The following is a 72,089-nucleotide window of genomic DNA, read 5'->3' on the forward strand; positions in this document are numbered from 1 at the left end:
AAGCTTCAAGATGTCATTCTATCTTTCCTTCGGGGCTGTTATTTATATCTGATTTAGCCTATTCGAGTACCTCTGCCTCTGTAAAATTTTCAATACCTGAAAAGTAACTTCATTTTATGTATTGATATTTAATTTATGTACAACCAGATGAACAAAAAAAAAGCACATAAACATAAGTGAGCTTCAACAGTTAAACCTAATAGAACCTAGAGACTACGACTCTTTGTAAACAAATCCATCTTAAGTAAACAAAAATCAAAACCAAATTTACATAACAAAAAACTAACAGACATATCATCAATATCATCGTTAAAGGAAAGATCAAACAAGATGGAAGGTTAATTGAGGGTTTGAGGACTTTGATTAAACTCGTTGAAGTTTGATTCTTGAAAGATGACGTATGAACGAAGAATCGACGGTGTAATGAAAAAAAATACCTATAACGCTAGGTCTGGAATCTAAATCGCTAAAAAGGCCATAAAAGCATAACTCATTATAGGAATGTTGGTTCTTGAAAACCGAGAAGTCGGTTTGGGAATCGGGAGAACATGAATATGTTATTGGAAACTGAGAAGTCACTAAAACCTTCAAAACCTACGTAAAATCAATTAAAAAGAGGTTCGAACTAAGTTCTTCCACTCCAAAGTTCCGCATGCCTCAACCATCTCAACTAAAAATGTCTTGGGTATTTTTGCTACATAGTACTTTTATATATGCTAAAACTATATTTATAAATATTAATCGTGACTCGTAAGGGGGCCGAGATTTGGCAAGGCCCGAGATGGTCGCCAAGCTTGCCATCCCTCTAGGGTCGACCTTGGTAAAATGTCAACAAATTGTAATAGTTTTGATATATTTGTATAGAAGTTGCATGTTTTAATAATGGTTTTAAATATTGATGATTTTTGAAGATAAAGTATGATTTTGGGCGTGTTCGGCACGGGGCTTTTAGAAGCGTTTGAGAGCTTCTAGCTTCTAACGTTTGACAAAACGCTCCGTTTTGAACAGAAAGTCTTGTTTGGCACTACAAGCTTCTAGCGTTTAGTTTAAACAAAACGCTTCAAATCCAAATGCTACTTCATGTAACGCTTAACAAAACGCTACAAGCTACAAGCTACCCGCCACCTGCTACAAGCTATCCGTTCTCAGCTAATTTTGTTGAACACGCCCTTTATACTGGGATTCAAATTTAAAATTAAATGTATTACAATTTACCGCACGTTACTATTTGCAAACATTTAAGATATGTTGTTTAGTATCTTTCAAGTTTGAATTTGAATAAAAGTTTGCATAATTAATCGACTTTATAATAATAGAGTCGATCCGAATTTAATGCAAGACAAATTTTCCACTCAAGCTAAGTGGAGTACCATGTTACCAAGCATATTCAACTTCAAAGGATGTTCAATAATCAATATATATAACATCAAATTGACTAATTGAGTATCGTAGATGAGATCATATTTTGTTTTGTGTATACTAGCATGTATCGGATATGCTAGTGTTGACAAAAACAAGATCACACATTGATGAAACACGAAAATCGATATTCATATTTGTATTACTTCTTAATAATAAAAGGAAATAATTGTAGTCAACTACTTCGATTATAATTATTGGAACTAGAAGATATATGTTGGTCGCCCAAAGAAGGTTAAAGGGTAGATAAGGTTATGGATAGGGATGAGCATATGGACCGGGGAACCGGCCGGAACCGGTACCGGCACCGGAACCGGGACCCGATGGAACCGGTCGGGCCGGGACCGGGACGTTATTTTTGTGGATTTTTGGAACCGGGAACCGGTAGGAACCGGAATCGGTAGAACCGGCAAAAACCGGAACCGTATGATGCTATTTTTCGAATACCGGTTCCAACATTTGAAGACACGACAAGAACCGGTAGGAACCGGGAACTGGTAGAATCGCCGGGCCGGTTCGGTTCTTGATTTTGGCCGAAACCGGTTCCAGGTTCCAGTCCGGTTCGGGCCGGTTCCGGCCGGTTCGGTCCTTTTGCTCATCCCTAGTTATGGAGGCCAAGGTATTTATAAACAAGTAACAATACCATTATTCTAAAAAAAAGTTAGTTCATAATTTTGGTCAAAGTCGTATAGACTTTAAAGCTTGTATTTGACGTTAATATCATAAAAAAAATTGCATAAATAATATTATATATATATATATATATATATATATATATATATATATATATATATAACACCCAAGTTTTATGAGTAATTAAAATTGTATTTAAATAAAGCTAGATTATAACCGACATTAAACGCAGACGAGCGCATAAAAATATATACAAAACCTATATAATTTCGAAGTATACTTTGTTATTTTAGGGTTATGAACAAAACCTATATAATTTCGATTGTTATTTTAGAGTTATGTCCCGAAATATATAATTTTATTGAGTTCTAAAAACTATAAAAAAAAATTACTAACAAAAAATAGTAACATGAACAATTTCTGTTATTTATAGCAACATACTTTTAAAGTATATTTTTATTTTTGCTCATTTATGTTATCAACATGTGTATTACACATATTTTAACCTATAAATGGATCTTAAAATTATATTATGTTCTATAGGGCGTAATTATATTAAATGTCCTAACATACATAACATATATCAAATATTAAAATAAAAATATATATTAATTTAAAATAATTAGTATAACAGTCTAAAAAAACTTATATCTTATTAATTTTAATGAACGCATATGCAATTGTGAGGTTTGTCTAATATGATATGGTAATAAATCAAAAGTAAGTAATGTCCATTTGTTGAATATATGGAAATAACAGTTTTGCCAACACCTCTAGCAAATAGAGTTGTCGAAGCATCTATAACAGTCATCATGATTATACAAAGAATAAAATTAAAGAATGTTGGTGAAGATAATAAAGAATTAAAGTTGGTTAACAAATATAGAGATATAATCGGAAAATATGTGTCGTGATTTTATATTAAATAAAAATATATATCAAAAATAGATGAATTAAATCTTTTTTAATAAGATTAACTTAAATCATTGTTTTTAAATTGATAAGGGTACATGATTTTGAAAAGATTTAAAGATAATATTTACTTATTAAACGATTTAATCATAAATGTCTGCATTCTATATATTGAAACATAATAAATATACATATAATTATTTTGGAAAGTGTTTATTATTGACGGTATAATTGGAATGATAATCTGTATAAATAAGAATATAAAATTCATGAAATAAATTAAAATTTGTAGAGTATGTGCTCGTGTTGACAGTTATACCATTGGTCATAAGGAAACTACCTTTAAACTTAAAACAAATTGACAATAATAGACTTGATAAACATAGTTTTTTTATTTAAACTTAAAACAAATTGACAATAATATATTTGGTCAACATAGTTTGTTAGGAACAATAAAAAAATTATTGTTATAAAATCTTGTTTGTGGAATAACAAACTCATTGGCTTAAGCTAAAGATTAAGAAGATTACCTTTAAACTTAAAAATTTGAAAATAATAGACTTGCTCAACATAGTTTGCTATTTAAATTTAAAACAAGTTGACAATAATAGACTTGGTCAACATAGTTTGTTACAAACAATAATAAAAAAATTATTGTTATAAAATATTGTTTGTGGAATAGCAAACTCATTGGCTTAAGCCAAAGATTAAGGCATGAAGAAGTAACTTTTAGGCCAAAGTCTAAGCGGTAAAGTCAAATATTGGAATCCTATTGCAGATTTGCAAAGTAGGATGATATTGTAACACCCATAAAATTCGAGCCAATTTAAAACTTTTTAAACCATTTGAACCCATTCAATTATTACAATTTGTTTTCAAAATAGTTTATACATCAGAGTTCCCAGAAATTATAATTGTCAATCGAGGAAGTGTACGGTCACGCCTTCGCCTACCCGCGGCCATCCACTGAACCTTAAATAATAAACTAAAACTGTAAGCCTGAAAGCTTAGTGAGTTACCCCCAAAATACCAACCTCATGTAATCATAATCATAACATATCAACAAGTACAGAACAACCATGCATCTCGAGTCTACAGTGTGACTGGTCCGCTCGCACCGGGCCTTCAGTCCACTTGGTCCACTCTATGAGTCTACAGTCTGACTGGACCACCCGCACCGGACCTTCAGTCTATCTGGTCCACTCTCCGAGCCTCGGCACGTCTGGACTACCCTCTCGATGCCTTCAGCCTATCCAGACCGCTCGATGGGCTTTCGGCCTAACTAGATTTGCTCGGCTCGGGCCTGTAGTCTACCCGGTCCGCCCAGGGTGTCTTGGCCTACTGCACACAACAAGATATGCCTCAACCCTTTCCCCAAAACAATAAACGTATAACAAATAATCACATAACAGTCTATAGGAAAACAAATCGATCTAACAGATCATATAGCATAACAACATCCTATAACCAGGATACCAACCTAACCGGTTACTAACATAGCATCATCTTATATACCAGGATACCAACCTAAACCATGTCACTAAACATTGCATCATCCTATATACCAAGATACTGACATAAACCAGGTCACTAAACATAATACCATCCTAACTACCAGTACGCAGATCTGCAGATCAGTAAACATATCATGTAAATACCCGAATACAAATCCGATAAAGGGATGGCCTTGGTGCCGTAGACCCTGTTGATATAGTGAGGATAACTCACCTTGCAATGCCGGACCGAACCACGAAATCACGCTCTCGAAACACTGCCCCAAACTCCAACACCTATAACCATCAATGATCCAATTCATAAATACTCGCTTACCAATTATCCTTAAAAGTCAAAATGGTCAACCCTTGGTCAAAGTCAAAGTCAACTATCAAGGTCAACAGTCCATGTTGACCTCAACTCGCCGAGTACCCTCAGCTACTCGCCGAGTTCCTTACATAACTTGCCAACTCGCCGAGTAACCATGCCACTAGCCGAGTCCAAGGCAATCTTCATCGGACTCGCCGAGTTGTTCATCCAACCCTTCGAGTTCATGACCATCTTCATATGACTCGCCGAGTCTACCATGCGACTCGCCGAGTCCCTTCAATCCTTCATCCATACAGATGCTTTTTAAGCCATGCTAAGGCTCCATACTGCAGATCCAACTTCCCAAGGCATGCTTATGACGTAAAGTTGCAAACTTTACGTGCATGCAAGGCTCTAATGACTCAAAATGCCAAAACCAAGCTTGAATTGGGGTTTTATAATTAAGGAGGCCAGGAGGGGTTCATACTTGTCAATGTTGATAGCTTTATGGACTTACAAATCAAAGAGAGTTCGGATCTATAGTTACAACTTCAGATCTGAGCTCATACCCAAGAATAGCTTCATAACCAATCCTAGAAGCCCTAAACTTCATCCAAAGAGATCTAAAATGAAATGGAGTTAAGATAACAGCTTAATACCTTCCCAAAAGATGCCAACTGAAGTAGATCTTGATTCCACGAGTTCCTTGCTTCAATCCACTTGTTTCCCCCAAGCTCTTATCACCAAGAATCCTCTTTTAAAGCTTAAAACACACAATGAGGCACACACACGTATTAGGGTTTGCTAAGCTCTCAAGGGATTGTAAAGAGGCTGAAGGAGGCTTATGATTCTTTAAATAGGGTGCCAAACCCCAGAAATTAGGGTTTTACCTTCCAGCTCCAACTCGTTGAGTCACTCTTCCGACTCGGCGAGTTGGTCACTTAACACGTGGTCCAAACCCGCTGCTACTCGACGAGTCAGACAACCGACTCGTCAAGTAGACCTTGAATTCATGAGAATTCATAACCATAAGTTGGTATTCGAGAATCGGGGCGTTACACATATAATGTGTATTTACTTATAAAAAATAGTTGAAATATTATTGTTATTAATGATAATATGGGACAACATTGAAAGTGAAATTATATTATGATCCATGTGGCATAATATATCGAATACATGTTCGTTTAGGAGACTGTAACATAAATGTTCCATATAATTTGTAAACATTTTTGCCTAATACGTCGATATATTACAACATGTTGGTTTTATGCACTTTGACAACGATTGTTGCTGTCATGATTGTTGTTTTAATGAAGGAAAAAGTGTAAATTGAACCTTCACCAAAAAAAAACAGTTTTAAATTCAATAAAGACGGAAATCAAATAGCATTCGGCAAAGGAAGTTCGATGACAGAATGTGAATTAAGAAGAGTTAGAATTATTAAATATTTTAACACGAAAGAAAGGAAAAAATAAAACACTTTGCATACATGATAAACATATTCAAAACACCATTCCATACATGATTCATAATATAACAACAAAAACAAACATTGCATAGGATAATGAAACATGTTATAGATTATGTATGATGGAAGTAGGCAGCAGCGAGTGTAAAAAGAGAGGTTGCAAAAACAATTTTTTTCGTGATTTGTATGATACATAATATTATATAGGGTTAATAATGATATATAGAATGCTAAACAGTGATTTTATAAGATATATATATATATATATATATATATATATATATATATATATATATATATATATATATATATATATATATATATATATATATCATAACAAACTATGGAAAATGGTATAATTGGAAAACATGAGTCCTTATATTATATTAAGTTAAAATAGTAATAAAAAAATATATGATTTACATCCATAATTAATAAGATATAATTAAATGACTGGATTTGAAATTGATAAGGGTACATGAATTTGAAAAGATTTAAAGATAATATTTGTTTATTAAACGATTTTATCATAAATTTCTGGATTTTATGTATTAAAACATGATATATATATATATATATATATATATATATATATATATATATATATATATAATTATTTTGGAAAGTGTTTATTATTGACGGTATAATTGGAATGATAATCTGCATAAATAAGAATATAAGATTCATGAAAGAAATTAAAATTTGTAGAGTATGTGATCGTGTTGATAGTTATAGCATTGGACGTAAGGAAATTACTATTAAACTTAAAACAAATTGACAATAATAGACTTGGTAAACATATTTTGTTATTTAAGTTTAAAACAAGTTGACAATAATTGACTTGGTCAACATAGTTTGTTACGAACAATAAAAAAAAATATTGTTATAAAATCTTGTTTGTGATATAACAAACTCAGTGACTTAAGCCAAAGAATAATGATATTACAATTAAACTTAAAACAAATTGAAAATAATAAACTTGGTCAGCAAAGTTTGTTATTTAAACTTAAAACAAATTGACAATAATAGACTTGGTCAACATAGTTTGTTACGAACAATTAAAAAAATTATTGTTATAAAATCTTATTTGTGGAATAACAAACTCAGTGGTTTAAGCCAAAGATTAAGAGATAAAGAAGTAACTTTTTGGCCAAAATCTAACCAGTAAAGTTAAATATTGGGATCCTATTGCAGATTTGCAAAGTAGGATGATATAATGCGCATTTACTTTTAAAAAAATAGTTGATATATAATTGTATCAAGCTGCAAAACAGAACTAATCAATATGATTCCAAACAAAATTTTCTTTTAATTAGGGTAAAGATCCTAAATGTTGGCAAATTATAAGAAATTTTGGTAGTAGAAATCAAAATTAGTACCTCCAAATCAGTAAGATTGCAATGATGGATGAATCCAAAAGTATAATCATAGTATGTGTAGGTGGTAACAATGCCATCGGCTGTGTTCTGACTACTGCTATCTTCAAATTTGAAGAACACATTAGTGTTTTCTTAAATTTAATACATAAAGGACTTAATTAATTCAGAAAGAATGAGTACCAAATATGCAGCCAACAGACCACATGTCAACATAGTTTGTTATTTAAGTTTAAAACAAATTGACAATAATAGACTTGGTCAACATAGTTTGTTACGAACAATAAAAAAAATTATTGTTATAAAATCTTGTTTGTGGAATAACAAACTCAGTGACTTAAGCCAAAAATTAAGAATATTACCTTTAAACTTTAAAAAAAAATTGACAATAATAAACTTGGTCATCATAGTTTGTTGTTTAAACTTAAAACAAATTGACAATAATAGACTTGGTCAACATAGTTTGTTACGAACAATTAAAAAAATTATTGTTATAAAATCTTGTTTGTGGAATAACAAACTCAGTGGTTTAAGCCAAAGATTAAGAGATAAAGAAGTAACTTTTTGGCCAAAGTCTAACCAGTAAAGTTAAATATTGGGATCCTATTGCAGATTTGCAAAGTAGGATGATATAATGTGTATATACTTTTAAAAAATAGTTGAAATATAATTGTATCATGTTGTAAAACAGAACTAGTCAATATGATTCCAAATAAAATTTTCTTTTAATTAGGGTAAAGATCCTAAATGTTGACGAATTATAAGAAAGTTTGGTAGTAGAATTAAAATTGGTACCTCCAAATCAATAAGATTGCAAATTTGCAATGATGGATGAATCCAGAAGTATAATCTTAGTATGTGTAGGTGGTAACAATGCCATCGGCTGTGTTCTGACTACTGATGCCTTCAAATTTGAAGAACACATTAGTGTTTTTTTGACTTAATATAACGTACTTAATTAATTCAGAAAGAATGAGTACCAAATATGCAGCCAACAGACCACACGTCAACATAGTTTGTTATTTAAGTTTAAAACAAATTAATATTAATAGACTTGGTCAACATAGTTTGTTACGAACAATAAAAAAAATTATTGTTTGTGGAATAACAAACTCAGTGGCTTAAGTCAAAGATTAAGGAGATTAACTTTAAACTTAAAAAAAATGACAATAATAAACTTGGTCAACAAGTTTGTTATTTAAACTGTAACATCCTGAAATTCAGGTACAACTATTTAACCCTTCTCTTTTGTCAAGTTGTCAAGATTAGCCCTTGAGTGGAAATTGTAGCAAATGAGTATGTTGCGCATACTCATGCGCTTAATTTGGACGCGGACTCGCCTAGGTACGTTGGGCGTACCCAGGGTTACGCTGGGCGTAGCGGGCCCAGATGCAAACCCTAATTTTTGGCTTGTGCACTATAAAAGGAATGCTAAGGCCTTATCCTCAGCCATCATATCAGAGAGTGAAACCCTAAGAGAGCATTTCCTTCGTCCTAAAGCTTATGTGTGAGTGTTTTGAGCTAAAAGTGCCTTTGTGTGTTAGTGAAGAAGAAGGAGAGCAGTTTGTGGAGGCTAGGGTTTGAAGTTCAAGTTTGGATATAAGTTCTTCAGAGGGAGGAGCTTCATTTAGAGGTAAAAAGCTCAGAACTTTCCTCTTTATTTTGGTTTGGTGTTACATGGACCATTTCTAGGGTTAAAGTCCCAAAGGTGGAGACTTTAGGAGCATAAGGGACTCCATGGACCTAGATCTGTCCCATTTCAGTGATATATGTGTTGTAGATCCATAAAAATCCCAACTTGGTCGTTGTTATGGGGTCATGCTTGAATTATGAGCTTTTCTAGGGTTGGAAATGGAATGTTATGGGTGTTGGTGACTTTTACAGCCATGCAATGACTTAAAGTCACCAACTTTATGGATTAATAGGCTTAGGGATGGTCAAATCTGTAAGTTGGATGTGTGCCTTAACTGTTTAAGACCCCAAAAGCCAAGGAGTCTGAAACTGGGAGTTACGCGGGGCGTAATCCCAGTACGCGCGGCATAGGGGGTCGCGTTCCCTGTTTCCGTGAGGTCGTCGGGTACGCCCAGCGTAACTCGGAGAGTTAACTTTTGTTGAACTTTAGGGTTTGGTCAATGTTAGGGTCTTTGAGCCATGAGAGGGGTAAAATGATATTTTACCCTTCTGAGAGTGCTAAGAGAGGGAATAGTCTAGCCTTGAGAGTTGTATTGATTAGAGTGATTATTCCATGTGATTAGGCGTGTAACATCCCGGAATTCAGAAGTAAAGTGGAAGGGCTAAAGGTGTAAATAAGAAGGTCGACTCGGCGAGTCGATGGATGGACTCGGCGAGTCGAGTCACGTTACAGGTCGCGTGTTAAGTGACCAACTCGGTGAGTCACATGGGTGGACTCGGCGAGTTGGTGCTGTGTGGAGAAAACCGTAATCCCGGGGGTTGAGCCCTATATAAAGAACATAATACCCTGTCCCCAACCTCTTTACTCTCCCTTGAAGTCCAGGAACCCTATCATTCGTTTGTGAGAGAATTAGAGAGCATTTGGACCTTGAAGGAGTGTGTGTTGAAGAGATCCTTGAAGATTAAGAGGCTTGGAGCAAGGGGCTTTGCAAGGTTTTGGCTTATTCTTCTGTTGGAGTCTTCTCTTGAGGTAATGATTCGTTGCTTGAGCTGTTATCCATCTAGATCTATCATTTGTGGAGTTTTTGGGAGTATATATAGTGCTATCTTGAGCTTGGAGGTTGGATCTGAGGTTGCTACCTCAGATCTAGTGTAGTGATGATTCAAAGGAGCATAAAGTCCTTGTTGAAGAGATGTTGATGAAGCCTTTTAGTCCCTGACCCTAGTCCTAGAGTATATTATGCTTAGATCTCCTTGGATTCACGTAAAGTTTGCCACTTTAAATGATGGACGGCTTGTAGAAGAGTAGATCTATGGATTTGAGACCCTGCATGGCTTGGAAAGCCTCTGTATGGGTTAAGAGCTAGTGATACTCGGCGAGTCACATGGGTGTACTCGGCGAGTTGCTTGAAGATAGGCAACAACTCGACGAGTTGGAAGAACAACTCGGCAAGTTGGTTGAAGCTAGCCTTGGACTCGGCGAGTCTAGTCGTGAGGTCCTAACCTTTCCTGGTTGAGCTGTGAATCGGTGAGTCAAGGGACGACTCGGTGAGTTGAGCAGGAAGTGACTCAGAGTTCGTGGGACTCGGCGAGTCTTGGGGTGACTCGGCGAGTTGGGTCGCGATATGGGAGTTTTCAGAATTGAGGGACTCGCTGACTCGGCGAGTAGGGTCAGTCAGGAAGTTTGACTTTGACTGAGGACTTTGACTTTGACCAAGAGTTGACCAGTTGACTTCTTGGGGTAATTTGGTAATTATTGGTATTTATTGAGTTCGCTATTTTGGTATTGTCAGTGGTGGAGTTCGTGTTAGAGGTTGAAGCAGCGTGATCTTATCTTTTCAGTCAACAGTTGCGAGGTGAGTTATCCTCACCATATCAACAGGGTCTAAGGCACCAAGGTCGGCCCTTTATCGGATTGTAATCCGGGTATCGTTGTTATGTTATTGCTTTGCTATGTTTGCATCCTGGTAGTTAGGATGGTGTACGTTAGAGACCCGGGCAAGGTCGGTATCCTGGTATATAGGACGATGCTATGCTAGTGACCGGTTAGGTCGGTATCCTGGTTAGGATGACGTTATGTTATGTGATCTGCTAGATCGGTTTGATTGGATGTGAACTGTTATATGATTGTTTTTTATGTGCACATGGTTGTTGGACTGGGGTTGGGTTGAGGCGGGTCCTGCTTTGTGTTGTAGGCCAACATACCCAGGGCGGACTAGTTATCCCGAAGGCCCAGCGAGCGGTCCGGATAGGCTGTAGGCCCCAACAGGGCGGACCAGACGTGTCAAGGCTCGGGGAGTGGACCAGGCCGACTGAAGGCCCGGTGCGGGCGGATCAGTCATGCTGTAGACTTAGAGAGTAGACCAGGTGGGTTGAAGGCCCGTTGCGGGCGGACCAACCACACTGCAGACTCGATGGATATGGCTAGACTCAGAGGGTGGACCAGGTGGACTGAAGGCCCGGTAGGGCGGACCAGTCACACAGTAGACCCGAAGTGCATGGCTGTTCTGTTCGGTTATGATACGTTATGCGTGGTATATGTGGTTGGTATTTTGGGGGTATCTCACTAAGCTTTCGGGCTTACAGTTGTGGTTTAATGTTTTTCAGGTACTTCAGGAGACCGTGGCAAGGCGAAGGCGTGATCGTACCGCTCCTCATGTTTATGTTTTACGATATGGTTCTAGGAAGACTCTGATAATAATTGTATTGAAAACCTTTTTGTAATGACTTAACGAAACTGGGTTGTTTTTGAAAAGTTTAAATTGGCTTGAATTTTTAGAGTGTTACAAGGCGGAGGCTAGACTAGATTTTACCAAGTTCGAGATTACCGAGTTACCCGAGGTGAGTCTTCTCACTATACTTTACCTAGAGTGGTAATTAGAGTTATATGATAGAGTATCTTGTATGTTATTTATGTGATTGTGATACACTGCATTATTTCTATGTGATTCATGCCATGTATGTTCCATAGTTTATAGAGTTAGAACCGAAAGGTTCACAAAGTTACGACCAGAGGGTCCATAGTGTTAGGACCGGAGGGTCCACAGAGTTATAGCCTTGAGTGGCTATTATGGGTTATATGTGGTATTTTAGGGAACTCACTAAGCATTTATTCTTACAGTGTTGTGTTATGTGTTTCAGGTACCAGTGAGGATCGCGGGAAGGCGCCGACATGATCAGTACACACATGAGGAGTTTTTATACATTATGATCTTGGGTTGTTTTTCTATGGATTGATATGTGATACAATGACATTTTATAATATTTATGAATGAAAGTATATTTTTAGAAAATGTGTAAAATTGTTTGAAAATTTTGGGCGTTACAAGTTGGTATCAGAGCCTAGGTTTGAGGGATTCGAGTGCACCTTCGGGCGTATCTGAACTCAAACTGAGGATTTGAGAGATTTTCAAAATAAGATCACAAAATTTTCTCAAGGAGTAAAAAGTTTTTGAAAAGAGCAGAGCAGAGCAGAGCAGTGTGTACGATCAGCCAGCGCCCAAACGGTGATTTCCCAAAATACCCTTATATTATGTGTTATGAGATATGAGATAATATGTTATGCATGCTAGAGTAGGCTAGGTATTCTTATTAGTACTAGAGTGGCCTGATTTGTGATGCCTTAGCCTAGGGGTTTTGCTGCTAGGAGATGCTTGAGAGTGAGTAGATAGCAGCGAGGAGCTTATGAGAGATCTGCTAGAGAGTAGACTATGCATAAAGAGAGTAGAGTACTTGGGATTTGGGATCCTAGGAGGAGGACTTGGGGTGAATACTGATGCGGTGTGGATGGTAATATTGGGCCTGTACTACCGCAGGCACCGGATCAGTGCGCAGCCCAAGTAAGAATCCTTAGGGTACCAGGGATCGAGTAGGAATGGGATATCAAGTGTATGTACACTCGAGCGAGTCTCTGATATTTTATGTTGTATTTCAAAGAGACATCATGGTTGGGACACGCCACACACCTGAGAGCAGTGATGTTAGTGATGAGGAGATCCACAAATTGATTCACGAGGAGGTGGTTGCTGCCATTTAAGCCGAGATACCAGAGATGTTTAGGTCTATCAAGACCACCCTGATCGAGACTTTTGACGAGCGTCACGCTGCTCTTACTGATGTTGTTGTTGCTGCGGCCACTGCATCCGTCGCTACTGCGAGGCCACAGAGGGGTGACTCGTTGCTGTACCGAGAGTTCAACAACACGAAGCCACCAAAGTTTGATGGGAAGTAGGATCCAATCACTGCGATGAGATGGATTTATGATATTGAGGGATGCTTCTATACGTGTTCTTGTTCGGAGCATCTGAGAGTTCGATTCGCGCTGAACCAGCTTTGCTTGGGAGCGAATGACTGGTGGAAGTTTGTGAGAACGCACTATTCTTCTGCAGAGCTTGCCGCGGTGACCTGGGAGAGGTTCACCGTTATGTTTCGTGATGAGTACGTTCCCCGGTGGAAAGGGAACGTTTGGCCCAGGAGTTCTTGACCCTCAATCAGGGTACCGAGTCTGTTACAGTGATCACCAGGATGTTCCATGAGAGGGTGATGTTCTGCCCTAAGAACGTGTCTTCCGAGTAGGCACACATGAGTCGATATTTGAGCATTTTGAGGATAGACATCCGCGAGTTCGTGGAGAACTCGTCGTACCGGACATTTGCCGAGCTTCAGGAAAATGCCTGGAAGATGGAGATTGAGCTCGAGACCCAGGCCAGGGAGGAGGCGGAGTCTCAGAGGAGGGATCGGCGACCGGCACAGTCCCAGCCGGCAGCCAAGCGGGCCAAGCCCGCCGATTCGAGATCAGGGAACCAGAAGGGCCGCACTTGTGGCAAGTGCGGCAAGAGTCATGAGGGGGTTTGTAGAGCAGGGTCTTGCTACAAGTGTGGCAAGGAGGGGAACATGGCTAAGGATTGCCCCAAGGGGTTTGCAGTCTGTTTTCATTGCAACCAGACCGGACGCCGGAAGGCCGAGTGTCCGCAGTTGCGAGGGTCAGTATAGGGAGCATAACAGGGATCTGCCCCTGCTGCTGTACGAGCTACAGAGAGTCGGCCAGTGAAGGCCGAGGCACAAAAGGCTCGCAGGAGAGCCTTCCAGTTGACAGCGGAGGAGGTCCGTGCAGCGCCCGATGTTGTGGCTGGTATGTATTCTTTCATCTATTTATTTTGAGTTTGTGGTGTTATGCTTATATTATGATATGCGTAGGTACATTTCTTGTGAGTTTTGTACCGGCTTTGGTGTTATTTGACTCGGGTGCGAGTCGGAATTTTGTGTCGTTAGCCTTTAGTCAGCACATCAGTATCCATCGAGAGGCGTTGAGTCGACCTTTACGAGTTTCCATAGCTGACGAGAGAGCGGTGTATGCCACTAATGTGATTCGAGGATGTGTACTCGAGATCTTCGGCGTTGAGTTTCCGATTGATTTAGTCCCGATTGCGATGGGAGATGTCTGTGTCATCGTGGGCATGGACTGTTGAGCAGGTTTGGAGCGGATATCGACTGTGAGCAACAACTGGTGACCATATGAGACCCTTGTGGGGGAGTTCTTACGGTTTATGGCGAGGGTACCCGTTCTGGGTCAGCATTTTGTTCGGCCGCTAGAGCGAGGCAGAGCCTACAGCAGGGTTGTATCGGGTTTATGGCTTATGTGGTGGATACGAGTTCGGTGGATGAGGTCCCGATAGTGCGTGAGTTCCCGAATGTTTTTCCCAAGGAGTTGCCGGGAGTGCCTCCCGAGAGACAGGTAGAGTTCCGTATCGATTTGGTCCCGGGGGCAGCGTCTATCACTAAGGCGCCCTATCGCCTTGCGCCACCAGAGATGCAGGAGTTATCCTCACAGTTACAGAAGCTGCTGGGGAAGGGGTTTATTCGGCTGAGTAGCTCGCCGTGGGGAGTGTCGATCCTTTTTTTCAATAAAAAGGATGGTTCACACCGGATGTGCATTGATTACCGAGAGTTGAACAAGCTAACAATCAAGAACCGTTACCCCTTACCGAGGATCGACGATTTGTTCGATCAGTTGCAGGGAGCGTCTTGGTTCTCCAAGATTGATCATAGGTCTGGATATCATTAGATGAGAGTGCGTGATGAGGATATCCAATAGACAGCATTCAGGAATCGTTATGGGCATTACGAGTTCGTGGTGAAGCCTTTCGGGCTCACCAATGCACCGACGACGTTCATGGATCTCATGAACAGGGTGTGCATGCCGATGTTGGATCGTTCGGTGATCGTGTTCGTTGATGATATATTGGTGTATTCGAGATCCAGAGAGCAGCATGAGGAGCATTTGAGGGAGATCCTCAGAGTTCTGAGATCAGAGAGGTTTTACGCCAAATTCTCCAAGTACGATTTCTGGTTACGAGAGGTTCAATTCCTAGGACACCTCGTCAACCAGAATGGGATATTGGTCGATCCGGCCAAGATTGAGGTTGTGATGAGTTGGGAGGTGTCGAGATCCCCTTCAGAGATTAGGAGTTTTCTGGGGTTGGCCGGTTATTATCGGAGATTTATCAAGGATTTCTCCAGGATTGTTGTTCCTCTCACCAGGCTGACCCGGAAGGGCGTGGCTTTCAGTTGGGGCCCAGAGCAGCAGGCCTCATTCTAGACACTTCACCAGAGATTATGCGAAGCCCCAGTGTTAGCTCTTCCTGAGGGGATGGAGGATATTATGGTATATTGTGACGTGTTGATATCGGGATTGGGTACGGTGTTGATGCAGAGAGGGCATGTGATAGCATACACATCGAGGCAGTTGAAGCCTCATGATACGAGGTATCCTACTCACGGTCTGGAGTTGGGGGTTGTGGTGTTCGACCTCAAGATCTAGCATCACTATTTGTATGGGGTTCGGTGTACCATATACACGGACCACAAGAGCTTGAAGTATCTGATAGATCAGCCCAACTTGAACATGCGCCAAAGGAGATGGTTGGATGTGGTAAAGGATTATGAGTGCGAGATCTTGTACCACCCGGGCAAGGCTAATGTTGTAGCCGATGCCTTGAGTCGTAGGGCAGAGAGTGCCCTGATACGGGATGTTTGTATGAGGTTGACAGTGATGACTCCGATGTTGGACACCATTCGGGAGGCCCAGGTAGAGGCCATGAGATCGGAGAACCGCAAGAGAGAACGGGTGATCGGGCAAGTATCTGAGTTCATTTCCGATAGCCGAGGGCTTATGACCTTCCAGGGTCGAATTTGGGTGCCATTTGAGGGCTGGGCACATACCATTTTGATGGAGGAGGCGCACATGTCGAGGTTTTCGATCCATCCCGGGGCCACTAAGATGTATTTGGACCCGAAGAGAGACTATTGGTGGCCATGTATGAAGAGGGATGTGGCGTGGTTTGTAGAGAGGTGCTTGACTTGTCGCAGGGTTAAGGCCGAGCACCAGCGACCGCACGGCAAGCTGCAGCCACTTGAGGTTCCCCAGTGGAAGTGGTAACAGATCTCCATGGATTTTATCACCAAATTGTCGAGGACTGCAAGAGGTGGCGATGCAATTTGGGTGATCGTTAACCGTCTGACAAAGAGCGCTCATTTTCTTGCTATCAGTGAGAGCTTTTCTACGAAGAGGTTGGCAGAGTTGTTTGTGAGAGAGGTGGTATCGTGACATGGAGTACCGATCTCGATCGTGTCGGATCGAGATGTGCATTTCACTTCCAGGTTCTGGAAGAAATTCTACGAGGAATTGGGTACGAGGCTGCATTTCAGTACCGCATACCACCCACAGACGGACGGTCAGAGCGAGCGGACGATTCAGACACTTGAGGACATGCTTAGGGAATGTGTGTTGGGCTTCAGAGGAAGTTGGGACACGTATCTGCCGTTGGCTGAGTTTTCTTATAACAACAACCACCATTCGAGTATCGGTATGCCTCCCTTTGAGTTGTTGTATGGGAGGAGGTGTCGGACTCCCATATTCTGGGGAGAGGTCGGGCAACGAGTGTTGGGTAGCACTGAATTAGTGCTTCAAACGACAGAGCAGATACAACAGGTCAGGCAGAGGTTATTGACAGCTCATAGTCGTCGGAAGAGCTACGCGGATAGGCGACGATCCGAGCTCGAGTTTCAGGTCAGAGATTTTATATTCTTGAAGGTGTCTACTTGGAAGGGAGTGATCCGATTCGGGAAGAGGGGCAAGCTGGGGCCCCAGTATATTGGGCCGTTTAGAGTAACCGCGAGGGTGGGTAGGGTAACATATTGTTTGGAGCTACCTGCAGAGTTGAGCCAGATTCATGATACCTTCCACGTGTCTCGTATGAGGAAGTGTATAGCCGACTAGTCGGCAGTGGTGTCGTTGGAGGATATACAGGTGGACGCGAGTCTGAATTATGTTGAGAGACCGATCGCAATCTTGGACCGGAAGATCAAGGTTCTGAGGAACAAGGAGGTGCCTCTGGTTCAGGTCCAGTGACAACATCGGAGGGGGTCCGAGCTGACTTGGGAGCCAGAGTCAGAGATGCGGGAGCAACATCCGAAGTTGTTTTCAGCATGAGACTTTGAGGGCGAAGTCTGGTTCTAGTGGGGGAGAATTGTAACATCCCAAAATTCAGGTACAACTATTTAACCCTTCTCTTTTGTCAAGTTGTCAAGATTAGCCCTTGAGTGAAAATTGTAGCAAATAAGTACGCTAGGCGTACTGGAGAGTATGTTGCGCATACTCATGCGCTTAATTTGGACGTGGACTCCCCTAGATACGCTGGGCGTAGCGGGCCCAGATGTAAACCCTATTTTTTTTGTCTTGTGCACTATAAAAGGAATGCTAAGGCCTTATCCTCAGCCACCATATCAGAGAGTGAAACCCTAAGAGAGCATTTCCTTTGTCCTAAAGCTTGTATGTGAGTGTTTTGAGCTAAAAGTGCCTTTGTGTTTTAGTGAAGAAGAAGGAGAGGAGCTTGTGGAGGCTAGGGTTTGAAGTTCAAGTTTGGATATGAGTTCTTCAGGTGGGGGAGCTTCATTTAGAGGTAAAAAGCTCAGAACTTTCCTCTTTATTTTGGTTTACATGGACTATTTCTAGGGTTAAAGTCTCAAAGGTGGAGACTTTATGAGCATAAGGGACTCCATGGACCTAGATCTGTCCCATTTCAGTGATATATGTGTTGTAGATTCATAAAAATCCCAACTTGGTCATTGTTATGGGGTCATGCTTGAGTTATGAGCTTTTCTAGGGTTGGAAATGGAATGTTATGGGTGTTGGTGACTTTTACAACCATGCAAAGGCTTAAAGTCACCAACTTTATGGATTAAGAGGCTTAGGGATGGTCACATCTGAAAGTTAGACGTGTGTTTTAACTGTTTAAGACCCCAAAAGCTAAGGAGTCTCAAACTAGGAGTTACGCAGGTCGTAATCCCAGTACGCGCGGCGTAGGGGGTCGCGTTCCCCGTTTCTGTGAGGTCGCCGGCTACTCCCAGCGTACAGGTTTGGTACACGCAACGTAACCTGGATAGTTGACTTTTGTTGACTTTTAGGGTTTGGTCAATGTTAGGGTCTTTGAGCCATAAGAGGGGTAAAATGGTATTTTACCCTTCTGAGAGTGCTAAGAGAGGGAATAGTCTAGCCTTGAGAGTTGTATTGATTAGAGTTCTTATTCCATGTGATTAGGCGGAGGCTAGACTAGATTTTACCAAGTTCGAGATTACCAAGTTACCCGAGGTGAGTCTTCTCACTATACTTTACCTAGAGTGGTAATTAGAGTTATATGATAGAGTATCTTGTATGTTATTTATGTGATTGTGATACACTGCATTATTTCTATGTGATTCATGTCGTGTATGTTCCAGAGTTTACAGAGTTAGAACCGGAAGGTTCATAGAGTTAGAACCGGAAGGTTCACAGAGTTAGGACCAGAGGGTCCACAGAGTTAGGACCGGAGGGTCCACAGAGTTATAGCCTCGAGTGGCTATTATGGGTTATATGTGGTATTTTGGGGAACTCACTAAGCATTTATGCTTACAGTGTTTTGTTATGTGTTTTAGGTACCAGTGAGGATCGCGGGAAGACGCCGACATGATCAGTACACACATGAGGAGTTTTTATACATTATGATATTGGGTTGTGTTTCTATGGATTGATATGTGATACAATGACATTTTATAATATTTATGAATGAAAGTATGTTTTTAGAAAATGTGAAAAATTGTTTGAAAATTTTGGGCGTTACATAAACTTAAAACAAATTGACAATAATATACGTGGTCAACATAGTTTGTTACGAACAATTAAAAAAATTATTGTTATAAAATCTTGTTTGTGGAATAACAAACTCAGTGGCTTATGCCAAAGATTAAGGGATGAAGATGTAACTATTTGGCGAAAGTCTAACTGGTAAAGTCAAATATTGGGATCCTATTGCAGATTTCCAAAGTAGGATGATATAATGTGTATATACTTTCCAAAAAATAGTTGAAATATAATTGTATCATGCTGCAAAACAGAACTAATCAATATGATTCCAAACAAAATTTTCTTTTAATTAGGGTAAAGGTCCTAAATGTTGACGAATTATAAGAAAGTTTGGTTGTAGAAATCAAAATTAGTACCTCCAAATCAGTAAGATTGCAATGATGGATGAATCCATCAGTATAATCATAGAATGTGTAGGTGGTAACAATGCCATTGGGTTTGTTCTGACTACTGCATTCTTCAAATTTGAAGAACACATTTGTGTTTTTTTGACTTAATACGTAACGAACTTAATTAATTCAGAAAGAATGAGTACCAAATATGCAGCCAACAGACCACATGTCAACAACTATTAAATAATGAGTAGCACCCAAAAGGACTTTTGGAGCTCTATACCAAATGGTCAATATCTAAAATGATACAAGTTATTTAGCAATCTTCAAATTAACTTTTTTTTACAATTTTATCCATGTTGTTAATCGAAATGGTACTTTTTTAAGAATTTTCACCCAAGAGGACTGTCTTCCCATCTTTGTTTTACATCTAACAGCCTGTTTGATTTCGTTAATCGCGGTCAAATCCAGAACGAATCGATACTATTTCGATTTGATTACTAAAAAACCATAGATAGAAACATAAATTGGATACATATAATATAAACCTAAAACCCAAATAATCTTTGGTAGTGAATCTCAATTTCAAGTCAAAATTCCCTTTAAAATAATCAAAATAGAAAACCAATTGCAGATTCATAAATGTTCAAATACCTTGAGAAGAAAAAAAGCGCAATGGGAATAATCTTTGGTAGTGAATCTCAAGTTCAAGTTGTTGGTGACAAACACGATTCATAAAAAATTCAAATACCTTGAGAAAAAGAAAAGCTCAATGGGAATAATCTTTGGTAGTGAATCTTAATTTCAAGTTGTTGTTGACAAACACGATGTAAGAGATGCGTTGATGGAGAAGAACATGGATAGAAATTAGAGAGATCATTGACTCTTGAGGAGGAAGAACATGGATAGAAATTGGAGAGATCATCGACTCTTGATATTATCTTCATCAGAGAGAGAAAGGGGAAGAAAGTAATCCCTATTTTGGAGGAAAAATGGTTATAGACGGTAGCAATGGCGTATTTATAGTTCCCTTTTGTTACGATGACATCATCGAATTTGCTCCAGTGGTTTAAAATAATCAATGTAAAACATTGAAGGGGAAAGATTGTTTTAGGTGATGTAATTAGGTTTCTACTTTAATATATATAAAGATAATTAAATATAAAATTTTACCTTTTAACTTTAGTTTAATAAGTCTAAGTAATTATAGGTGAATGTTTAGTCAAAGTTTGGAAAATTAAGAGTTGAATTGGCAATTAAAGTTAATGGTGAGCTCGGTGTTGATATAAAATCAGACGGTATCGATTTTTTTAGACCATTTGGCAATACAGGGGCTAGCATGTGTGCTATTGAGGCTATTAAAGAATGTGATATAGAAACAAACGACTCAACAAGTTATGGATAATAGATTACGCCTTAAAGTTTCTATTGAGGCTATTAAATGGCTTACATTTCAAGCATGTGCTTTAAGAGGTCATGACGAGGGGCATGACTCAAGAAATCAAGGGAATTTCATTGAACTTATAAAGTTGCTTGCTTCTTGTAACAAGACTATTGACAACGTTGTGTTAGAAAATGATCCTAAAAATGCAAAGTACACATCACAGGATATCCAAAAGAAATATTACATGTTTTAGCTACAAATGTACAAAAAGCATTTTGTGTTATAAAATATGATCAAATAACAAGATAAATTATAAAGTAAATAAATACATGAGAGTAGAGAGAACTTTTATTCCAATACTTGTGATGAAATCATCAAACTTTACAATACATAATATTCACTATTTATACTAAACAAAGAAGATGAAAGGCCATGTATGATATGAATGCACATTATAGTGGTGCATAACTACACTCATAAAACTCATAACAATGTTTTCTATAATGTTCACTATGGGGGATATAGAGAATCCAATAGTCATTCACTAAATAATAATTCATAACACTCCCCCTTGAATGACGATTGTATCATGCCTCATTAAAACCTTAATCGGTAAAACCATTTATTAAGGAAAAAGAGTACATGATTAATAATAGATATTGGAAACAATTGCCTCGTTAAAAACCTTGCTAAGAAAACCCAGTGGGAAAAACATAGCTAAGGAAAAGAGTACAATATGTTTCCAACTCCCCCTAATTAGCACATCACTTGATTTTCTTGAAGTACCGTATAGCAATGTTGTGTACCATCTTTTCAAATTTCGATGTAGGAAGTGCTTTAGTAAACCAATCAGGAAAGTTTTTACTGGATTGAATTTTCTAGATGTTGATGTCACACTCTTTTTGAAGATCATGAGTGAAAAAAAAAACTTTGGTGATATATGCTTGGTTTTGTCTCCTTTGATAAATCCTTCCTTGAATGGAGCTATACAAGTTGTATTATCTTCATATAGTATGGTTGGAACATCCCTGTTAGAAGTTAGACCACAATTCTTGCAAATATGTTAAGTTAAAATTCTTAACCAAATACATTCATGACTTGCCTTATAAATTGCTATAATCTTTACATGGTTAGAATAAGCAGCAACTAAAGTTTGTTTAAAAAAATGACAAGAATTTACGTTACCTCCACAAGTGAATAAATAACATGTTTGGGATCGAGCTTTGTGTGGATCAGATAAATATCCCGCATCTGCACAACTAATTAACTTCGCATTTTATGAATTTGATTAGTATAAATTCATATCTATCGTACCTCGAAGATATCAAAGAATGTGCTTGACTCTATTCCGGTATCTTTTTGTTGGACAAGAACTATATATTGCTAATAAGTTTACGACAAAATATTTATCAGGTCTTGTATTAATAGTAAAATATATTAGTGCACCAATAGCACTAAGATATAGTTCTTCGAGAACAAGAAGATTTTCATGTTTTTTATAATGCTGAAGTTGGTCCTTTTTGGCATCTAATTGCCTTACCACCTTCGGGTTACTCATGTATGTGAGTTATTCATATAAAACCTTTTTAGCACCTTTTCTAGATATTAATGTACAAAAACTTAATTTTTGTGTGCTTAATTTGAAGACCCAAATAGAATTTCATCTTACAAAGATCATCCATTTCAAAAATTTCTTTCAAACAAGAAGTGACCTTTTCTAATTCTCTAAGAGTTCCGATTATGTTTAAATCATCTACAATAACATCAATTATGATAAATTCTTATATGGATCTTTTTATGAATACACATGGGCTTAATGGATCATTTTTATATCAGTCTTTCAACAGAAATGTGCTAAAACAATTGAAGCACATACGGCCAAATTGTTTCAATCTATACAAAGATTTATTTAATTTTACCAAATATACTTCACGAGAATTAGAAGTTTGTGCTTCTGGAACCTTAAACCCTTATGTTATTTTCATATAAATATCATTTTCAAGTGAACCATATAAATATGCGGTAAATACATCCATTAGACACATCTCCAGTTTTACATATGTTGTTAAACTTATAAAATAACTGAATGTAATTGCATCAACTACCAGAGAATACGTTTCGTCATAATCAATTTCGGGCCTTTGGGTAAAACCTTGTGCAACAAGTATTGCTTTATATCTCACAACTTCATTTTTCTTGTTTCTTTTGCACACAAATACTCATTCGTGTCCCACTATTCTTACCCTGTTTGGTGTACGGACTACAGGTCCAATAACTTTTTGTTGAGTGAGAGAATTAAACTCTTTATTTATTTCATCTTTCTATTTTGGCTAATATTTTCTATTCATACATTTCTCTATAGATTTATGTTCAAGATCCTCATTTTCTTTATAATCGCGTGCGTAACATGATATGAAAAATTATCGTCGACTTCTGTCTTATGTTGGTTCCGTCTTATTCCTGTCATGACATAATTTATTGAAGTCTCATCATTTTCATTTTTTCAGGTACCTTATTTTCTTTTGTTATGTCATTGGGCTCTTCTAGAGCTTTATTAATCTTTTCAAGAGATTATGTTTTCTCTTTTGGACCATCAATTGTATTTGCTTCATTTCATTTTCGAGGATTTTTATCTTTGGAACCGGCTGAACTTCCACGCTTTAGGCGTGCCAAAGATTCATTTGCAGTTGTATTTGTTTTTTCTTCTGGGATATCAATTCTAACTGGAGTATGTATAGCTGGTACATGAGACTTTGTTACTCACTTAGGGTCAGTAAATGCTTCTGGCAATTGATTTGTTACATTTTGTAAAGGAATTATCTTTTTTTATTTCAAGTTCACATTGACTTGAGCGGTGATCTAAAACTGAAAGTGATAATTCATTTTAAGAGATTTTATTTTCCAGCTTCTTTATTTCTCCCCCTAATGTTGGAAAATATGATTCATGAAAATAATAATCATCAAATATTATTATAAATAAATTTCCAATTGATGATTTTAAATATTTTACTATAGATGGAGATTCATATCCAACATAAATTCTCATTCTTCTTGAGGACCCATTTTTGTGGAGTGAGGTGGAGAAATGGGTACATAAATTATACATCCAAACATCCTTGGATGGTAAATAATTTGTTCCTGACCGCAAACCAGTTGAATAGGGGAGAACTCATGATAACTAGTTGTCATTATACATATAAGTGATGTTGCATGTAAAATTTCATTCCCTTATGTTGATTAGGAAGTTTATAATGCATTAGTAACGGTCTTGCAATTAATTAAAGGTGTTTGATAACAACTCAGCTAAACCATTTTGTGTATGAACATATGCAACATGATGTTCAATAGTTGTCCTAATTGACATGGAATAATAATTAAAAGCTTATGATGTAAATTCTCCAACATTGTCAAGTCAAATTTTCATAATTGGGTAATCGGGAAAATGTGCCCTTAGGCAAATTATTTATGCAAGTAATCTTGCAAAAACCAAATTATGACTAGACAACAAGCACACATGTGACTGTAACATCTGAAATTTCAGGTATTATATTTATTCATTTTATTTTGAGTTTTGTGGAAGAACTCGGCGAGTTGGTGCGAAGACTCGTCGAGTTGAGACGCGATTTCTCACCCGGATTAATGACCGGACTCGACGAGTCACATTGGTGGACTCGGCGAGTCTGTGCTGTTTAATGAAACCCTAATTTCTCGGGTTTGGGGCCTATTTAAAGGGCCTTATGGCCGTCATTTGTGCTCACCAGTCCCCAGAGTGAAACCCTAGTGAGCTTGAGCGTTTGGAGTGAGATAAGAAGCCATTGTTGACCTTGGAGGTGTTATCTAGCAAGGGAAAGGAAGCAACAACCAAGGGGAAACAAGAGGATCAACTTCCTGAAGATATGAGGTCCAGAACATCACGTTTGAGGTACTATTTTCGAACCATTCTCTGTTATGGTGATGTTCATGTTGATTTAGGGCTTATTGAGCCCTTTTGTGGCTAGATCTAGTGCTTCCTTGGTCCCTTAAGCGAGTTAGGTTCTGGATCTGGACCCTTGGAGGTCCAGAGTGTCCCTTGTCCAAGCTTTTTATGAATCCATGGAGGTTTTGGATTGGGGTCTTTGTCCTTGAGGTCAAAACACCATTTATGAGTCATTAGGTGTGTTATGAGCGCCAAGACATGAACTTTACGTGATGAATAAGCTTGGAAGGATTGGATCTATGAGTTAGTGAAGCAGATCTGACCTCAGAAGGTCGGTTGGGGTTGTGCATGGAATGCACTCGCCGAGTCCATTTCCAGACTCGACGAGTTGGTGCGGGTTGTTCAGTGATTTAGAACCAGGGTTTGAGTAACCGAGTCGGGTGAGTGACTCGGTGAGTCGGAAGGGACTCAGAGGAATCGGGTCCCCGTAGAGACTTGGCAAGTCCACGCCAGACTCGGCGAGTTGAGTTGACCGTTGACCATTGACCAGAGTTGACCAGTGTTGACTTGATAGGGTTAGTCAACCTTAGTTGGGAAAGTGTTAATTAGAGATGTATTTGTTGGATAAGGTGTCTAAGTCCATAACTTATTTGGTATATACTTGACCCGACCCGGCATGGTCCATTTGGGTTGCATCTCACCCGAACTATTTATGGATAATTTTATGAGAGTTATACACATATGTTTATTAATATATTATAAGTTATAATATATTAATATGAAGTTATGTTATTTAATTAGTTTTAGTCTTAAATTAATTATGAATTAATTTAGAGATTAAAAGGAAGACTAATTAGATTATGGGCTATTTGTTTTATATGGTGTGGGCTAACACTCATTTGTTAATGGGCTAGGCTTGGATGGAAGTCCATGGATGATCCATGGAGCTTTTAACCCATGGATCCTTGGAAAGGAAAGGTCATGGGTTATTAGGGTTTCACCCTAACCATGCACACTATATAAGCATGCTTATGGAGCATGAAATGGCAACTAGTGAACTAGTGTGTGTGTGCTTGTGTGTGGCCGAAAATACAAGTGTGTATTCTCTCTCAAAGTTTTCCAAGAGTTCGTGGTGTTTTGTGATTCCATTTGAGGCATTCACACTATTGGTGCTTGGCCCTCAAACTCCTCAAGAACCAAACTCATCTAAAAGGTATGTAATCTCTTCTAACTCTTTTATGTTGAAATGTTCCCCATGCCATGTTAGATAGATTATAAACCTTGGAAAATTATTATTTTGCATGTATTTAGACAAACATAGATCCAAGGTTTATTAGGGTTGCATGCACACTTAGGAAGTGTTAGATTGCTCAAAACCCAACAGTGGTATCAGAGCCTATGCTTGCTTGTTTGAATACTTGATGCAAATTGCTAAAAATCGAAGATTTTATGCTGTCTGCACAGCTGACTCGCCGAGTCCATGAAGGGACTCGACGAGTCCAAGGCAAAACTCATCCAACTCGGCGAGTTGGTTCATGCACTCGACGAGTTGGACCCCCAGACAGCATATCTTCGAGTTTTGGTGTTGGAATTGGTCTAGAATCATTACCTTAAACTGTTTTGGACTCATAAAGCCTGTTTTTGATGTGGTAATGATGATGGTGGACCAATTTCAAAGTTAGAATCAAAATTCCATGATTTTATGTGTTCATATAATTCTTGAAATTTTGATGATCATGTTCATGTTCTTATGAATTTAGAAGATGATAGGAATTATTTGCTGAATTGTTTAGAATTAATTCTTGATCATTTATGTGTTTTAATGGAGTCCATAATTTGTCCTCAAGTTATGGATATCCAAAGGTCACTTTCTTTAACACACACATTTAAACACATAAGTTACATGAAAATGAAGAGTCTTCATTTTTATGAACCTTTAATTCATAAGTTATGAAATGAAAAGTCTTGGATGGTTACAAAAGATGAAGAGTCTTGTCCTTAAGTTATGGAGGTTCAAGAGTCACTTCATTAATAAATATATAAATAAAGTGTAACCTTAATTAATTCCATAAGTTATAAAATAAAGAAAAGTAATTCTTTCATTAGTTTAAAGTCTTCCATAACTTGTCCTCAAGTTATGGAACTTGAAGAGTTTTGGATTAAAACTACTTTAAACACATAAATCATGGAATTAATTAGTTTTGAATAGTTTCAAAAGTTGCCCTCAAGTTTTGGAATTTGGAAAAGTTTCACACACTTTAATAAACTTTAATTCCAACACTTAGAATTTTAAAAGTTAAAATTCAACACTTATACTATTTATAACATTAATGGTTAATTATATATATATATATATGTATAAGAACAAGTTGTTTTACCGTTAGTAGGCCTCATTCACGAAGCCGGTCTATAAGGTGGGTATAAGGTTGTTGCCTATAAAATGGCGACTTAATGGGTGTCCACTCTCACCCACCGCTTGCTTGATCGGTGGAGGGTCGTTAGCCGAACGGGTAGGATAATGACTTCAAATCCTCATTAAAAGTATAATGATTATTATAAAGTAACTAAATATTTTTTTTATTTAATTCCCAATCTTAGTTACTTTAGGAAAAATGTGAATTTGGTGCTAGCCCATGGAATTCACACTTTGTACCTTACCAAGTCGTTGGTGGAGCGTGTGTGGTTAACTGGCACACTAACTTGGACTAGTAAGGATCACGAAGGGTGACTTAATGTTTGTCATAAATCAATGGAGCGTGTGTGGTTAACCGGCACATTGATTAGGTGATAATATTAAGGGTACCAAGTGAATTGGTATGGTTATTCACACCTTGTTTTGTGATCCTCGGCATCCCAGTCACAAAATTTGAGAGGGCACACTCGAGATTGAAACATGCCATTGAAAAGCTCAATGAATCTCAAAAGATCTAGGAATTTCAAATCCAATTAAAACCTAATAAATTATTTCGTTTTTCATGGTGGAAATTGGTGAATCGTCATTCGCCTACCTTCAAATATTTTATTGCTTGGATTATGGCATCCCTCTTCCAAATTATAAAATATTGTGTTGGGTCCTAGCCTTAATATTTCATATTGGGTGTTATATTAAGGATTTTGAATCAACTAACTTGATTTTCTCCCATTATAGATGTCTGGTTTAGACAACTATGATCTTCCCAAATCTCTTGAAGATGGTGTCCCTCAACATCATGCTTCACTTCCTCCAATTATTCTCCCTCACCCACAAGTTCTTGAAAAGTTTAAAGTCACTCAATCCCTATTGGCAAGCATAGTCTATGTGTGCTCACATCTTGGAGATAGAGTCACATATTGACAAGCCGCGAGAGTTGGGTGTCAAAGTCCCGTGAAAGTTGGATGTTCAATCACTTTCTTAGTAACATAGTGAGTCTTTTTGGGACTACTATGAGACAGACTATGACATGATCCTTAATGATGTTATCTATTTGCTTGGTGTTGTGGAATCAGCAATGATTTGGAACACCAGTAAAGCAAATTTGATTAAAAGAAAAACTTCCCAAGTCTTAAATGGACATTGACAATGGTAGCATTGGATATCTAGAAAAGCATTTCTCTTCCCAATGGAAAGGGATCGGCCATAGTCAACTCGGTTGACCAAATGGTAAAGAGAAAGGCTAAGTCTGAGATGGTCTCATGTGCCATTACCAAAGGGTCCATGTGTTTTGTTGCCAAAGGAAGGGGCCTTGGTTGCGAAGCTGCCCTATTCACCTGAAAGGTCATAAGGTTGATCAAGTCAAGAGGTTTGACTCTACTTCGGGTAAAGTCCACTGTCTAACTCTATTAAGTTCCTATTTGGAGATTCTTATTACATAATGTGAATGGGTCACATGCTGGTGTTTTTAAGAATCAAAGAAAAGATAGGAAGCTTAAAGTAAGTATATGTTGATTCTGATTGCGAAGGTGGGTTTCGATCGCATGGTTCGGCAATCAAAATTTTGAGTTGCTGCTTAAGAGTTATAATATATTGCTTATGAATAGATAACAACAAGATTTTCATGTGGATTGTAAGGATAAGTTTTTCCGCAAAGTTTCAAAATAAAAGAAAAAAAGGGTTTTAATTTTATTTATTTTAAAAATATCCTTACAATGGCATCTGTGGAAAATTGTTGCTTATATGTTTCCAGTACTAGCAATATTGGAAAGTGGATTTGATTCTTTCATTTGTGGTAGTGTCTGAATTTACCAAATGAAGAAAGTTTTTCATCACCCAAGTTTCAATTGGACAGAAACTTGGAATCATACAAGTTGTATTGTATGATGAATGAGAATTTTCATCTTTGAAAAATCAAGACTAATTCTTTGATCACATGTATATGTGAGTCAATTGAAGGACTAAGGAATTCGGTACACTGGGTGTGCGCTAGTCAAGGTCCACCACAAAGATTGATTTGTCATGATTTACTAAAGATTAGTAAATATGATTATGCTTATGAGGTTAAGTATAATTCTGTAACATTAGAAAGGTTACAATGTATGACAAAACAAATGAGAAGAATCAAATTAGGCAGAAAGATAAAAGTTTCTCAAATCTGAAAGGATGAGAGAGTACTTTAGTATCGTATTTCATGATCATCTTAATGATTATGAAACCATATCACAAATTCATACTCTAAGGACGTCTTAGTGCATTGTTATGGCTAAGAAAAGAGGTCATGAATTGTTGGATTGGTTAAGATCGAGAAGATGAGTCATACTTCGTTCCAAAACAATTCTTGGAGTCATACTCCAAGATTGTAACATTGAGTGACATAAAGTAAGGTTTAAAACACTTATCAAATTTAGTGTAGAATGTTTCTACTCTTGTACATTTGAGATTGGTAAGTTGTGATGTCTTGGATGAGACAAAGACCAACTAAGACCAATTGTGTGAAGTGTTAGTCTTGATAAGAATCCGCACTATCCCTTGAATATTTGTTTTGTCAAGGAATGATTCTTGACTGGGGAAACTTATATGTCAAGGGGACAGTGGGAGCCTTAAAGATCCTGAAAGAGTTTCAAGATTTAATCAAGAGTAAAACCTGTAATTTATCACTAGCACACGACTTAAGGTTTGCAACCTATCGTGTTGACATAATTCTTATTTCTGTACCTACTTCAAATAAGTTGAATTTGCATGTGAGTTATCAGAGTTCAACTTGGAAGCATTGGTGGGCCTTGTGCTACCAAGGTGACAAGAAACTAAGATTGCACAAGTTTAATCCATGTAGGGCTGAATTTGTCACTAACCTTATCTTGTGATTATGGTTTTGACAAATTCACATGGATAGCAACTCATACACCATAAAATCTAAGTGTCATAAGGTTTCTCTCCGATTCATGAGAATGATGGTGAGGAAACGCTTTCACTAAGTAGATTTTAAGTAGATAGCAATTGTGTTATTTGCATTTTCAAAAGTCGTTAGTGGAGCGTGTGTGGTTAACCGGCACACTAACATGGACTTGTGAGAAATGGAAAATGCCTAAGCAATTGAGACTATGATTACGACATCCCTTTTCATAGTTCTGAAAATTGTTTAGACACACATGTGAGCTATCTAAGAAAGGGTATATGAATCTAAATTTCAGAAGTCCAGCAGATTTCTGGAAATATGTCAGAGCTAGTGGGAGCATAAGTGTTATGCTGATAATCATCATGTTAGTGGGAGCATGATTATTACGTTTAGTGTTGCAAGTTCACAATGTTAATTATAGAAAACAAAGTTTCAATTCATGAAGTTGCAGGGGTTGAAAAAGTCGTTTTGCTATAATTAAGGGAGAGGAAATTATACTTCGTTTCAATTCTAAAGCTTAGATTGAGATTTTAATCATTTTTAGTCAAGAATATATATATATATATATATATATATATATATATATATATATATATATATATGAATTTTATGTTGGAATGGTTCAACTTGAAGAAATTCTATATATATTGCGTTTTCAAAATCTGATTATGATTACGGCATCCCTCTTCATAGTTCAATTTTGAAAACATGGCAAATAGAAAAAAAAAAATATTGTAGCAAAAGACTGGTCTAGTATCATGTCTTTATGTCAAACATCATGAATCGTGTCCCATATGCTTCGGATATAGGATCGATTGCATGTGCTATAATATTCATCTTTTCTAAATTTTCCAAATGCTTAAGGCATTGAGAAGGGAAAAGTCTAGAACTGGATATGACTAAAGTGATTAAGAAATTGTCGAGGACAAATATGAGGTTTGCCAAAGATTGGTTGCTCAGGGACAGTTGGAAGTATGATGTAAGTTGTCGGAAAGGACCGTATTGACATGTTCTGAAAAGAAGTAACTCTTGTTCGGAAGTGATAGTCAAAATGGGACTATGGAAATGTCTCCATAGGTGGAAGTTATTCAATCTATGTAAGATTAGAAAACCTTAATGCAAGAAGGATGTTCAAAGCAATCTACTTTGAATATGAGACTTCCGTTCCATAGAAGTTGACCTTCTTTGGAATACTCTGTAATGATTTGTGACAAGGTTTTGGTGACTTTGTGCATAATCATTACAAGAGGAACATTGCATAAAAGTTTAAAATCTAACATATTTTTTGGTAAATGATAGGAATCGGGGATTCACACATTTACAATAAGGATTTAGGATTGTGAAATGAGTATCAATGGAATCATGTTCAATTGATCTACATCACAATGTAAGGATCATAGACAAACATAGTGTGCATACTTGGAGTATGGCATAACTATTGTTTAGAAAACAAAGTGTACATGCTAGGAGCATGGGACGACTGTTGTTTTTATTCAAGTCTTAAGTTGATTGTTTGAAACATTATACAATAAATAATGTGTAATCAATATGGTGATAAATAAAAGGTGGTTCTATTTATATTCAAAAGGGTTCTGAGACCATATTGGATTCGATTATTATTGTGTTTCACTTTGCATGTTTTGACTTCCAAAATAGCTAGGTTATTCTTTCCGAATGACTAAGTTATTTAAACACTCCACAGTCATTCATATGTTGGAAGTAGGTATGAATCAAGACTGTCATGAATCGAGTTTGTAGATGGCTAAATGGGTTTAGTCATAGCAATGGTTGCTACAACATTCATGAGTGCTCATAAGTTATGAGTATTGGAATAAACCCACGGTCACTTGTATCACTTCATGGAATTTATCTCGAGTGATCGTGAGACGGTAATATCATATAAATCTTCAAACCTAGAGATATGAGTTGTTACCTATGAGTTGGTTGTGCATTGATTGCACGTAAACGCATCAGTAACTTGATGTTATAAAACGTGCCTTTGTGTACAATTCAACAAGTAGTAGAACAAGCATATGAGTCGAAGTTTATCTGTTCCTTCTAGAAATAGAAGCGATATCTGGGCCCCTCGATGATTTTGTTGTGACCTATGTATCGGCCGGTCAGAACTAAAATTGATGTGTTCGATTAAGTTCTTTGTCAAACAAATCGAAAATCGGGAAACAAACTGCTGGACAATAAGTACGACATTGTTCCATGTATTTGTCCGGCTGATATCATGAGAACAGAGGATTATATGATCACTTATCTAAAAAATGGCGCTTCATAGTTCAACGGAGTTTTCGAGAGCTACGATTGCTGGTTGGTTCCTGAAGTAACATACGCAAATATAGTTATTAGACTTATCCAAGTGGGAGTCTATTGGATAAGGTGTCTAAGTCCATAACTTATTTGGTATATACTTTACCCGACCCGGCATGGTCCATTTGGGTTGCATCTCACCCGAACTATTTATGGATAATTTTATGAGAGTTATACACATATGTTTATTAATATATTATAAGTTATAATATATTAATATGAAGTTATGTTATTTAATTAGTTTTAGTCTTAAATTAATTATGAATTAATTTAGAGATTAAAAGGAAGACTAATTAGATTATGGGCTATTTGTTTTATATGGTGTGGGCTAACACTCATTTGTTAATGGGCTAGGCTTGGATGGAAGTCCATGGATGATCCATGGAGCTTTTAACCCATGGATCCTTGGAAAGGAAAGGTCATGGGTTATTAGGGTTTCACCCTAACCATGCACACTATATAAGCATGCTTATGGAGCATGAAATGGCAACTAGTGAACTAGTGTGTGTGTGCTTGTGTGTGGCCAAAAATACAAGTGTGTATTCTCTCTCAAAGTTTTCCAAGAGTTCGTGGTGTTTTGTGATTCCATTTGAGGCATTCACACTATTGGTGCTTGGCCCTCAAACTCCTCAAGAACCAAACTCATCTAAAAGGTATGTAATCTCTTCTAACTCTTTTATGTTGAAATGTTCCCCATGCCATGTTAGATAGGTTATAAACCTTGGAAAATTATTATTTTGCATGTATTTAGACAAACATAGATCCAAGGTTTATTAGGGTTGCATGCACACTTAGGAAGTGTTAGATTGCTCAAAACCCAACAGTATTGTGTTATAGGAGGACTATAGCTCGGGAGATCGAGCACTAGTGATTTCAGGGATTTGCGAGTTATCGAGATACGCGAGGTGAGTCTTCTCACTATACTTTACCTTGAGTTGGTAATCAGAGTTATGTGACAGAGTATTTGTATGCTATATGTATGTTATATGTTGTACTGCATTATTTCTATGTGATTTATGTTGTGCATGTTTATAGAGTTGGAACCGGAAGGTTCACAGAGTTAGAACCAGAGGGTTCACAGAGTAGGGTCCACGGACCCACAGAGTTATAGCCTCCAGTGGCTAATATGTGCTATGTGTGGTATTTTGGGGAACTCACTAAACTTTGTGGTTACAGTGTTTGGTGTTATTTGTTTCAGGTACTACCGCAGGAAGGCGCCGGCCTGATCAGTACACACACGGGATTTTTATGTTATGAGATCTTGGGATTTTTATATGTTATGGATTTGAGTTTCAAACACTGATGTTTTTATGAATACTAAATGAATTATGCTTTTATAAAATGCGAAAAATTGTTTTGAAATTTACGGTGTTACAGTGACCATCTAGTTGACGCGTCAATTAAAACCACAAAATATCTAAATGGTCCACATGGTGTTGGATGAATTAGTCCATATATATCCTCTTGAATTCTTTGTAAGAAACTAAGACTTTCATACCCAACTTTTTTCAATGATGGACTGGAAATTAATTTTCCTTGAGAGCATGCAACACAAGACAATTCATTATCTTGAAAAATCTTCTGGTTTTTCAAGGAATGGCCACTTAAAGTTTCATTTATTCTACATACCATAATTGATCCGAAATGGCCCAACCGGTCATGTCGAACTTTGATGGTATTATCATACCTTTTTTTATTTTCAATAGCATGAGATTCAATCATTCTAATATTTGTATAATACAATGTGACAACCCGAAATTTTCATTCGTACGAACTCTGCAACCCAACACTTCAATTAAAAGCTAAATGCTTTTCTGCAAATTTTTAGCCAGTTTAAAGTCCGTTTGAGTATTTTAATTAATTATTCACGAATCGGACGAATAAAAGGAAGTGATTTCTAGTTAATTGGGAATGTAATGGAACGAGCAACACCTTGAATTGGTGTTCACGGCCAAACAAAGAGTGTTTGGGCCGTGAACTCTCTTAGGGCCGAAAACTCATGCCTTAGGCATGAGTTTACTCTCCATTCTTTCATTTCCTCATTTCCAAACTCAAGAACCAAAGCCATTCTCTCTCAAGTAGCATACCGTTCTTCACCCGATTTTCTGAGAATGTAAGTATTACTTGAATTGATTTGTTGTTATAACCTATCTCCTAGTCATTATACAGCATTTCATCCATTCAATTGCTGATTTTCTTTAGATCTTCAAAACACCAAGAACACAAACTAGTGTTCTTGGACCTTAAACAGCCAATCGAGCTCCGATCTTGTAAGTTCACTTGCTATAGCTTCTTGTATGCTTAGTATGATCCTTATAACACTTGAATAATCAAGAAACCATAGAACAAAGGAGTTTACGGCCAAGGATGATCTTGGGCCGTAAACCCCTTTTAAGGTGGTAATTTGGACCTTAACTCCTTCCTATGCCTTGGATGCCAACCTTGATCCTTCCTAGAAGTGTTTAAGACTTTAAAAAACAATCAAAATAACTCCCCATAGGAGTTTACGGCCGTAATCACCTAAAGAAAGGGTCCTTAGGCCATGAACTCTACTAGGTAGTGTTATTGTGCCCTTAATGTTATCCTAAGGCTTGGACTTGATCATTTGATGCCCAATCATGACTTGTAAGACCTCAAAACACAATTTGGAACTTAGTAACATGAGTTTATGGCCCTAAACTCATGGGGAAATGGTCTTGGGCCGTAAACTCCATAAAGGGGTGGTTCATGGGCCATAAACTCCAATGTCATGCCATACAACCCTTAGGTGCAACCCTTTCGTACCTGTAGCACTTGAATCAAAGTGTTTCTATGACCTAGGGTGTCTTAACTTGATTAATTAGTTATTAATTAACTAATTAGATACATATATGTTTGATTATATGATAACTAGGATCATTGTGTGTACAAGTCCTCACTTGACAGTTAGCAATCCTACATCATTCAGTTCATCCAAACCACCATCTACAGGTGAGTTCATACCCCTTAATCAATGTTTTAAATGATTTTAAATGTTTTAATGGGGGGAATACAAGTAGAAAATAGTATGTTATTGAATCAATCATATGTGATTTATAACTGTGTTTTCAACCAACTGATCTCACATACTTCAAAATGTGATACATGAAATGGTTTTCTGTCTTAAAATATTTTGTTATCAAATGAATTACTTTTGAAATGTTTCATTAAATGACATCAAGTCATCATTATTTATTGTTCAGAAACTCTTAAATGTTTTACAAAACCTCTTTCATGTCCTTGATCAAATCTATATCTATACACCTATGTTTATATATATATATATATATATATATATATATATATATATATATATATATATATATATATATATATATATATATATATATATATATATATTGATATGACAGCTTTCATTCTTCATTCAGTTCCCACACTCTTGAGTAGCAAGGGTGTATAAACCTTCTTGGACAACAAATACATTCCAGTAAACTATTATAGGGATAGTTTAAAGTATACAAAACATTACTCCTATTACAAGTAGTCACACCAGAGTCAGTTCATTCATGAGTCGATACTAAATGCTATAAGAAGAGATACACTTACCTGGATACTTGTACATAGATACCATATTATGAGATACTATTACATACTATACGTGTAGATTAGTTCTGTCTATCCTAGTACAAAAGGATACTATACGAGACTAACCATTCCGGAACCCACCTGTTAGCAACAGAGGTGATGAACATCTACGGATGCCTACGGTTAATACTTATACTAGGGGTACCTTTACGGGACTAACCATTCCTACACCCTGCTGTTAGCTACACAGGACAATGAACATCTACGGATGTTCAAGGTTAATACCTTTTCGGTAGTCACGATGTCGGGTTTATCCTAATACAAAAGGATGATACTTATATGGCTATATTTCCCCTATTACTTTTATTTTGTGATACATTCACATAAACGATGAAGTAGACTATATATTGTAAATAGTAGTCACACGAGGGAAAAACCATCTTTGCTACTTTCAAAACATTCAGGTCTTAGTAGAAGACTACTTTTATACTAGTAGGAAATATGGGATTTTCTAGGGTTTTCACACTTATATAAAATGTTTCATTCAAAGATTTACATGGCATTCATAACAGCTTTCCAAAACAGGGTAATGACACTTAAATACTTGTGAATTCACCAGCTTTATGCTGATCTACACTTTCAAAATAACTTGTATTCTCAGGTCACCAGTAGACAGGTACGATGACCAGGTTTTGAGAAGACGGGGCATGGACAAGACTCGTCTTTTATTTTGATTTCATATTTTGGTGTCTTATTACTATCAAAGAACACACGTGTATTAAAACTTTACTTTTAATGCAATGGATAATGTTGTTTGCTTGTTTACTACTTTACACTGATATGATACTTCACATGACGTCCTCCACCCCTGAACGTTTCCACCGTTCTTGGTTTTGGGGTGTGATATACAATCTGGAGGACAATACAAGTAATTTCTCCAAAAGAGTTTTCTTACCCGATATCATTTTGTGATGTCGAGGTAATTTTTATTACCATCATTAGTTGTTTCAATATGATATCCGTTAGACCGAATATCCTTAAAACTTAATAAATTTATTGATGATTTTAATGAAACTAATGCATCACCAATTGTAATTATTGTCACTTGTAGTAATACTATATTCGCTCTTCCGGAGCCTTCAATCTTGGTGATTTAGACGAAAATAATGCATCACTAATTTGTAATTAGTGTCCCTTGTTGTAATATTATATTCGCTCTTCCGGAGCCTTCAATCATTTTTGCATTACCTGTTATTATATTAACAATTTATTCTCTAATTGATAAGTAAGCAAAATACTTTTCATTATTAAAAATGCTATGTGTTATTGCATTGTATGCAAGAAATATATCTTCATTATTTCTTTTGCGAATATCCATGTTTCTTTTCAATAAATAAATAAAACATAAGAAACATTCGACTTAGAGAAATAAATTCATATTTTATTAATTTGGGAAGATTGTGACGACATCATTTCTCATGAAACGAATATGACATAAAAACATAATAAATGTCATGAAACAAAACTACACATTATTCTGATCAATCACCATCCATATCACCACTTGTCCCTTATGGGTAGACAAGAAAATCGGCAACATCCAAATGTGTCATTTCTGGTTGATCTTCATGAATATCACTTTGAATAAAAAAATTTTTGATATTTTATTTTTATTTAGATTTTAGATAAGTTTGATAAAGATCAACAAAATGCTTTGGTAAGCGGCATGTACAAGACCAATGATCGGTCATTCCACATCAGTGACAAACATTTTCAACTTTCTTTCTTTTTGGCCTTCACCACTTTATCATTAGGATGTGGATTTTTGCTATTTTCCTACTTCTGGTGGTTACTTGTAATCTTGTTATTTTTATGATAATTATGATAGCCTCCACGACCTCGGTTAGACCCATGACTATTATGATTATATGATGTTGCATTCACTTTAGGGAATGCACTAGGACCGGTCGGGATTGATTGGTGATTTTTCATCAATAACTTATTTTTTTAGCCACAATAAGACATGAGATTAATTTATATTTATTTTAAACCTTTCTCATGATATTGCTACTACAGGAGCATGTTAGTAGTATGAAAACTAGAGAAAGATTTCTCTAGCATGGTTTTCCATTATGAAAATAGAAATCAAAATAAAGACTTGTATGTTAAGGAATTGTTAGTTAAGAAATTCCATAAAATAAGTTGTAAGCATTGTATATGTAAAATTATAAAAAATACATACCTGAAAATGACAATAACAATAAGGAGTTAAAGCTCTGTGGTAGAGTCGTGTTGATAACGTGTTATAAAATATGATCAAATAACAAGATAAGTTATAAAGTAAAGAAATACATGAGAGTAAAGAGAACTTTTATTCCAATACTTGTGATGAAATCATCAAACTTTACAATACATAATATTCACTATTTAGTATTTATACTAAATAAAGAATATGAAATGTCATGTAAGATATGAATGCACTTTATAGTGGTGCATAACTACACTCATAAAACTCATAATAATGTTTTCTATAATGTTCACCAAGAGTAATAGGGGATATAGAGAATCCAATAGTCATTCACTAAATAATAATTCATAACAATTTGTGATTAAATCGGGACTGCAAAATTTTGTTTGATAGTTGATGGGTCTCAAGATGAATCTAAGAAAAAACAAATGACTATTGTTGTGAGATTTGTTGACCGATATGGACATGTCAAAGAAATTTTTTGGATTTGATTCATGTCAAAGATACAACTTCATTGTGTCATTTATCATAAACATCTTTTTTTTGTGTCATTGCTCATACATATAAATAAACAAACGAATAACCTTTGTGTGTCATTTATCATAAACATCTTTTCTTTGTGTTAATTATTTATATGTTTTTTTTATTATATCGTATAATCTTCCTATCTAATAAACAAAACCACCCTCACACGTGTCCTCTTAAAAACACCCAATTATGTCAAAGTAAAATACCAATTTTGCCCCTAATTTGCTTCCCCTCCTGTAAATCCGGCAATTTCATTTTTCTTAATTGAATCAGTAGATGGTTTCCTTAACCCATCCACTAATCTCGGCCCTAATCTCTCTCTATAGCCCTTCTTTCCCTTATCTCTCTACCACAAATCCTAAAATCTGAGTATGAACTAAAGAGACAATCGACTCTCACAACCTCCACCACAGTTGTTATTACATGCCCTCAATCACTACATGCGTTGCACCACATCACTACCGGCACTACGAGAGAACCACACGAAAGGCGTTGTTAAAAAGCATGTGTAACGGAAGGAAGTAAACAGAGAGAAACACAGAAGAGGAGAATGGTAGATTTGTCCTCTCTTTCACGAGAAAAAAGTTATCCGAGTGTTTGTTTTCTTATTTTTGAGCAGGAGGAATCAGGAAATCATCATATCGGGTTCTTACTCTTTCACCAATTCACGTTCTTTATTTATTTTCGTATGTGTGTTTGTTTTCTTATTTTGGTTTGTGGCAAATATTATGCTCTTCTTCCTATTGATCTGAGGTTAGTTATCACACTTTTTCTTCTTCCTGTATACAACATGGTGTATTCATATTCATATTTTTCTATTTTTTTGGATATGTTAATTGTTGAGTTCTTTTACATGGTTAGCTTGGAATATTTGTTTCACCTACCACGTGCTCGATAAAATGCCTAAGAGAACCATCAATTAGACTTTAATGTTTAAAGCTTCAACCCTCTATTGCTTTCTTATTTGCAGTATGAATTGGAATTGAAATGTATTTGGAATTTGAAACAAACCCAGACGTTTGGAATTGAAATGCCTACTTTTACAATGGATGTGCTTTTTCTTGTGAACAATGTTTATGATTTCTTTTTTGAATTTATGGTTTTCGAAATAAGTATATATTCTTTTGATTTGTGGACCTTTTTAGACAAAAGTTATTGTTGAATCGTGATTTGGTGGTAGTCAAACACACTTACAATATTTAACATCTCCATTAGGTTTATTTGTTTGAATCAAGAGAAGAAAAATAAGAGCATAATTTAATGTTTTTGACTTTCAAGATATTGAACTGGAACATGAGGTTCGTAATTGGGTTTCTTTGTTTGATTGAAAAAGCACACAATGAATCTCTTTTTTGAAAATGATATATTTTTTAAACCTACTTATTTTTAGGTACTGAGATGTATAGCTAAGGAGAAATCAAAAAATCCATTTGTAGTGTAAACTTTTGTATTGAAATATGCTTCTTCTGTAAAAAACTTTCCCTAGGGATGTTTTTGAATTACCAATAAGGTGTGCATTTGGAGAAATAAGGAGTGCTTACCAATTAAGTTTACACAAAGCTTTTATCTTTGTAAATTAATAAAACTTTGACAAATATTTGATTAGTCATCACGATTTCAAATTATGAATAAATGTGTGTTGTATAATGTCAAATGTCAAGATGTGAAGTATGGGATGAATATATAAATCTTGATATTGGGGGTTAATTTTTCGTATTTCATTATCTTCAAATCTTAAGATTTATAACTAATTATATGTTTCTAATGACATGGAAATGGATTTTTTTCACAGAGGGTTGTTTATGAATTATGTATTAGAGAGTGTGGATGGATGAGAGTTAGTGGCTTAAAGCACTAATATCTCATGGGATTTAGAAATTGGTTGGATGCATCTCTTTGTCTACGTCATATACAGAACACTGGGTGGATGTTTAAAGCTATTTTTCATATTTATAGGTGTATGTTTCTAAAACTTAAAAAAATATTAATTGAAAAGTTTCAATTTTTACGTTTGTTGACAATCATTGCTAAACGGTTTCTGTTTTCCATGTGAATAAAATCGTTCGTGTTAACTATGTAATTTAAGTTGTTTGTGCTTCGACTTAAATGCCCCTGATGTTGATGCTCCATTTAATTGCTGCTAATTATAGTTCTTTTCCCCTGAAGTTGTTGCAATTCCTACTATAAAAAATGTGGTTGTAATGAATTGGGCTTGCTGATTTGATATTAATTTGTATTCTTAATTCCTGTGACACAAGTGTGTGTGTTTATTGTGTTATAGTTAGAAGAGAAAACTTATTGTTATTTACTCATGTAAAATATCTAATTATTTAGAAATCCATCTAAAATTTTCATTGCTCATTTAATTATAATATGATCGTATAAATCATTTATCATATAAATTAAATTTTATTGCTTATTAATAACTTAAATCTTTTATAAATATTTTACCCGTGGTTCCCACGAGTTGTAACCTAGTACTTTTATAACATATATAATTCTTCAAACCGCATAAACTGCACCGCACCGCCTAAAACCACACCGCACCACATAATGTGGTTTACATGGTTCACGACGCGGTTTGTGGTTTTCGAAAAACTCAAACCGCATATGTGGTGCGGTATGCGGTTTTGGCTATAAACCGCACCGCGAACACCCCTACTTCTCATAGTCTGATAACCGTAAATCCCAACATAACTAATGGATCTCGACTCATACAATATTGATGATATCAGTGGATGAGTTTTAGAAGATCTAGGGTTTTCGAACGGATAGGGAAAGAGGAGAACAAGAGAAGTAGTGGAGGAGAGGGATGAGGGTTTCTATTGAGGTTTGATAGTAATTGCTACCGGTGAGATGTCAAAAAGTGGTGACTGAGGCATGGCTTTGGCGATGATGTTGTGTTGATTGAAGACAATGTGGTGAGAAGATACAGTGGTTCAATGATGATCGTCGATAAAATGACGAGAAGTGTTGATTGAAGGGAGGTGGTGATTCCATATGACTAAAAGATAGCGAGCATTGACGATATTTTACCGGATTGGACCATCGTGAAGAAAGGTATGTTGGTGGGTTAACATCCGCTAGGCAGAAGGGAAAGGACTGATGGGGAAGACGGGATGAGGGGTTTACGTTAAAAAAGATTCATTTTATTTTCTTTTTTCTTTTTATGTTAAAACCATTTAAGGAAAATATAAAATAAAATAAAAAGATTATACAGGTCTTTTTTAGGTGCAATGCATGTATTCGGTTCATATATGGTATGGTTTCAGTTATGTACTCGTTTAGGTATGGTTTCAGTTTTGTACATGTTTAGGTTTGGGAATTGGTCCAAGCTTTTCAACCCTAATTGAGAAAAAAACAAGGTATGACTTTTAGTTTTATTTATTTAACTCGAAATCAGATTAAAATGTCAAAATATAGATATATAGGGTTAAAATGATAGTATTGAGACTAGTTGTGAAATAAATATCAATTTGGGGGTTAATACGAAAAATTATAAATTATGGGAAAATTTTGGCGAAGAGTGAAAACTTAGAGCTTAAACCACCAAAACCTCTTATACTTTTCTTGATTAAATATATATATAGCTAGACAACATGTGAGTGTGATTTTGAAGGAGTTTGAAATTGAAAGCTTGACTGGTGCAAATTTGTGAATCTAACTATTGAATCATCAAATTATCACTTATAAAATAGCATTTCCCTTCATTCTCATCACTCAACCTTTTAAGTTGATAACTCTAACTCAAGCCTGATTCTTGTATCTAATTTGTGATGTGATTTGGAAATTTAGTTAATACATGATTAATCCATAAGTCTAAAAGCATTATGTCTCCATCTACATTGAACATGAGTTTATGATGTTGTTTTGGAACTCATAAACCATAAATTTATGAAATTATAAGTTAATCGTTTTTATTAGAAAGTCGTGTTATTAATATAACTTATAATCCTTATTTGAAATCATAATTGTGGATGCCAGTTTTAATACACAATATTAGTTCCTTGAATTGATGTAAGTGAGACTTTTAGTTAGTTGTAATGGATTTTGAAATTGAAATCAAGTAGATCTTCATTTGAAATATAGTTAGTCATCGTAAGTTATTAGAAGCTCAACTAGAGGCGTTAACAATTAAAATTGACAAGTTACAAAAGCATGCTCAAAGTTTAAACTCATCTTGTGCAAGTCTGGATAATTACTCAATCGAGTCAAATACATGTGCAAATTAACCTGATTGTAATAGACAACTTGGAGATTTAAAAACTTTCATGTTTGATCCTTTTAAACTATAGTTGTTTCCATTACACTTCCATAAGCTTGAGGTGATATGTAAAGGATGAAATGGTGTGTTTAAATTTCGATGCTCCAATTTAGGTATTTAGAACGTAACTAGCAAGTAATTACTTAATTAATATAAATCTTTACGTTTCAATTAAATATCCAAACATCATTAGAAGTGATGTAGTGTATCTACATTAGTTGATGTGAGTTCATTGCCTAAGAACCCATGTCCTATAATATAAATTCATACTTTGAACATTTTAAATGATTTTATTACATGGCATGTATATCTTATGTGTAATTATGTAATATATCTTGCACTCACTGATATTTTGAATGCTTTTATTACTTTTCATGCATTAGTTAAGGTGAATTCATTACCTAAAAACACATGCCCCATAATATGACTTCATACTTTGAGCTTTTCGAATGATTTTATTGTCATGCATATCTTATGTGTAATATTATATGTAATACATCTTGCATTCATGAATCTTCTAGAAATGAGTTTTCAATAGGAACAACTTACTTACCTTATTTGGCTTTAAAAATCAAAATCTTGTGCATCCATGTTATGATAGGTTGGAGACTTATGTGTTGTCCACACACTATGATTTAGGTTTATGTCCCCGATCATATTTAAATTGAGAGTTGTGTGATTGGAATTTTTAGACAACCTCATTTTGGCACAAGCCTTACAAACGTCGTCTAAAATTTCACGTGTGGCAGTCACATGTTACCTAAATCGAGACGTATTTTGTGCAACCTATAGACTTGGTCGTAATCATGCGTATGCTAAGTCTACGTTGACTTGTCATCTTTTACCTCATGCTTACCTTGGGAATTCCATTCCTTAGTATGGAAATGAGGCATTTTATGATAGTATATAACTTCAACTTCAGATTAGGTTCATGCATTGCATTCATCATATTGTCTTGTTGTTTTTCTATTTGAGTTTTGATATGTTAGTGTATGATGCTTTCTAAGGGACTTTACCAAATAATATAATTTATATCCTGAGTACATTACATAGATCGTCCCTAGTGCATATGTCAAAAGGCACGTTTAATCTTTATTTTCAAAAATTAACTCGTATAGTCCCTTATATCATAAAAATGCACGCTTCATCCCTCGTTATTTTAAATTTGCATTCGTTGTCCCTCATGAGACATAAAATGACTAAAATGCCCTTTTAAATTTCTTTTTTACATTATTGATTATTTTTTAATTATTAAAAAATATTTTAATAGCACTTTTTCTTTCACATTCAAAATTCATAAAAACCCGATGAATTCGTCATTCATAACACCTGTACCTAAGGTGAAAGATCCCTCATCTCTTTCCAACTTTCGACTTATCAGTCTTATTGGATGCATGTACAAAACTACATTGAAGATTCTAGCTACACGTCTTAAGGCGGTCATAGGGGACGTTCAGTCTGCGTACATTGAAGGTAGGAACATTCTTGACGGTCTGCTGGTGGTAAATGAATTATACACGTGGGCTAAGAAAATGAAGAAGAAAATCCTATTGTTCAAGGTAGACTTTGATAAAGCATTTGACTCGATAAATTGGGGGTATCTTGACTCTATCCTTACACAAATAGGATTCGGAAACAAGTGGCATCTCTGGATTTGGGGGTGCTTACAACCTTCTCGTACTTCTGTTATTATAAATGGCACCCCGTCGGATGAGTTTGGGATCTATAAAGGTGTTCGCAAAGGAGACACCCTCTTCCAATTTCTCTTCATCATTGCATTGTAGGGTCTCAACGCTGCTTTGCTGGATGTTAGAGACAAAGGGATCTTTAAAGGAATTCACTTACCTAATGATAATGTTATTCTCACTCATCTGTTCTACACTGAAGATGCATTGTTTGTTGGTGAATGGTCTAGATCTTGATGGAAAACGTAGGTTACAAAAATTCTATGCACCAAGAGGAAAAGCATTTAACAATTAAATGATTAGGGCACATGCAACGTATAAAGAATCTATGTCTTTCACATAAAGGCAACATACTATGAACTATCAAAACCACAAATCTTCTTATCTAAATCTGAATTCATAAGATGAAACACATACCATATTGATTGTGTAAGCGAACAATCAAGAAACCCTTTTGTTGATCTTTTGGAAGAAAGCACCACAAGTGTCGTGCCTCTAGTAGTTCACACCCAACACAAGCAAGAAGGATATCAAGGAGAAAGGGGAAAGAAGATCAAAAATTCGGCCTAACTCCCCAAGGTATGAGTTAGGCCGAAAATCATAGCCCTAGGGGCCTTTATATAATGCAGTTAGGAAACCCTAAATAAGCCCAAACCCAATATAACAATATTATTTTCAACTGAGTAATTATCCAACTTCCTAATTATCCACCAAGGATAATTCTAGAAACCCTAAAGTCTCCTTAAAACCGTCCATAACCTCAAGGAGGGTTTTAGAATACCTCTTGTTCAATTATTGAACAATTGCACTTCAGTCCTTGCACTTTTAATTAATTCTTTTAATCACCAAATTCATTTCAATTAATTTCTGATTAAATATTAATTAAAGATTACTATTTCCGATTAATATATTATTTCCATAATATATTAACAAATTATTTATTTTAATTTATTAATCAAATAATAAATCATTATCTCTCTCCAAAATATCCCGTCCATTGCTAGGTTTGAGGGCAACCCAAAAGGATCGTGCTACTATCAATTCAAGTTTATAACAATTATAGTTGTGGGCTTAGACACCTAATCCAACAGATCTAACCTGTTACACCCCCGAACCAGACGGCGGAAACGTCCGAGGGCCCGCGTGACTTAAATTGAAATATCATCACAAATAATATACATGAAACATCACCCATTCATCACCAAACATTACATAGTACAACTGACATTGTTTACATCAAGTATTTGGTTTACATTACATGATCCCAAAATATAAAACGTTTGATGATTAGCAACTACATAAGAAACTTTCAACACACTGGATGCATCTTCGTTCTAACGATTACCTGAGAATACAAGTTATTTTGAAAACGGTCAACATATATAATGTTGGTGAGTTCATAAGTATGTTCGGTGTAAAATAGTTTATATTGTTTGTAACACCCAGAAAATCCGATATTTTTTGTAATAAGACTTTTCATGAAAATGTTGTGATGATCCTGTAAGTATATGCATGAATGATTTCAGAACGTGTATAAATGAGATGTTTTACATATTAGTTATTGAAAGTACAAGTGAATAGAATTGGTTTCCCCGGAAAACCCGATGTTTTCCGATAAAATATTATGATTGTTTTGTATTATTGTATCGTCACAGCGAATGAATATGATTTCCCATGATTTACTTAGATGGTATTGGATCTCTATGTGAGTCGTTATAACCATGCATGATAATGACTAGTTCGTCTGTCTTGGCATTCTAATGAACACCGAAATTGATCTTAAGATTTTGTTACCCTAGACTGGCCGAGTCTAACTGTAGCGAACAGCTTAGGTATGGGGGAGTCACCCCCGTATAGATCTATACACAAATTCTCGCTCTCCCCCCAGGAGACTTTGATTACAACTACATACTATGACCGACACTTATTGGTGTCGCACGTTATTACCCACTTAATCCAAATGAATTTGATTAACCTTGATTAACGTCCTAATTTTAGTTTACTTGAAGATAAGGCAAGCCTAACAGACGAGGAGAAGAGGACTACTAGGCCCTACTAATTACCAAACTGGCAAGGCAAAGTCAAGCTTCTCAGATCACCCTTCTTCTTTGGTAGCTTATTTAGCATGGCAGCTGAGCAGTTCTCATTATGAACTACCTTTTTCACTTCCTCCATCGTCCTTCTATTAGTAAGAAGTTCCTTAAGGAATTTTGCATATTATGGCATTTGTGCGACAACTTCGATGAAGGGTATGTTGATTTGAAGAGCTTTAATATGATCAAGAAACTTCTGGTACTCCTCTTCCTGCTTTTCTCTTTTAGCTCGGGCTGGATATGGCAATGGAGGCTGAAAGGGCTTTTCAGGAATCTGATTTTTCAAGTTTGGCAGTGGACTCGTCGAGTCCATATTTTGGACTCGGCGAGTAGAATCTGTACCATGAAGGTTTTGATTTTGGTCTTGAGTTTCTGCATCCTCCTTCTGCAATTCTCTGGGTGCTTCATTCTGAATAGGGGCCAGAGGAGTGATTATCTTCCCACTTCTTGTTGTGACTATGTTTATATGCACGCCTCGTGGGTTATTGTAGCACATGGTTCCTGGTATGTATGATTTATCTGAGTATTTTACATTTTTAACCTTGGACTCGACGAGTCGTAGGCTAGACTCGCCGAGTAGGGTCGGGATTTTGAGCACGTTTAAGTTGGCGACTCGGCGAGTCCATATTCTGGACTCAACGAGTCCATCAGTCTGGAAGAAACCCTAATTTCAGGGGTTTGCACCCTATTTAAACCCCCTTATGCGCCCCAAGTTAGCCTCCTTCACCCTCAGATCATCATATACCGAACCCTAACCCCTTTCCTTGTGATATGAAGTATTCTTGTGCTTGTTCCTTGAAGATTGAAGAAGAGAAGGAAGGAAAGACCAAAAGAGAAGGTGAAGAGCAAGAATCTAGGACCTAATTCAGAGTTCATTGAGGTACAATTTGGATCTATTCTATTTTTATGCTCAAATCCCCATTAGAACACCATAAAGCTATCTTTGAACCATTTCCAAGCTTGTTAGTAGTATATGGATCATAATGGGTTGAATAGCTGCTAGATCTGGTTATGCTCGAGTTCCAGAAGCCTAGATCTAATACCTTTATGGGGCCATATTGCATGAAAGTCCTCTAGATCTACCCCTTTTAGTGTGTTTTGAGCCTTAGAATCCCCATTGATGATTATATACACGTAAAGTTGGAAACCTTACGTGTTAATCAAGCCCTAGGAACCCAGATCTATGAATGGAATGCACTGGATTCAAGCAGTATCGAGTGTAGAGAGACTGCATGAATGCAACTCGACGAGTTGTTCTTCGAACTCGGCGAGTCTAGTCGCAAGTCCCCGATTTTCCCCTCTTCGAGTATGTGAGTAGAGCAGTGAGCCATAGGTGGACTCGGTGAGTTGGAAGCCGGACTCATTAATTGAGGGACTCGGCGAGTCAATGCCCCGACTCGGCGGGTCCAAGACAATCTTTATAGAACTCGACGAGTTGTTCATCAACTCGACGAGTCGAGGACAGAACGTGTTCATCGGATGAAGCTTAACTCGACGAGCTGTTCATACAACTCGGCGACTCGGATGAAGGACCATTGAGTATTCAGTTAGGAAGTGAAATCGTCGAGTCAATGCCTAGCTCGACGAGTAGAGACGGGAGTAAGGACAATTGACTGGATATGGACTCGACGAGTTGGCAAGCCAACTCGGCGAGTCGGGTCAACTGGAAGTTGACTTTGACTTGACTTCGGTTTGGAATCGGTCAGGGGTAAAATAGTCATTTTACCCTGGGATTAATATCAATGTCTGATTAAGTGTTTTATGGGATTATAGTCGGGGGATCAGCGGAGCAGCTGTCAGACATTTGCAGATCAGCTTTTCAGCAGTCAACCTTTTGAGGTGAGTTACCTTCCAGTAAGGGTGGGTCTAAGGCCACAATGTCGGCCCACCAAGTAGGAGTATTTAGAAGATGATTGTCTTTGTGATAATTATCTTGGTATGAATACATGTTTGGTTATGAGATATATATGTATGATATGTTGCGTGTATGATAGGGACAGTTTTCCTCTGACAGTGGTCTTTAGGACCGAAGGGTAGGTCAGTACTCGGATATGCCTGATTGTATGCTTATACCTTTTCGTTGTATGCTAGTAGTAGGGGGTGGAATAGACCCCAGTTACCGGTTGAAAGATACCGATGATGATTACCGGTTGAAAGATACCGATGACGAATACCGGTTGAAAGATATCGATGATGATTACCGGTTAAAAGATACTGATGGTATTGTATGGTATGTGGTATGTTGGGGGAACTCACTAAGCTTCATGCTTACAGTTTTAATTGTGGTGTCAGGTACCTCTTCATCCATGGGGAAAGAGTCGGCGGCGTAGCGGCGCATCACACACATGATTTCCGCACTGGGTTTTCTGGGATCGTACTCTGATTTTCTTGTTTCTGATGATATCGTTTTGACACATGACCTTATGTTTTATAATTAATGTAACTTTGACGATGTTTTGGTAATACTCTTTATTACATGTTAAATTCTAAAAATGAAATTTTTGGCCTCGAAATTTGGGATGTTATAAGTTGGTATCAGAGCCTTGGTTTGAGGGATTCAGACACACCCTCGGGGGTGTCTGGACTCAAATCGAGGGACTAAAATATTTTTTTCGGAAAATGATTTTATAAAATCTAAAATGGGAAGTTTTAAGAAAGACGAAGTGTGTGATGCGTGCGACCGGCCGGGCTTAAGTAAGTTTTCCCCAAGATACCCATACTTGTTATGATATGTTGTATGGGTTGATTCAGAAATTGCATGCTAGAATAATACTAAGGAACTAGGAGGATGCCTTGTGTGCCTATTGTATGAGTTGTATGCTAGGACTGTTTAGTCAGTAGGATGGCCTGTGTAGGTTATGCCTGGTTTGGTTACTCAACGCATGAATGTTGTTTGCTTTGTGCTATAGGGGGTTCTGGCCAACTTCGACTAACTAGTGAACGGATATGTAACGGTGTCCGCAAGCTAGTTAGGGGGACGCGGTAAGGACTCCTAGTGCAGCTGAAGGCGGGGAGTAGGTCTGGGAGTGCCCTAGGGAAGTCTAGGACGTGATTAGTGGAAAGAGCATCGGTGAAAGGGACCTGGTGAAGTCGAGGTAATCCTTAGGGAAAGTACGGATAGATGTGGAAGGTAGTATGGGCCCGTACTACTGAAAGCAAAGGATCCATACTCGATTCAAGGAGGGATGAGATGGAACCTGGAAACTTGGAGAGTGTATGAGAACCTTCGGGGGTATATGTGATCCTAACAATTCTATTATTATTTTCAGAATGGTGGTCACACGTCATGGAGCAGGGGGATCAGAACCTGGTTCGGGTTCGGGACCAGGACCCGAGCATGTTGATGATGGGTTACGCGAGTTCATCGCGTCTGAAATTACGAGAGGTCTCCTTGAGGCGACCGCGCTCATTTTCGGGTCGATCAAGGAAGGGATTATCAAGCTGATGGAGGATCGCCTCCGGGCATTCAGGAGTGATCTGGCGTCTAGCCAGGTGGGTACCCGTACGCTGTCCTTTAAAGACTTCCGCGGGAGTGATGCACCGGATTTTCATGGGGTGAAGGACCCCATTGCTGCTAGGAGATGGATTGCAGACATTGAGTCTGCGCAGCTGACGAGCTTCTGCCAGGAAGGGTCGAAGGTCCGTTTCGTTGCAGGTTGTTTGAGGGATAGAGCCAGGGATTGGTGGGAGTTGATTCGCGATACGTTGGGAGCCCCAGCCATTGAGGCTATGACATGGTCAGATTTCGTGACCCGATTAAGGGCTGAGTTTGCACCAGTTGTGGAGCTTTAGCAGCTGGCCAGAGAGTTTTTGGACATGAGACTGACTACGGAGACTGTGGCAGAGATCACCGCCAAGTTCCGGGAGAGGTCCTTGTTGGTACCCCAGTATGCGAGGGATGAGGACATGATGAGGACCCGATACCATGACATGCTACGGGTTGATATTCGGGAGCATGTTAGTTTCTCTGGTTGCCCTACCCTGGAGTCCATGATTACCAGGGCTAGGGAGAGGGAGATTGATTTGGAGCATATACGGAAGAGGAAGGCCGCTGGGGGGGCAGACAATGGGGGCTTCGAGGAAGAAGCCCAAGGGACCCGATGGTAGGCCGAAAGGCCAGATGGGGCGGGACCGCTGTGGGAAATGCGGTTGGGCACATGAGGGAGTTTTTCGCACTAGGCCAGGTTCAGGCTGCTATAAGTGCGGCAAAGTTGGACATTTCGGTAGGGATTATACTGCCCCTGCTTCTGCGATTCAGACGTCAGACCTGATTTGCTTCCATTGTAATCAGAGGGGCCATAAAAAGGCCAATTGTTCCAGGTTGATAGCACCAGCAGCAGCCGCGCCGACAGTGGCGCCAGCGTCAGCGAAAATACGGGCTATGGATGGCCGGAAGGTCAAGTCGGAGGCTCCAGTGGTTCGGAGCCGAGCATTTCAATTGACAGCCGAGGAGGCACGCGCTGCACCCGATGTGGTGACATGTATGATTCTTTCCCTCTGATTTATTTGTATGGTGTTATGATATTGATATGTGCCCTGTGTATATGTGTTTAGGATCGTTCCATGTGAACGTTATCCTAGTTCAGGTATTGTTTGATTCGGGTGCTACCCAATCATTTGTCTCTCTTGCTTAGCAAGAAGTTGTTGGGTTTTGAGCATTCTAACACTCCTAAGTGTACATGCAACCCTAAATACCTTGGATCTATGTTTTCTCTATTATACATGCAAATAAGAACTTCCAAGGTATTATCCTAATCTAGCATACAAAACAATAGCTATAGCAAGATAGAATACATACCTATTTGATGTAGAAAGTCTTCATGTAGCTTGAGTGCCTAGTGCCCCAAGTGTGACACCTCAAATGGAATCACAATCATCAAAACACTTGGAATGACTTGAGAGAATTCTACACTCATCAAAATCGGCTAGCCCTCTCTAGAATCATACTAGTGCCGATTTTGCTAAGAATAATATCTTTATATAGTGTTACAATTAGGGCAAACCCTAATTGTCATGACTTTCCATTTCCTTGGATCCATGGGTTCAAATACACCATGGAGCATCCATGGACCATCCTATGGGTTTTAGCCCAACTTGATTATCCATGGAGCATTAGCCCACTATACAAGTATGGATGATTTACACAATCAACCCATATATTTAATTAGTCTTCTTTTGATCACTTAATTAATCCTAGATTAATTCTTGATCAATACTAATTAAATAATCTCATTATTCTTATTATTAATATACTAGAACTTATAATATATTAATAACCATAAGTGTCTTATTTCTCTCATCCAAGTGCATGATGGTATGCAACCCAAATGGACCATGCCGGGTCGGGTCAAGTCTTACCAAATATAGTTATGGACTTAGACATTAATCCAACAGTCTCCCACTTGGATAAGTCTAAAACTATTATTGCGTATGACTTCAAGAACCAACCGGCAATCGTAGCTCTCAAAAGCTTCTGTCGAACTCTGACCTTGTAGATGAACTCTGACCTTTGTCAGTGACTTGTCCATTAGATAAGGGATCATATATTCCTCCATTCTAGATATCATATGGACTGAGACATGGATTATAATCATTCTCTCTGTCCATTTGTTGTTTCCCGATTTCCGATTTATGACGACTGACTAATTGAACAAATCAAATCAGTCCTGGCCCGGCCGAGCACTTCCATTTGTCATCATCAAATCATTGAGGGGCCCACAGATATCACTTTTATCCCGAAGGTAAAAGGAACGGATAAACTTCGACTCATATGGCTTGTTCTACTACTTGTTGAATCATACACAAAAGCACGTTTTATAGCACCGAGTTACCAAATGCGGTTTCGTGCAATCAATGTACTATCAACTCATAGTAACAACTCATATCTCTAGGTTTGAAGAATATAAGATATTATCGTCTCATGATCACTCGTGATAAAATCCATGAAGTGATTCCAATGAGCGCGGGTTGAATCCAATACTCAGAACTTATGAGCACTCATGATTGTTGTAGCCTTGTCCAACACCTTAGACCTCTACAACCCATCATGACAGTCTTAATTCATATCTACTTCCAACATATGACCGACTGTGGATGGTTTGAATAACTTAGTCATTCCAGAAGAATAACCCAGTTTATTCGGGAAGTCAAAACATGCAAAGTGAAACACAATAATAATTGAATCCAATATGGTATCAACTCTTTGAACATAAATAAAACACCTTTTATTTATCACCATATGATTACACATTATTCATTGTATACTGTTTCAGCTATCAACTTTATTCTTGAATTTAAAACAATAGTTGTCCCATGCTCCAAGCATGTACACTATGTTTTCTTAAACACTAGTCATGCCACACACCAAGTATGCATACTATGTTTGTCTATGATCCTTACTTTGTGAACTAGATCAATTGAACATAACTTCAATGATTCTCTTTTCACACTCCCAAATCCTTACTGCAAATGCAAGAATTCCAAATTCATGCCATTTACTGAAATCTGTTAGATTCTAAACTTATATGCATTGATCCTCTTGTAATGATTATGTACAAAGTCATAAAGACTTGACAACAACCATTACAGAGTATTCCAAAGGAGATCAGCTCCTTGCATTAAGTTTCCTTAATCTTACACAGATTGAAAATTCTAACTTTGAAACATTTCCAGATTCCATTTTGACTATCACTTCTGACCAAGAGTTGCCTCCTTACAGATTACGTCAATATGGTCCTTCCAGAATTATCACTATACTTCCAACTGTCCTTGAGCAACCAATCTTTGGTAAACCTTAGATTTTCCTCGACAATTGTTTAATCCTTTTAGTCATATCCAGTTCTAAACCTTTTCCCTTCTTAATGCCCCAGGCATTTTGAAAATTTTAGAACGGATGATTATAGCACATGTAATCGATCCTATATCCGAAGCATATGGGACACGATTCATGATGTCTCACATAAAGACTAAACTAGTCTTTTGCTATAATATGTCCATTTCAATTTGCCAAGTTCTCATAATTCAGATTATGAAAAGGGATGCCGTAATCATAATCGAATTTTAGAATGCAAATAATGGACCCATATATAGAATTTCCTTATGAAATTCATATATATATCCTTGACTAAATGATTAAAACCTCACAATCTAAGCTTATAGATTTGAGATGAAGTATAATTTCCTCTCCCTTAATTATAGCAAAACAACTTTTTCCCAATTGAAACCTTTGTTTTCTATAATTAACATTGCTAGCTTGCAATACTTAACATAATTATCATTGCTCCCACTAACATGATGATTATTAGCATAACACTTATGCTCCCACTAGCTTTGACATGTACTCAGAAATCAGCTGGACTTCTAGAAATCAATACTTCATTGACTTTCTTACCAAAGTTCAGATTTCTGATACTAGATTGTTTTGATAAGACTTTATCAAAATCATACACCTTCCCTTAGATAGCACACTTGTGTATCTAAACAATTATGAAGAGGGATGCCGTAATCATAATGTTTAGATCTTTTTGCCACTTCTCACAAGTCCATGTTAGTGTGCCGGTTAACCACACGCGCTCCACTAACGACTTTGAGAATGCAAATATCACAATTGCTATCTAGCTAAAATCTACTTAGTGAAAGTGTTTCCTCACCATCATTTTCATGAATCGGAGAGAAACCTTATGACACTTAGATTTAATGGTGTATGTGTTCTTATCCATGTGAATTTGTCAAAACCATAGTCACAAGACAAAGATAATGACAAGTCCAAAACCATATGGATTGAACTCAATCTTAACTTCTTGCCACTTGGCAGCTCAAGGGCCTGCCATTGCTTCCAAGTTGTTATGCAACAAACTGAGAACTCTAAGAACTCATATGCAAAGCCAACTTTAACTGGAATGGGCACAGATATGTCAACACGATAGGTTATAAACCTCAAGTCGTGTGCTAGTGAAAAACTTCAGGTTTTATTCTTGATTAGTTCTTGAGACTTTCAAGACCTTTAAGACTCCCACTGTCCTCTTGACCTATACGACTCCCTTGTCAAATATCCAAGAGATAGTGTGGAGTCTAATCAAGACAAACACTTCACACAATTGGCCTTAGTTGGTCTTTGTTTTATCCAAAACATCACAACTTACCAATTTCAAATGTACAAGAGTAGAAAACTTTTACTCTTACACTTGACAAGTGTTTTAAACCTTCTTTAAGACATGTCACTCAAGTTACAATCTTGGAGTATGACTCTAAGACTTGTATTGGAATGAAGTATGACTCATCTTCTTGATTTAACCATTTCAACAATTCAAGATCCCTCTTCTTAGTCATAAGAATGCACTAAGATTTCCTTAGAGAACTAATTGTGCTATGGTTTCTTAATCATTAAGATGATCACAAAACGGATACTAAAGTACTCTCCCATCTTTTCAGATTTGAGAAACTTTTATCCTTCTGCCTAAATTGATTCTTCTTTATTCGCTCTGCCATACATTGGAACCTTTTTCCAATGTCTCAGAGTTACACTTAAGCTTGTAAGTATAATCATATTTACTGAGCTTTAGTAAACTATGACGAATAGTCTTACCAATCTTTTGTGGTGGACTAAATCAGTGCACAAAACTATGTACTCGATCCTTTAGTCCTTTACTTGACTCACACATCCATGTGAACAAGTAATTAGTCTTTATTTTTCCAAAACTTGAAAGTTCTCATTCATCATGCTATACAACTTGCATGATTCCAAGTTCCGGTCCACTTGAAACTTGGGTGATGAGAATCTTTCCTTATTTGGTAAATTTAGACATTACCACAAATGAAAGAATCAATTTCATATTTCCACTCTTGCTCTTAACGGAATTATATAAGCAACAATGTTTCCTCAAATGCCATTGTAAGGATATTTTTAAAATAAATAAAATCAAAAATTTTTCTTTTATTTTAAAACTTTGCGGAAAGAACTTATCCTTACAATCCATAAGCACATGAAAACTTGTTGTTATCTATTCCTAAGCAATATATCATAACTCCTAGGAAGTAGCTTAAGAATCCGATTTTTCAAACTATGCGATAGAAATCCATCTATGCGATCAGATTCAGCATATTCTTTCTTTAAGTTTCTTCACTTTTTCTTTGATTCTTAAAACATCACCATGTGACCCAGTCACATCATGGATCAAGAATCTCAGAATAGAAACTTAACCGAGTTAGATAGTGGACTTTACCTGAAGTAGAGTCAAACTCATTGACTTTAACATCCTTAGGTAAATTTGGCAGCTTCGTAACCAATGCCCCTTTCTTTGGCAATACAAACATATGGACCCTTTGATAATGGTACACGAGACTATCACAGACTTAGCTTTTCTCTTTACCATTTGGTCAACCGAGTTGACTATGGCCGATCCCTTTCCATTGGGAAGAGAATGCTTTCCGGGATTTCCTGTGTCACTATTGTCAATGTCCATCAAGTTTTTAAGGAAGTTGATCTTAACAAACAGATAAGATCATTAAGGGTCCTGTCATAGTCGGTTTCATAGGTGTTCCAAAAGAACTCACTATGTGACTTAGAAAGTGATTGAACCACCAACTTTCTTAAGACTTTGACACCCAACTCTCCCGGCTTGTCAATATGTGACTACATCTCCAAGATGTGATCACACCTAGACCTTGCCTTGCCAATAGGGCCTGAGTGACCTTAAACTTTTCAAGAACTTGTGGGTTAGGGAGAATAGTTGGAGAAGGAGAAAGAAGTATGATTTCCAAGGGACATCATCTTCATTTAGGAAACCTTGTTTCAAGAGATTTGGGAAAATCATAGATGTCTAAACCAGACATCTTTTGGGAGATATTCAAGATAGTTGATCTTAAGTCCTTAATATGACACCCAATATGAAATATTAAGGCTAGGACCCAACAAACTATTTTATAACTTAGAAGAGGTATGCCGTAATCCAAGCTATAAAATATTTGAAGGTAGGTGAATGACGATTCACCAATTTCCACCAAGATAAACGAAATGTATTATTAGGTTTTAATTGGTTTTGAAACTCCTAGATCTTTGAGATTCATTGAACTTTTCAAAGGCATGTTTCAATCTCGAGTGTGCCCTTCAGGTTTTGTGACTGGGATGCCGAGGATCACAAAACAAGGTGTGAAGTAACCATGCAAATCACTTGGTACCCTTAATAAATTACCCCTCAATCGATGTGCCGGTTAACCACACACGCTCCATCGATACTATGATAAATATTAAGTCACCCTTTACCTACCTTGTTAAGTCCAAGTTAGTGTGCCGGTTAACCACACACGCTCCACTAACGACTTAAACAAAGTGCAAAGTGTAATTTCATGGATTAGCACCTTATTCACATTTTTCCTAAGTAACTAAGATTGGGTATTATTAAGAGTTTAGTTACTTAGTATTATCATTAATACTTTTAATGAAGGGAGAATTCTAGTCCTGTCAAACCCGTTCGGCTAACGACCCTCCACCGGTCAAGCAAGCGGTGGGTGAGAGTGGACACCCATTAAGTTGCCATTTTATAGGCAACAACCTTATACCCACCTTATAGACCGGCTTCGTGAATGAGGCGTACTAGCGGTAAGACTGACTTTACTCTTATACATATATATATTATTAACTTATAATATTATAAAGTATAAGGGTTGAATTTTAACTTTTAAAATTCTAAGGGCTAACTTGGAATTAAAGTATTCATACTTGAAAACTTTTTCAAATTCCAAAACTTGAGGGCAAGTTTTGAAACTATTCAAAACTAATTAATTCCATAACTTATGTGTTTAAAGTAGTTTTAATCCAAAAACTCTTCAAGTTCCATAACTTGAGGACAAGTTATGGAAGACTTTAAACTAATAAAAGAACTAACTTTTTCTTTATTTTATAACTTATGGATTTAATTATGGTTACATATTTTTCTTTAATGAAGTGACTCTTGAACTTCCATAACTTGAGGACAAGTTATGGAGTCATAAAAGGTTATTCAATGACACAAGACTCTTCATTTTGTAACCATTGCCAACTCTTATGAATTTTATGAAACTTAAATGTGACTTTTCATATAACTTGAGGACAAGTTACACAAACACATTTTAGAATCAACTCTTAGATTAATTTGGATTGAAAACAACTATTTCAATTAACTTTTCTATTAATCTAAGCAACTCATAAGATCAAGATAATTCAAATCAAACTTTTTCATGTAATTAGTCTAAACCTTAAACTAATACAAAACATGAATCTATTGACAATTATCTTTGAAAATGGATTAGCATGAACATTACCATATCAAAAACAAGTTTATAAGTTCAAAAACAACTTAGGGTAATGTTCCTAGTCCATTTCTAGCCAAAAACCTCGAATATATGCTGTCTGGGGCTCCTACTCGGCGAGTGGCATCAACCTACTCGGCGAGTAGGATGAATTTACTCATGTACTCGGCGAGTTCATCAGTGGACTCGGCGAGTACAGTGCCCAGAAAGCCAGAAAATCGAGTTTTTCAGCATTTTTCAGCAATTTGCATCAAGTATAAGAGAAAGCAAGCCTAGGCTCTAATACCACTGTTGGGTTTTGAGCATTCTAACACTCCTAAGTGTACATGCAACCCTAAATACCTTGGATCTATGTTTTCTCTATTATACATGCAAATAAGAACTTCCAAGGTATTATCCTAATCTAGCATACAAAACAATAGCTATAGCAAGATAGAATACATACCTATTTGATGTAGAAAGTCTTCATGTAGCTTGAGTGCCTAGTGCCCCAAGTGTGACACCTCAAATGGAATCACAATCATCAAAACACTTGGAATGACTTGAGAGAATTCTACACTCATCAAAATCGGCTAGCCCTCTCTAGAATCATACTAGTGCCGATTTTGCTAAGAATAATATCTTTATATAGTGTTACAATTAGGGCAAACCCTAATTGTCATGACTTTCCATTTCCTTGGATCCATGGGTTCAAATACACCATGGAGCATCCATGGACCATCCTATGGGTTTTAGCCCAACTTGATTATCCATGGAGCATTAGCCCACTATACAAGTATGGATGATTTACACAATCAACCCATATATTTAATTAGTCTTCTTTTGATCACTTAATTAATCCTAGATTAATTCTTGATCAATACTAATTAAATAATCTCATTATTCTTATTATTAATATACTAGAACTTATAATATATTAATAACCATAAGTGTCTTATTTCTCTCATCCAAGTGCATGATGGTATGCAACCCAAATGGACCATGCCGGGTCGGGTCAAGTCTTACCAAATATAGTTATGGACTTAGACATTAATCCAACAGAAGTTTCATGAGTCTTCGGGCATGTTGGATTGCCCTCTAGAGGTCGAGATTGCAAACGACCGATCAGTGCGAGTATCGAAGGTCTACCGAGATTGTGTTTTGAGGCTGTACGAGGAACGTTACCTGGTAGACTTGGTTCCCATACCGTTGCGGGGGAACAAGGTTATTATAGACATAGATTGGTTGAGCCCCAATGGGGCAGTGATAGATTGTGCGCATCAGCTGGTACGGATCAGGACCCCAAGTGGGGGAGAATTGGTAGTTCAGGGCGAGAAGCCACAACGAGGACCAGCTGTGTGTTCAGCAGCGAGGGTCAGGCGCTACCTTCAGCAGGGTTACGCAGGGTATATCGCTTATGTTATGGACACCCGGGAGGCAGGTAAGGCGACAGTGGGTGATATACCCCTGGTGCGGGAGTTTATGGATGTATTCTCCGAGGAGTTGCCTGAGATACCTCCGGAGAGGCAGGTGGAGTTTAGGATCGACCTGGTCCCTGGCGCGGCTCCAATAGCCAAGGCGCCGTATCGGTTGGCTCCTCCTGAGATGCAGGAGTTGTCTACACAGCTACAGGAGCTGCTAGACAAGGGATTAATTAGACCGAGCAGTTCACCCTGGGGAGCCCCGATTCTATTCGTGAAGAAGAAGGACGGGTCGCATCGGATGTGTATAGACTACCGGGAGCTGAACAAGGTAACGGGGAAGAACCGTTACCCACTCCCGAGGATCGATGACCTCTTCGACCAGCTTCAGGGAGCATCTTGGTTCTCCAAGATTGATTTGCGATCAGGGTATCATCAGATGAGGGTCAGAGAGGAGGATGTGTAGAAGACTGCTTTTCGTACACGCTATGGTCATTATGAGTTTGTGGCGATGCCTTTCGGGCTCACCAATGCTCCTGCCGCGTTCATGGATCTCATGAAACGGGTGTGTCGACCGATGTTGGATCGGTCCGTGATTGTCTTCATTGATGACATCTTGGTTTATTCCAAGACGCGAGGGCGGCATGAGGAGCACTTGCGTGAGGTTCTGATTACTTTGAGGAGGGAGAGCTTATATGCTAAGTTGTCCAAGTGTGAGATTTGGTTGCGCGAGGTATAGTTCCTGGGGCACCTTGTCAACCAGGACGGGATATCAGTGGATCCGGCCAAGGTGGAGGCCGTGATGAGATGGGAGGTCCCGAGGTCTCCATCCGAAATTCGGAGCTTCCTAGGATTGGTGGGCTACTATCGGAGATTTATTCAGGACTTCTCCAAGATAGCCATACCTTTGACCAGGCTGACGAGGAAAGCTGGGGTTTTTCTTTGGGGGCCCGAGCAGCAGGCCGCATCCGAGACGCTGAGATAGAGATTGTGTAAGGCACCAATCTTAGCCCTGCCAGAGGGCATGGAAGATTTTGTTGTGTACTGTGATGCGTCCATCTCGGGTTTGGGCGCAGTGTTTATGCAGAGAGGGCACGTTATTTCTTACGCTTCGAGGCAGCTGAAGCCTCACGAGGTGTGACATCCCCATTTTCACAGCCAGAAAAGACCGATTTGCTTATGCTTTGTTTTATAAATCAGAGTGATCGTCTAAAGAAAACGGTTGCGGAATTTGTTCCCAAAATAAAATATGATAACCATTTATCAAAAAATTTCTCAAAGAGAATGTATTTCCATTAAATAATAAAACCTCGGGATGTCATGTTCCGATACAGACCAAAAGCATAAACAATATAAAATAGACCTTACAATAGTTATTCAACTACTGATCTATAATCCAAAACCTCTCGTCAAGTCCACCAACTTATACTCTTGTGTCATTACCTGTAATGCAAAGAAAACTGAGTGGGTCAGGCTTGGGAGCCTGGTGAGCATATAGGGTTTTCAACCCACAATAATACAATTATTATATTCAACCATCAAACAATCAACTCAATTACTCATCCCTATTATGTTTCTTAGGATTTTACCCTAGGAATTCAACTACTCGTCATTCCTTCATTCCTAAGGATTGACCTAAGGAATTTACACAAACTTCCATTGCTACATAAGGCGCATCTGCCAACATTATCCTTTAAGCGCCTCTGCCAGGATTACGTCATACACTATGAGGCGCGACTGCCAGGTTTATGACATTCTCTTTTAGGCACATCTGCCGACATTATCTTATAAGCGCATCTGCCAAGATTATCCTATAAGCGCATCTGCTATTATTATGACAATCTCTATTTGGCGCATCTGCCGATATTATTCTCCAGCACATCTGCTAGCTTTATGACATTCTTTAATTGGTGCGTCTACCAATATCATTCTTAATTATCTTTCATACCTCATCACTTTATCACATACCAACTATCTCATCTACCCATGTTCTACCCAACATATTTGTAGATATAGAATACACATACAGTTTATCTCTTTTAAAAACTATATAAAACATTCATTCCATACTCATCTCAAATAAACAACAATATATAAACACATAGCATGTATTTTATACCAAATACTTCATATTTATGTGTTAGAAGAAAGTAACCATACACTCTCCCAAACATACACTTAATACATTCAAACAATACTTGTATTATACCCGTGTTTATGAAAGGGACTATACACCCACACATATAAACAACCTCATATTATACACGTAGCACGTATTTCATAGAAAATACTTAATAATTATGCGTTAGAAGAAAATAACCACACACTCACTTGATCAGAAGATGATCGGACAGCACTACGGCTTATAGAAGTAGTAATCCACAGCAGATCTGGAAGATCTTCACAAAAATCGAACTTCTCGCGGGCAGAGCTTCGACTCGGGAACCGCACTTCTCGGGATCTTCGGGATCTCGGGACTTGCCTCGGGGCTAGAGTATGATACCGGGGCTTCGGGGTGGAATCGGGAGTAAAAATGCAGAGCTTCGGCACAAAGATGAGAAGAAATGAGCAAATAAACCCAGAACCCTCGCATCCTATTTATAGTGAAAATATCTGATGTACTCGCCGAGTAGGGGACACCTACTCGCCGAGTTGGTCCATGTGGTGGCTTTCTGGTGGTGCCACGTGTCAAATTCTGGGTGGTGCCACGTCACCCCTATCGCGTATTAGCCTTCGAACTTAGAAAAATCATAACTTTCGCATACGAGCTCCGTTTTTGACGTTCTTTATATCCACGCGTAGGTAAAATCAAGACCTACAACTTTCGTTTAGACTCCGTCGGCTAAATCTTGACCGATCTCAAATTTAACAGTAGGAGGCGTTTAGACTGTTAAATGACCGCGAAGAATTCGTAACTCCTTCATACGAACTCCGTTTTCGTCCATATTTTTACCGTTGAGTTCCTATTAATGAGACCTTCAACTCTTATTTAGGTCGCGTAAGCCAAAAACCGCTCGAACTAAAATTCGAGTTTCGGGTCGTGCACTGCTAAGCCGAATCTTAGAAAAATCATAACTTCCTCATACGAAGTCAGATTTGGGCGTTCTTTTTATTGACGCTCTTATTTTAACATATTCTACAACTTTTGTTTAGATTGATAAGGCTAAATCTCGCTCTATCGTAAATTCACTATTTACGCTTCCCGGTGCCGTGCCGGTTTTGCCGTAAAACTTCGACAGGTCATAACTTCTTCGTTATAACTCGGATTTTGGCGTTCTTTATATGCACGGAAACCTTGTGACATATACTACAACTTGGTTGAGATTAATACTTCTAGATAATCTTCCATCAAAAAGTCATTTTTGACGCCTATCGTCTTAAAATTGACTAGCCCTGATCTACGGGCGTTACACGAGGCGAACTACCCGACGCATGACTTGGAGCTGGGGGTTGTTGTGTTCGCCCTCAAGATTTGGTGTCATTACCTCTATGGGGTTCTTTGTATCATTTACACGGACCACAAGAGCCTGAGGTATCTTATGGACCAGCCGAATCTGAACATGAGGCAGCGTCGGTGGCTCGACGTGGTAAACGATTATGATTGTGAGATCTCCTACCATCCGAGGAAAGCCAATGTGGTGGATGACGCGCTTATCCGCAAGGCAGCGCCAATCCGAGATATCTGCCTAAGGATGACAGTGGTGACTCCGCTTCTGGAGCGGATTCGAGAGGCCCAGCAAGAGGCTATGAAGGAGGAACATTGGAAGAGTGAGCGGATTGTGGGGCAGGTTTCCTCCTTTGACTATGATAGTCGAGGGTTGTTGACTCTTCACCGTAGGGTGTGGGTCCCTTATCATGGAGGTGTGCGTCAGGTTCTGATGGAGGAGGCGCACAAATCCCGGTTCTCCATTCATCCCAGGGCGACGAAGATGTATAGGGATCTTCGCCTGGACTATTGGTGGCCCTGCATGAAGCGGGATGTCGCATGGTACGTGGAGCGGTGCTTAACCTGCAGGAAGATCAAGGCCGAGCTTCAGAGACCGCACGACAAGATGCAGCCGTTGGATATTCCCCTATGGAAGTGGGAAGACATCACGATGGATTTTATCACCAAGCTTCCCAGGACCGCGCGGGGAGTGGATTCGATCTGGGTCATCGTCGATCGATTGACCAAGAGCGCCCACTTTATCCCGATTCAGGAGAGCATCTCGGCCGAGAAATTGGCCGATATCTATATCAAGGAGGTGGTGGCGCGGCACGGAGTGCCAGTTTCGGTGATTTCGGACAGAGACGTACGGTTTACTTCCAGGTTCTGGAAGAAGTTCCATGACGAGCTGGGTACTCGTCTGCATTTTAGCACTGCTTTTCACCCACAAACAGATGGTCAGAGTGAGAGGACCATCCAGACTCTGGAAGATATGTTGCGGGCATGCGTGCTAGACTTCGGTGGTAGCTGTGACACCTATCTTCCTTTGGCTGAGTTCTTATACAGCAACAGCTACCACGCGAGTATTGACCGTCCTCCTTTCGAGATGTTATACGGAAGGAGGTGCAGGACCCCGATATGTTGGGGTGAGGTAGGCCAGAGGGTCATGGGGAGCACCGAAGTGGTGCTCAAGACGACCGAGAGGATTCAACAGGTTCGGAGCAGGCTTCAGACTGCTCAGAGTCGGCAGAAGAGTTACGCCGAAAAGCGCCGATCAGACCTGGAATTCCAGGTCGGGGATATGGTTCTACTGAAGGTGTCGTCGTGGAAGGGCGTCATCCGATTCAGGAAACGGGGCAAGTTGGGCCCCTTATACATTTGGACCTTTCAGGGTTCTGGCCCGGGTGGGCAAGGTGGCGTATAGGCTGGACCTGCCAGCCAAACTCAGTCAGATACACAGCACTTTCCATGTGTCTCAGTTGCGAAAGTGTCTAGTGGAAGACTCAGTGGTGGTACCTAGGGATGAAAGTGGGTCCAAACCCGGACCCGATGGACCCGGACCCGGAAAACCCGGAACCGTTTAACGATATTTTTAAGAACCGGAAACCAGACCGGTATATAGGAACCGGGTCCGGTTCGGTTCCGGGTTTGGTTCTGGGTAAAGTGGGTCTAGAACCGAAAAACCTGGAAATAGGAAAGTGGGTAAAGTAGAACCGGGTCAAATGGGTTTAGAACCGGAAAACCCGGATTTTTTTTATTACCCATAATCTTTCAACCGTTATAAAAAATTAACAAACAAAAAATTACATTTAGGTTATTAGGTTATTGACGACATTGATTTATTTAAAAATAAATAAATAAATAAATATAACAATATTGGTTTAAAAAAATGACATTTAGGTCATATCACAGTTAGTTAACTTACGTGTTCATATTGGACTATTGGATAGGCAATTAGGCACTTCATACTTTGGATAAGGCATTGTACGTTGATTTTTTTTTTTTTTTAATTATGTATTTGACTATTGGATAATTTATTTTGGGTTGGGTGTTTTAATTTAAGATTTGTTGAAATTCTAAATTGTTAGTTATTTATTTATTTGCAACCACACTAACTTGTTTTTTTGTATATTTGACCTTGAAGGCTTCAACTTTGAAAATTGAACATAAAAGCAAGAGACAAATTTTTTGACATTAGCAATCTTTTAATTTTCATGTTTTGTCAACATCTCACAACTTCTCATTATAAATAGGCCCTTCCACCTCTACATTTTCACTTAACTTATTATTCTCTAAGTGGAAGGTTTTGAGTTGTTTTTTCTTTTCAATAACATTCATGGAAGCTAACCTCCCAATTCAAGTATGCATTTAAAGTAATTGACTAATTTACGTCTTTATACTTCAATTACGTTCCGTTTTGAATCTATTAGTTTTATAACTTTGATACTTCATTTTACACATGCTTTAAATCTACCTAGATTTTTTTTTACTTAATTTGTTTAGCATTTGAATTTGAAGGAGAGGTCCACATGTTGGCAACATTTTGATATGTTGTGGGTAGTAGAAAATGATGGAGTTGAACGAAGGCAAGCAAGGTGTAAGTATTGTTTCGCTACACTTAAAGCCGATCCATCAAGACACGGTACAAGTAGTCTTAATAGACATTGTCGTACGTGTGCCAAAAATTTAAATAATATAGCTAGGTAATAAGTTTTGTGCTTTTAATTTATTTGGTAACATTTTTTTAATACTAAATATGTTTATTTTTGTTTTATGTATAGAGATTGAAGATGTGTTAACTCGACAAGATGGTCAAGGAATAAGTGTTGTTTTGTTCTTAATTGTTTAAGAATTTTGATTTGAATTGTTTTGAATATTAGACTTTGATTTTGAATTGTTCAATAGGTACCATGAACTTGGACCCAACCATTGTCCCCTTCTTCGCTTGTGTTATGTTCTTTTCATTGTTATTTTACCACAACATGGAAAAAAAGAAACATTCATTAAAATGATTATTAAAATGAAGAAAGTCATTGATTAAAATAAAAGTAGTAAAAAAATAATAAAGTGGAATGTGGATGTGCATGCATTGATTAAAATATCATTCATTTATACTTGTTTACACCCACATGCACAATTGCACAGTACCAAACAAGTAAATTTGATTCAAGTTCAAAAACATTAATCAACCAAAACAAACACTTACAAACCAATAATCATTTATCAACAAAAAAAATAGTATAACTACTCGTTAATATCTATCGGCATTTTTCCATTTCCATTTTGGGTGCGTATGGCGTCTTCCAACTCTAATACATATCATAAAAAAAATTAATATGAAAGTTAGCATATAACCAATGTTTTGTTATTAGATAATAAAATGAATTTGTTTGCTACCTTTAGCTATGTCATCATCTTTAAGAATGTCATCGATGTTGTCAACAATTGGCTTCTTTGATTTCCTCACCCAATCTTGGGTGCAAACCAAAGCCTCTATTATAGGTGCGAACAAGTTTGCTCGGTAACTATCAATTATGCGACCGCTTGTACTAAAAGCGGACTCGGAAGCCACGGTAGATATTTGAATGCCCAAAAGATCTAATAACATAAACATATAATGTTAAATTATACTACATTATAATAAAAAATATAAGTAATTAAAATTATACCTTTTGCCATCCGCGAGAGAATTGGGTAACGAGATATGTTATTTTTCCACCAAACCAATATATCAAAGTCCTTAACGCCTTGGGTTTGTCCTTCGTTCAAGTATCGTGTTAATTCTGTTTCCTTTGAAGCCAATGAATTCACCGATTGAGCAAAATAGTCACCCACAAAGTCGTCATCATCATCAATATGCACGGCATCTTGACTACCACTAGTTTCAAATGGTACATTAGAGTTGGTATTGTAACAATTAAAAAAGTTCTCAAATCTCGATTCAATATCCTTGATTAAAGACTTAGTCTTCGCAGTAATATCTAATTCGGAAAGGGGTTTATTTTCCGGCATCTTGTACTTGATCAATGTTTCAAAAGCATCTAAGAAATTATGTCTTCATTCGCGGATCCAAGATAGTCGCAAAGTACATGTAGTCATTCAAATTTTCAAAATCTCCCCAAGACTTCTCATATTTGTCTATCATATCCTTCCCAATTGAATAAAATCGTTTGTTTTTTTACCAAACCCGTATATGTTTGTAAATGCCACATACTTCTCCAAAAAACCGATTTGCCAATGGTTTTGAAGTTGTCGACACCAATTCTGTTTTCACCTTGAACTTCTCAAGAAAGGAGACCATTGCTCGACAAGTTACAAAATCTTCACTCACGGGGGTTACCACATCTCGTGCAAAGGAACGATCTATCAAAAAAAAGTTACAAAAAAAATATAATATATCATTTTGGGGGGCTATAAATGACTCTGTACATATGCAAATAAGGTGTTTCCAAAGTCTATAACTATTGCCAAACAGTGAAATACAATTTAAAAAAAAATCAGCCCAAACGGATTCATAACGAAGTAGATATTACAGTTTAAAGTTAACGAAAAATTCTAAAATAATGTTGTTAACATATTCAAAACAGCTTTGATATATCAGTTTTCGAGGGTTGTAACTTACTCAAAACACATGCAAATTAGGTGTTTCCAAAGTCTATAACTATTGCCAAACAGTGAACTACAATTTAAAAAAAAAAATCAGCCCAAACGGATTCATAACGAAATAGATATGACAGTTTAAAGTTAACGAAAATTTCTAAAATAATGTTGTTAACATATTCAAAACAGCTTTGATATATCATTTTTCGAGGGCTGTAACTTACTCAAAACACATGCAAATTAGGTGTTTCCAAAGTCTATAACTATTGCCAAATAATGAACTACAACTTAAAAAAAATCAGCCCAAACAGATTCATAACGAAGTAGATATGACAGTTTAAAGTTAACGAAAAATTCTAAAATAATGTTGTTAACATATTCAAAACAGCTTTGATATATCATTTTTTGAGAGCTGTAACTTACTCAAAACACATGCAAATTAGGTGTTTCCAAAGTCTATAACTATTGCCAAACAATGAACTACAATTTAAAAAAAAATCAGCCCAAACGGATTCATAACGAAGTAGATATGACAGTTTAAATAGGGCTAAAAATTCAGCAAGAATGCAGAAAAAAATTTACCTTCCATTTCATACTCGTAGAAAGCTTTTTCTAAATCCACCGCGATCTTCAATAAGTCGTAAGTTGAGTTCCAATGAGTGGGACAATCGTTGCACAAAAATTTGGTTGATTCCACCCCCGACGGCTTTCATGCACTTTTTAAAAAGAGCAATCTGCTGTGTGGACTTTCTAATATATCTTACGGCGTCTTGCAAACATTTAACACTCTCGTCATTTTTATTCATCCCGTCTCTCACAATTAGATTGATAATGTGTGCCATACACCTAATGTGAAAGTGTTTTCCTTCATTGTACAAGTTTGGTAATTTGTTTTTTAGAAACTCTATTGCTTTGTCATTAGAACTTGCATTATCAACCGTACAAGTCATGACATTTTTAATACCCCACCCTTGAATACATTTCAACACTTCTTTTCCGATATCTTCCCCCCTTTGACTATCTAATTCTTTAAAGTTGATTATCCTTTTGTGCATCTCCCAATTATCATCAATAAAGTGTGCAGTAATGACAATATAATGCACCCTTTTACTCGGACTTGTCCAACAATCGGTGGTCAAACGAATCGTGTTAAGTGGATTACATAAGAATGTTACCAACTTATTTCTTTCTTCTTGATAATAAAGTGACACTTTTTTTGAAATTGTTGTTCGACAAGGTACAACCACCTTCCCGTTTAGTGCGTTTGTGTATTCAATAAAGGCCTCATTTTCTACAAATTTAAAAGGTAGACCACCCACTACAAACAAATTCAACATAGCCTTTTTAATTCGTTTGTCGTCATGTTTCCAAGTTCTAATACCACCCTCCCCGTTTGGTTCTTTTTTAAATTGTAATGTTTGTTGGTTTTTCAAATTCTCGGGGTTTTGCTTACAATTCTTTGCATGCTTATTTAAGCTAGACGTACCGGTATTATTCCCGTCGGCTTTGAGAACCCTCTCGCACCATTTGCACTTTCCATGCCGAACTCCATCAATAAAAATCTTCTCAAATGATTTCCAACAATCGGACCTTGTTTTGCCTACTCTTTTTCTCTTTTGTGTTGGTTCCTCATTGATTTCTTGTTCAGTGTTGTCAACAAACACCTCGTCATCATCATGCTATTATAGATAATAATAAAAACACAATTAAAATACAATAACACAACTTAATTCATAAACTTGGCCTACAATACATGACAATTAAGTCTCATCCATACTTGAACCACAAAAAATAACACAAATTGATTCATAAATCTGACCTACAATACATGACAATTAAGATTATGTCTATTAAGTAAATCATAAATAGTCCAGTGAAAAAGGTGAAACAACATCTATATTTTAGGGATATTAAGTGGGTCACTGGGATACCCTTGCTAGGAAATAGGTGCATGAAACAAATGTGTTAACTAATCACATGTTGGGTAAGTGGGTATTATGCAACTTTATGAATTTAAAATGACAATTTTATCCTTTGATTATCAAGTCTTTACCAAAAATGTTAGGGGTATTTATGTGGAATTGTGGATTAACAGAAAGCCATTGATAAGCATATGTCACGTGTTTCTTATACCTTTTCTTCTTTTCTAAAGTTTCAAGATAGACAAGTTGTATTTTGACTTTAGGAATCAAATTGTTTGATCAAAAAGGCCAAACTGCAATAAATCAAGATTGGAACTTAATTGTGCATCTTCATTGTATTTTGACTTTAGGAATCAAATTGTTTGACCAAAAAGTTGTATTTTGACTTTAGGAATCAAATTGTTTGAATGTCTAGTAACTCCAAACGTCCACCATTGTTGCGATCACAGTGAAGGGCAAAAAAAAAAACGAGTTGTGTATCTTCACAAGACATGAAATCAAAATTCTTGACACTTACTTGTGTATCTGCATTGTTATCTATCCAATTGTCCACCATTGTCAATCACAAAGAGGAATTGTTGTTGTCGTCGATCACAATTGTCCACCAATTTGTTGTCGTCGATCACAGGAAGGGCAAAAAAAACGAGATGGAACGTGAGGATCCAAAAAGAGTCGTCCCAAGTAGGGATGAAGATCGTCGATCACATATAAGGGCCAAAATTCCGATGCTGAGCAGAGAAAAAAAAGTCGTCACTCGAATGTAGAATTGTTGATCAAATAAGAGGGATAACTCTTCGGTTCCGGTTCTTTTACCCTTACCAGTTCTTGGACACTAAACCAATTCCTTGGCCCACTAAACCCGGGTTCGGTTTTTTTAAACATATCCGGTTCAAAAAACCCGGATAACCCGGACCCGTTGGACCCATACCCGAAATACCCGGTTAAGAGTAATTTTGGAACCCAATACCCGGACCGTTTAAGCATTTTCCGGTTATACTGGTTCCGGTTCCGGTTCCGGTCCGGGTTTCCGGTTTTATAACTCATCCCTAGTGGTACCCCTGGAGGATATTCAGGTCGATGGCAGCCTGAATTACATTGAGCGACCAGTGGCAATCCTCGACCGGAAATCGAGGGATCTGAGGAACAAGAGGGTGGAACTTGTGAAGGTGCAATTGCAGCACCGAAAGGGTTCAGAGTGGACTTGGGAGCCAGTGAAGGAAATGATGGAGCATTACCTCGAGTTGTTTCAGGACCAAGCAACAGACTTCGAGGACGAAGTCTAAAATAAGTAGGGGAGATTTGTAGCACCTAGTTCCTGGTATGTATGATTTATCTGAGTATTTTACATTTTTAACCTTGGACTCGGCGAGTCGTAGGCTAGACACGCCGAGTAGGGTCGGGATTTTGAGCACGTTTAAGTTGGCAACTCGGCGAGTCCATCAGTCTGGAAGAAACCCTAATTTCAGGGGTTTGCACCCTATTTAAACCCCCTTATGCGCCCCAAGTTAGCCTCCTTCACCCTCAGATCATCATATACCGAACCCTAACCCCTTTCCTTGTGATATGAAGTATTCTTGTGCTTGTTCCTTGAAGATTGAAGAAGAGAAGGAAGGAAAGACCAAAAGAGAAGGTGAAGAGCAAGAATCTAGGACCTAATTCAGATTTCATTGAGGTACAATTTGGATCTATTCTATTTTTATGCTCAAATCCCCATTAGAACACCATAAAGCTATCTTTGAACCATTTCCAAGCTTGTTAGTAGTATATGGATCATAATGGGTTGAATAGCTGCTAGATCTGGTTATGCTCGAGTTCCAGAAGCCTAGATCTAATACCTTTATGGGGCCATATTGCATGAAAGTCCTCTAGATCTACCCCTTTTAGTGTGTTTTGAGCCTTAGAATCCCCATTGATGATTATATACACGTAAAGTTGGAAACCTTACGTGTTAATCAAGCCCTAGGAACCCAGATCTATGAATGGAATGCACTGGATTCAAGCAGTATCGAGTGTAGAGAGACTGCATGAATGCAACTCGACGAGTTGTTCTTCGAACTCGGCGAGTCTAGTCGCAAGTCCCCGATTTTCCCCTCTTCGAGTATGTGAGTAGAGCAGTGAGCCATAGGTGGACTCGGTGAGTTGGAAGCCGGACTCATTAATTGAGGGACTCGGCGAGTCAATGCCCCGACTCGGCGGGTCCAAGACAATCTTTATAGAACTCGACGAGTTGTTCATCAACTCGACGAGTCGAGGACAGAACGTGTTCATCGGATGAAGCTTAACTCGACGAGCTGTTCATACAACTCGGCGACTCGGATGAAGGACCATTGAGTATTCAGTTAGGAAGTGAACTCGTCGAGTCAATGCCTAGCTCGACGAGTAGAGAC

Source organism: Lactuca sativa, chromosome 5 (genome assembly GCF_002870075.4).
Source record: "Lactuca sativa cultivar Salinas chromosome 5, Lsat_Salinas_v11, whole genome shotgun sequence".
In the NCBI taxonomy this organism is placed as follows: Eukaryota; Viridiplantae; Streptophyta; class Magnoliopsida; order Asterales; family Asteraceae; genus Lactuca; species Lactuca sativa.